The sequence below is a fragment of the Lygodium microphyllum genome, chromosome 15, assembly GCF_053477565.2.
Source record: "Lygodium microphyllum isolate KBCC chromosome 15, Lygodium_microphyllum_v1.1.10, whole genome shotgun sequence".
Taxonomy (NCBI): Eukaryota; Viridiplantae; Streptophyta; class Polypodiopsida; order Schizaeales; family Lygodiaceae; genus Lygodium; species Lygodium microphyllum.
The window spans coordinates 60,683,510-60,755,598 of record NC_141149.1 but is presented as its reverse complement, the minus strand read 5'-3'; the positions used below and the strand labels follow the sequence as shown (position 1 = coordinate 60,755,598).

Below are 72,089 nucleotides of genomic sequence, written 5' to 3'. Positions count from 1 at the left end.
CGTTCTCTGATCACGAGGCATATGAGCAAGCCATCAAAACAATCGGCAAGGCTAACGACACACCCTCCGTACCAGTCTGCATGATGACAGGAAGCCTTCAGGGAAAACCGAAGCCCGTCAGCTCCCAAGTCCCAACCAACAAAAGGGAACTCTAGGAGATACTAGAATACCTAACGGACAAGCTAGCTAGCAATCTAGCTGCAAATTTCAAACCACTCCAGGATCTCTTGGATGAATCCAAATGGCAATGGACCAGAGTGCATGACTTGAATCTCATGTATAACTGGGCCCGGGTTCCTAACCAATGACAAGAGAGATACCAAGCCCTAGGAAATGACAAGTAGTCTAATGACGAGAATTCCAACAATGAATACGAAGACTGTGAATCCTTCAGTGATGAAAGTGAGGGTGAGGTAGATACCGTGGAATACGACACTGAAGGACAAGAAATAGAGCAAATACGGGCAGACGCCAAGCGCAGAAAATGAATGCCTTCAGGATGAAGCGAGGAGTCATGCACGTGGAATGTGATCACGCCTGGTTGCAACACGTAGGAGCCATAGACCTGGAGCAAGCAAGACTAGCCCAGCTAGGAATGACATCAGTATTTAGGACTGAATCACCATCTGAACTGTGCCCACCAGGGGAGAGCACCTCTTCTAGCGAAGACGGAGGGTTCGACTCTGAATCGGAGGTTAGTTTAGATAGTGATCTAGAGATCCCTAGGCCGCCCATAGCCAGACGCACCAAGGGGTGTCAAGATTGTGGGAGAGAAGGAAGGAGTCTCGCTTGAAGCTTTCTTGCTTGCACAATGGGGGAAGACACACAAGGGTGGAGGCTGAAAACAATTTTCCTCTTCTTAGTTGTGTAAGCCAAAAGAACTCAAGTACAAAGAAAAAGAAGAACCCTATATATGGGTCTCAAACCAAACTCAACTAACTAAGGTGGCATACTAACTGAGCCACGAACTAGAGTAGATAAGGATAGCTATCATGTAGCTATTATTCATGGGCGGTGTACCAACCGCATCTGTAACTAACACGTCGGTGACATAAATGCACAACGGTCACCCTGGCGTATCACGAGTGGAGCTCGATATCTCAACACTCCCCCTCGAGCTCAATCCCAATTCCTGCACACCAAGCAGGTCTCTGAACTTGCGCAACTTCTCTGCGCCCAATGCCTTCGTGAATATGTCAGCTACCTGATCCTCTGTGCTGACATAAACTAGATCAATAAGACCTAGTAAAACCCTCTCTCGCACATAGTGATAATGCACCTCAATGTGCTTTGTTCTAGCATGATAGACTGGGTTATTTGCCAAGTGTATACTACTCATATTGTCACAATAAATGACAACTGGCCCATCTGTAGACTGATGCATATCATAAAGTAGCTTATGCAACCAAGCTACCTCACATGCAGCCATTGCTGCACCCCTGTACTCAGCCTCTGTGCTCGACAAGGCAACTGTAGGCTGTTTCTTGCTGCTCCAAGTGACTGCAGCACTCCCAAAAGAGAATACATATCCACTGGTAGATCGTCTATCAGAAATACTACCAGCCCAATCAGCATCAGTGTATCCATGCAACTGTATCTGAACCCCAGTCTCATAAAATAGTCCATACTGCAATGTGGACTTCACATACCTAAGTATGCGTCTAGCCGCATCCAAATGTGGTTTCCTTGGAGCCTGCATAAACTGACTTACCAATCCAACAGCATAGCTCAAATCTGGCCTGGTAATAGTCATATAAATTAAACTTCCTACTATGCGTCTGTACATAGTAGGGTCTTCTAGAAGCTCACCTGCATCTGTGCTCAGCTTCACATTCTGCTCCAAAGGAACTGAAATAGGCTTACAGCCTGTCATCCCATATTTGGACAGCATGTCCAATCCATACTGCCTCTGCAAGAGCTGTATCCCACTTGGTGATCTAATCACCTCAATGCCCAAGAAATAACGCAGCTCTCCCAAATCCTTCATCTCAAACTTCTGCTTCAATAGCATTTTCACATGAAGGATATCTTCATCACTGTCACCTGTCATAATCAAATCATCAACATAAATGACAAGCAGCATAATACCTTTCTCTGTTTTTCTCACATAAAGTGAGAAATCTGCCTTGGAAATCTGAAAGCCAATAGTGACAAGATATTGTCCTATCTTGTCAGACCATGCTCTAGGTGCTTGCTTCAAGCCATACAAGGCTTTCTTCAACCTGCAAACAAACTCAGGATGAACAGCATGCACATAACCTGGTGGCTGCTCCATATAGACCTCTTCTTGCAAATCACCATGCAAGAAGGCATTCTTTACATCCATCTGATGTAAAGACCATCCCTTTGATGCAGCCATAGCAATGACTGCTCTTACGGTTGCCATCCTTGCAACCGGACTGAATGTTTCTTCATAGTCAATGCCATATGTTTGTGCATACCCCTTGACTACTAATCTTGCCTTGTATCTGTTTACAGAACCATCTGCATTGTGCTTCACCTTATAAACCCACTTACAGCCAATTGCATTCTTACCTTTAGGCAAAGGTACTAACTCCCATGTAGCATTTGCTTCCAAGGCATCCATTTCTTCATCCATGGCTTTCTCCCATTTTTCTTTTCCCATGGCTTGCTCAAAAGATGTGGGTTCTGGTTCCTGTATCACTTTGACCATATATGCATAGTGAATGGCTGTAAATCCATCATATTTCAGCCTATCCACAGGATACCTAGCTCTTGTAGACCTGCGCAAAGTAGGTTCACTCCCAGGTGCTCTCAAAACATCCCTGGTCTTCCTTACTCCAGGTGTAACAATAGAAGGAATACCCAACTCATCATCAATGCTCTGTTCTGAGCCACTGGATTCACCATCCACATAAGAGTGACCTGCATTCACATCAAACATGGGCTGATCAACCTTCTCTTTTCCTTTTCGTGATACCTGCATACCACTATCTGCATTGCTTTGAGAAGATTCTCCTAATCTCAATCTGCCTGTCCATGGCGAAGAATGTGAACCACTGCTAGAGGACGCTCCAGGTCCACTAATATTTTGTGACTGCTGCTGTGAATTCTGTGTAGCATTACCATTTTGTGCATCTTCATCATCAATCACATTTACTGGTTTATACCAGCTACTCATCTCATCAAAAACAACATCTCTGCTCACTGTAAACTTACGAGTAGAAGGGTTATAGCATCTATACCCTTTTTGCTGCAGAGAGTAACCAATAAAGATGCACTTCTCAGCTTTTGGATCCAACTTGGATCTCAGCTCATCTGGCACATGTACATAGGCAATGCAACCAAAAATTTTCAAATGAGAAATATCTGGTTTCCTACCAGTATACCTCTCCTCTGGAGTCATTCCATGTATTGCTGCAGTGGGAGTCCTGTTCATTATGTAGACTGCTGTAGCAATTGCTTCAGCCCAATAAAAATCTGGCAAGTCTTTTTCATTGAGCATGGCACGAGATACCTCTCCAATATGCCTGTTTTTCCTTTCTGCAATTCCATTTTGTTGTGGGGTATAACTGCATGAATATTGCTGCTTTATGCCATGCTCCTGCAAGAACTTTGCAAACTCATTTGAGAGGTACTCTCCCCCTCCATCTGACCTTAGGCATTTTATCTGCAAGCCTGTTTCTTTTTCAACCATAGCTTTAAGAGTTTTGAAATGCCCAAAAACTTCACTTTTCTTTTTCATAAAATACACCCAAACTTTTCTGCTATAGTCATCAATAAAACTGACAAAATAATGACAGCCTCCAAGAGATGCAGCTTTAGTTGTCCACACATCAGAGTGAATTAATTCCAATGGCTTCTCACTCTCTTGAACATGTCTAGGAAATGGTTTCCTTGCCTGTTTTCCAAACTGACAGGCTTCACATACCTTATGCATTTCTGCAACCTTGAATTTGGGCAATCCTGCAACAATATTTTGGGCCTGCATTGATTTTAGTCGTTGTACATTAACATGACCAATGCGTTTATGCCAGATATCAATATCTGCAACTACACCGGTCCCATGTGCAAACATTGCTGCACTCAATTCAGACATGTCTGCATCCAATGTAAACATTCTGCCCTTCTTCTTTCCTTTTGCTATCAAGCGACCTTTATTTTTCATATCCTCAACAAAGCATCCATGAGGATTAAATCTGACCTGCAAGCCCTGTTCAACCATTTGACCAACTGAAACCAGATTCTTGGTGATATTCGGGACATGAAATACATCGGACAGGTATTTCTTTTTCCCACCCTGCATAGACAAGGGAATTTTTCCAATCTGCACAATAGGATGTGCAGTATCATCACCAGTCTCCACAAATCCTGGTTTTTCCATTTTCCTTGCATCCTCCATCCATTCTGCATGACCTGTCATGTGGTTTGATGCACCTGAGTCAACATACCATACATCATTGCTTTCTTCTGCACTTGTCATAGAATTGTTCATGTGCTGCACCATAAACAAGTGCTCATTTCTGTCATCACCCTGTCTACTAGAAGATGCATAATTCCCTTGTTGCAGTTTTCCATTCATGATGTCATTCTGCTTTTTATAGCAGTCTTTAGCCATATGACCCATTTTACCACAGTAGTAGCATTCAACATTACTGTTTGCATTTTGGCCTCTTTGCCATCCACCACGACCTCTTTGGCTCCCCCTGCCTCTAGAGTTACCACGTCCTCCTCCATAGGACTGGTTTTCTTGAGTTTGCTGCATATTCTGATTTCTGCCACGGCCTCCAAATCGGCCTCCTCTACCTCTGCCTCTACCTCTTCCAGCATTTGAGTAGAAGACAGCTTCTTTTGAAGTTCCTCCTGAAGAAGATGCACCACCATTTCTCTGTTCCTCAGAAATTAGAAGAGCAATCAACTCCTCAAAATCAGGAAATCTTTCACGAACTGAAATGGATGTCCGAAACTGTGCATAATCCTTTCCTAGACCATTCAAGGTCACGGAAACTAAATCATCATCTTCCACTGGCGACCCAATGGAAGCAAGTGCATCTGCAATCTTCTTCACCTTCATGTGGTAGTCGTTGATGCTCATACTTTCTCTTTGCACATTATGCAACTCTTGCTTGAGCTGCATTTTCCTGGCTTGCGTATTTGTGCTATACATTTTTGACAAAGTATCCCATGCCTTCTTTGGCGTACTTGCATCCTGAATATGCACAATCATAGAGTCTGAAATACTGATAGATAGCCAATACATAACTTTCCTGGCTCTCTCATGCCATGTTTTAAATGCCTGCATTTGTTGTTGATTGGGAACATCAGGAAGAACTGGTTCTTCTTCATTTCCTGCAACAAATTCCCAATATCCTTTTCCCATAAGGAAATTCGTCATTCTAAACTTCCATGCCTGGAAGTTGTTCTTGTCAAGCTTTTCAGTGACAATCTGTGAAAGAGAATCAGACGCCATTACAGAATACTGCAAGAAATTCTTTCACTGCAAAAAACACAGCTTCACCCTCACAAGGGCAAATCTGCAAAACTGGCGAAAGTGGTATTTGACCACACAGTCACTTCCTAGTGACGATTTTGCATAAACAGGAACCAAGGATGATTCTGAAACTCCCAATGTCTCTGCGCACAAGCATACGATGCAATTTCTACAGTAACTTTTCACCGACCTGTAGAACAGTGGTCGCACAGCATAAAACTGAGCCTTTTCTTGAGTGCGTGCAAAAAACTTCTGTCTGCAAAACAGGCCCCGAAATGGCCTCAAATCAAAAAAACAAGGTCGCCAGGGGCTAAAGCCCTCTCCCGCAGCATATACTGCCCTCTTGCTTCACCGCGAAGGGCGTCTCAACCTGAGACAATGCACTCCTGCAATTTCCGGCTGTGCTACCTGCAGAGATCTGCTCCCAAAACAAGAAATGAAAGCAACACTGCTCCTCTTACCAGACCACCGCGAGCTTGGCTTGCTTTCTTGAGCTCCTTACCACGAACAAGGCTCTGATACCATGTCAAGATTGTGGGAGAGAAGGAAGGAGTCTCGCTTGAAGCTTTCTTGCTTGCACAATGGGGGAAGACACACAAGGGTGGAGGCTGAAAACAGTTTTCCTCTTCTTAGTTGTGTAAGCCAAAAGAACTCAAGTACAAAGAAATAGAAGAACCCTATATATGGGTCTCAAACCAAACTCAACTAACTAAGGTGGCATACTAACTGAGCCACGAACTAGAGTAGATAAGGATAGCTATCATGTAGCTATTATTCATGGGCGGTGTACCAACCGCATCTGTAACTAACACGTCGGTGACATAAATGCACAACGGTCACCCTGGCGTATCACGAGTGGAGCTCGATATCTCAACAAGGGGGACCTACCTGTCCACCTGAGGCACAAACGATTAAGGCAGGAAAAGGCAAAACAAACCAGGGATACTCGAATGGAAGAACAACGAAAACCGCAGGACCTCCCTAAACGATTTACGAAATTCAAGAAAGGGGATAGGGTGGTAGTTTTGTTAGGTGCCAAACGTCAAGCATAGACAAGTGAACCAATCGAGGGACCAGCCAAGGTCAAGGAGGTGGATCTAGCCCCGGGAGGGGAAACACCCCGACTAGTCTTTATTGCCGATGACTTGACTAATGAAGAAGAAACGAGTCTTGTCTCTCTCTTGTGAGAGTACATAGACGTGTTTGCCTGGTCCTTAGAAGAGCTTAAGGGGGTAGATCCGAGTGTCGTGACTCACAACATACCCATGACGCCGGACGCAACACCGATCAAAGCAGCGACCGTACCCTATGAATCCAAAACATGCTCATGCGGTCAAGGAAGAGATTGATAAGATGATGAGAGTATGATTCATTTATGAAATTGAGCACACAGACTAGGTATAGCCCATAGTCATCATGATGAAGAAGAATGGAAAAATCCGAGTGTGCTCAATTACAAGAAGGTAAACGCTGCCACCAAGAGGGACAACTATCCGTTGCCATACACCAAGCACATGCTTGAGAGAGTGGCAGGCAAGGAAGCCTACAGTTTTCTGGATGGCTTCTCAGGGTACAATGAGGTGCAAGTGCATCTTGCGGACCAATTGCCTTTGCCATTGAGTGGGACATCTTTGCTTACATAGTCATGCCCTTTGGGTTGACTAATGCCCTTGCCACTTTTCAACACCTCATGTGCACCATATTTAAGGACATGCTTCGCAAGGAATTAGAAGTCTTTGTCGATGACCTCTGTGTCCACTCGACCTGGATCGAACACTTAGACAAACTGCGGGAAGTCTTCAAGCGGTGTCATTTATATCATCTCTCCTTGAACCCCTTAAAGTGCCAGTTTTGGGTGAAGCATGGATGCATGCTATGGCATGTGGTGTCGAAGAACGGCATTGCTACTGACTTCTTGAAGGTCAGGGTCATTGTTGACCTTCCACCCCCAACCAACTACAAGGGAGTTCAATGCTTCCTAGGCCATATTGGATACTATTGACGGTTTGTACTAAATTATGTGTTGATCGCCAGACCCTTGTACAAGCTACTTATAGTATTCAAATGGATTGAAGCATGCCAGCGGGCATACGAAGAATTGAAGAAGGCTCTAACCACAACACCAATCCTACGAGCCCCAGATTGGACCACTACCTTTCACGTGCACATCGATGCTTCTAAGTTTGCCATGGGGACAATTTTGTGCCAACCTGGCGAACACAATTTAGACTATCTAGTGGGCTTTGCTAGCAGGCAACTCACTGAAATGAATTACTCGACGACGGAAAGAAAGGGATTAGCCATGGTACTCGCAGTGAAGAAATTCTGGCATTGCCTTTTGGCCACGCCCTTTACCTTCTTTATGGACCATCAAGACTTGCTATATCTAGTAAACAAACCTTGTGCTACAGGACGCATAGCTCGATGGCTCCTTCTGCTTTTAGAGTTTGACTTCTCCATAGTGGTACGGAAGGGAAAACAACATTACATGGCTGATCACATGTCGCGCATTCCCACTAGAGAAGCCGCTGGACAAGGTGTTATTGATGAACTACCCGATGCCCTGTTTAACCTTTCCAGTGAGAGAGATCTATTTAAGGCTGATCTAATGCCGTATTGGGCAGATGACATAGTCCAAGTGCTTGAGCACGGACTGCCTGACCGACCAATGGAAAAAGCCCTATCAGCTGATTGCAGGCCAACTCTATAGGTTGGGGCAAGACGGATTGTTATGCAGATGCGTGTGCGAATATGAGATGCATGATGTGCTCTCAGAAGCGCACAACAGCATTGTCGGAGGGCACTTTAGCGGAGACACGATAGCACGAAAAGTGTTGCAGTCTCAACTGTGGTGGCCCACGCTTTTTCGCGATGCAACACGATTCGTCAAGCCCTGTGACGAGTGCCAGCAGACGAAGGTCCCAATTCGCAAAGATCAAATGGAATTAACCCTAGTTATTGCTCGACAAACCTTCAAAAAATGGGAAATTGATTTCATTGGACCCATCAGTCCTGCAGCATAGTATTTGTAGACCAAGTGCATCATTGTGGCCACGGATTACCTTCCTAAATGGACAGAAGCGCGAGCGACGCAAAAAAATGACGCTAGAACGACGGCTAAGTTCTTATGGGAGCAAGTGATTTCACGATTCGGCTGCCCCATCGGACTGGTCAGTGACCAAGGTATGCATTTCATCAATGAAGTGATCGCGCATCTCCTGTCCACCTTCCTCATCATCCATCGCAAATCCTCGCCATACTACCCTCAGGCAAACGGCTAGGCCAAATCAACGAATAAGTTTCTTATCAATGTCCTAACCAAGGTTGTCTCTGCTTCACGCAGCGACTGGGACAACAAGTTGATGGCAGCTCTATGGGCTTACCAAACAGCTTATAAAACAATTGTCGGTCAAACCCCCTTTAGACTGACATATGGAATAGAAGCGATTCTACCATTATAGTTCTTCATTCCTAGCCTAAGAATAGCGCTTCAAGAATGATGGGAAGGGAAGGAGGCATGGACGCAACAACTAGTTGAGCTCGAATGCCTCTCGGAGACTCGTCTCCTCGCCACCCATGCACTGATCTGTGAGAAAGCCCTACACAAGAGCTAGTTTGACCAGCACGTCAAGCAGCGCAAGTTCAAGCAGGGTGACTTAGTACTCCTCTACTCAGTTAAGGGACATAAGCAAAAAATAAAATTTAGAGGTCTTGGACCCTTCAAAGTCATGCGATCAGCCAAATAAGCAATGTCGAACTTGAGACCCTAAATGGTGAAGGAATAGGCTTCTTCAATGGCAGTTGCGTCAAGAAGTACTACCCCCCATTGCATCATTTGCATGAGCCATTGATGTTAGAACCGCCTGTCAAAGTACGAGTAGCCACAATCACTGAAATCGATGACGAGGATGAGGAGGCCATAGAACCCGCATACCTCCATATCACGGTCATGGCAAAACAAACATGTGCTTTCAGTGCCTTGATCGACGAGGGAGTAGACTTTAATGTCTTAACCCACGATCATTGGACTCAACTTGACAATCCACAACTCCAATCCACCATTGCCAAATTAAGCCCATATAGGGCCCATTCCTATGCACTACTCGGCAAGTGCAAAGCAGCCGTTTCTATCGAGTTTGAGACTGTTCCAATGATTTTTTACGTATTGCCAAATGCTAAAAACGTAGGCACAGAATCACTGCTGGGGCGCACCTTCAAAAAGCAGACCCACTGCAATGTTGACTATGCATCGCAGCGCATCCACCTCGCAATATGCAATGTTCGCATTGTTACAACTTTCAGCAAGGGCTGCGCAACCTCATCATGCGCCACCAAGCCATCGATAGAAATATCTGTAGGTGAGTCTAAGGAGGGGGTAGTGCGCGGCCGCCACCCCTCGAGCTTCATAGACCGCAACCCATAGCAGCCAAAGCTAAGGCCCCATAGCCTCGCCTTCAATGGATGCCTAAAAAACTGCAACGAACGCCTAGGAGTCGACGCTCCTACCCTCATAAGACCAAAAACTCTAAACCTAGGAAGCCCAAACACAATTACAGGAATAGATGTATAATCAGTCAAAGATGGGTCCCCAAGGCCCTCTTGCACGCACAAGGCTACTATGAGGGCAATGCTTGGCTATGGATACCTAAGGCCCACATGGCCAGAGGCACCACTCATATGCCAGCCTCAAGCTTGAACATTCCAAAAACTGTAGAACCTCGAAACCACAAAGCGCAGAGCTTCCCCGACCCACAACCATCAGGTTTATCCACGCGAGAACCCACGCGAGTCGCGCAAGCCTGTCAACCCAAGCGACAACCACCATCTCAAGAGTCACCACTCGTCGGAGTCAATCTGACTTTCCAAATCCATCCTGAAAGCAACAGGCCATCACTGGAGGCTGCTGCTAAGACAACTTTCATCCGAGCGACCCAATCGCAAGCTCAAGAACACTCATCTGTTGGGGGTAAAGGCGCCTCCGCCGTGCCGCCCCGTGTATTACTACACTAACAGTACCCGCCACCGCCACTGCACATTGCAAGTGGCGGGTGCCCGTCATGTCACTTTATTCTTTATTCTTTTAGTGACAGTTTGAATAAAGGAAGGCCCGGTCACACATTGTGACTGTTGGAGTTCCCATTTCTTGTCTCTCTCTTTCTTGCTCTTGCTCTCCCGCCATAGCTCGCGTGCAAGCTTCGATCCTTCTCACCTTTCAACTGGTATCAAAGCTTGGCATTCTCTTGCTCGAGCTCGACTCGGTGCTTCCTGACCTTTGCATCGACTCACTTCACGCATTGGGTCTCCATCCCGGCAGCCATAGCCGACCTCTCAAGCTCCCGACTCTCCCCGGCTTCCCGAGCTCCATCCCGGCCTTCTTGAGCTTCATCAGGGCCTTATCCTTGAGGTATTGCTTCAGCATTTGCAGGCATTTGAGTGTATTCTCAGTTTGAAACAGGGCAGGAACAAAGGGCAGCCACTCTTCTTGAGCTCCATAGCTCATATCTTCCCTCCCCTTTGCATTGGGCCTTCATGGCTTGGTATGTGCCTACCTTGGGCCATCATTGAGCCCCCCCCACACTCAACATTCAGCCACGTTGATCAGCAGCCATTTTCTACAACTCACGCTGATTTCAGTGCACCTATTCATCCCTCCCCTCCTCACGTGTTGAAGCTACAGCCACTTGATCTTCATCAAGCCCTTGTGTGTGGCCTATTGGGGCTTATTTTGGAGCCCCCCAACCATCATAACTCCACGTGATTGGCAGCAGCACTCCAGGCCTCAACACGCTGAATATGGCACCCATTTTCAGACTTTGACCTCCACGTTTTACAGTTGAATGCTTTGTTGCTCATGGAGCACTCATCATTGGCCTATTTGGAGGGCATTTGAGCCATTTTTTGGATGTCATTTTGATGCTTTGGCTTGACATTGAGGTTGGGAGCTGATCATTCTCAGTTTTGAAACTATCATTCACTACATAACAGTGCTGGAAATAGGGCAGCAGCCTTGACACTGACATTTGTTGCTTATGCCTCATTCCATTGGAGCTATTTGATGCCCGCATGCGGTCTACTTCCTACCCGGATGTATTGGGGATGTTTGCATTTGGTTTGACCATGATTTTGGCTTGAATTCGGGGCTGAAATCTACTATTTAGAACAGTAAATACATGCTGGAATAACAGTGGGCTGAAGGTACTTTACATGCTTTGGCACTTACCTACCGATACCGGATGTATGCTTTGAGCTTTGGCATGATGTCTTTGACATTCGGGGACGACTTGGAGCATATGTATGAGATTATGGGATGCTTTTGAGCTTCACATTAGCTCCATCTTCACTGGCATTTGGACCGACTTGGCATGCTCATGGACCGCCTATGCCTCATGTCTCTGCTTGACAGTTAGGCTTTTGCATTACATGCTTTAGTTCGTGACATATGCTATTTGGTTCGTGTATGCCATACCGATATTTGGAGCTTGGATTTGGATGTATTTGAGCATTCTCGGCTTACTTGATCACTGATCTTGGTTGCTATTTGAATGTCATTGAGTTGACCGAGAGCTTATTTGGGCTTATGTATTGCTTCATGGTTAATACGACCGGTACTTCATGTATGTCATGCTCTCTTGGATGCGCTTGATGCATTGACAAGGTCACTTATCACTGGTGCTTTCTCTTGGGTTGTTTGAGCTTTTGAGCTCGCTTTGTACGCCTTTTGTGCCAGTGGGAGCATTTTACATGCTTGCTTGACCTTTGACAGTTGCATCTATTGGAGCACTTACATGTATTTGGAGCAGTTTATGTCTTGAGCAGCTACATACGCATTGAGACTTTGGGATCATACTGCTATCTTTATGGATATGCATTGATGTACTCTTGGTTCACATGATGCTTATGAGCTGAGTCTCATATTTGGATCTTTCTCTTTGAGCAGACACCTATTTGTGTCAGGTTTTGGCAGTTACAGGAACACTTTGCCTAGAGTGTTTGGGGGTGTGCCTTTCACTGGCAGATGTTATTTTGACATGCTTCGGTGTTGAGCTCATGTTCTTTTCACTGTCATTGGCCTTGCTTATGTCCGTTTCATGCCAGCTTTGGACCTAGCATTGTTTGCTTGACATTGGATCCTATTTTGGGACAGTTTGCTCTCTAGACTGCATACCTGCAATTTATTATAGCAAGCAGTTATTGGTGGACTGAGGTGTACTTTTCATGCTGAAATATCCTGATTTGGTGTACCGCACCTAGTACTAAGTGGGCAGCAACTTTTGGCACACTTTACTTGCCCTTTGGACCCTGTTTTGGTCATTTTTGGGTAGTTTTTGCAGTAAAACAGTAAGCAGTTTTGGGCTGTTTGGGCATTTCCAGTCTACATAATGGCGTCATCTTCGCATGATACTGCCATCTTTAACATCACAAAGTTGGATGGTACCAACTACTCTTATTGGAAGAGTCAAATTTGGCAGGTCTTGGTGCAGAAATCTCAGATTAAGCCACTTCGGTTGAGTGGGGAGCAGCCTGAAACTATGGACAATGATGACTGGCTTGAACTTGATGAGCTATGCAAGTCCACGATCGTATTGTCTCTCACTGAACAGGTACATTATAATGTATTTGAGGAAGCACAGAGTGCATGGGATCTATGGAATAAGATCAAGAATCTTTATGATAAGAAAAGTCCGGTGAGTCAGATGTACTGGTTGAAGCAGCTTATGGATCTGCGCATGAAGGATAATGCGACTATGTCTGCTCACTTGAGCCAGTTCCATGCTATACTGAAGAACCTGACTTCGCAGGATATCACCTTTGGAGAGGAAGTAACTACTCTTTTCTTGCTTGGGACTCTGAATGAGTCATGGGATGTTTTCTGTACTGCTCTTTGTGCCTCTAGTGCTACTCTAAAATTGGCAGATGTTGAGAGTGCTCTTCTTCAGGAAGAGCTGAATCGCAAAAACTTGGATGCCTCTCGTGGTAGTCATGCTTTGACAGTTAGAGGCAGGAATGACAGGTATGACCGTGGTAATGGCCGAGGCCGTGACTCGCAGAAGGGTCGGTCTAAATCTCGTGGCAAGTCGCGTAGTAAGTCTCGTGGGCGCAATGCAAATGTCACTTGTCATCATTGTGGGAAAAAGGGCCATATTAGACCACAGTGTCATGAGTTGCGCAATGAGAAGCGCAAGGATAAGGGGAAAGATAAAGTGCAGGAGAAGTCCTCTGATCGCAGCATAGTACCTGCGAAGTCCAGTGTCAAGATTGAGGAAATTAATGTCACACAGACTGAGGAGTCCAATGGTGATGATGAGTTTATACTTGCAGCTAGTTCTTCTGATGCTTCACACTTGACTGAGACATCTAGTATGTATGCACAGTGCTGGTTATTGGATTCAGGAGCATCCTTCCATGTGACGCCTTACCGTGAGTGGTTCCACTCTTACCGCACTATATCTGGTTCAGTCAGACTTGGAGACGACATGTCTCTTGACATTGTGGGCATGGGTGATATTCAGTTGCAGTTTTCCACTGGCAGTTCATTTTTGCTTAGGGATGTACGTCATGTACCTGCGCTTACGCGTAGTATTATGTCTGTAGGACAGCTGGATGATGCAGGATTTCATGTATGTTTTGGGGATTCTGCCTGGAAGATTACTCGTGGCAGACTTGTGCTTGCTAGAGGCGCCAAGGCTGGCAGCCTCTATCCTCTTGTTGTATCTGGGTCCTCAATTGACCATGTTTTGGCAGTGGGTTCTATCCCACATGTATCACTTTAGCATGCTCGTTTAGGGCACATGTCTCTGAAGGGAATGAAAATGTTATCTAGTTTGCAGTATCTTCCGCCTTTGGATTATGCATGTTTTGACTCATGTGATCATTGTCTTTATGGTAAGCAGAATAGGTCTACGCATAAGAAATCGGGTAGGCCACGCATGAGTGAGCCCTTGGCATTGGTGCATTCCGATGTTTGTGGGCCTATGCCTTGCATGTCTATGGGTGGCGCGAAGTACTTCGTTACCTTCATTGATGATTTTTCTAAGAAAGTGTGGGCTTATCCCATAAAGCAGAAGTCCGATGTCTTGGCAGTTTTTCAGAGATGGCTTGCTCTTGTTGAGAACCAGACTGGGTATAGGCTGAAATTCCTTCGGACAGATAATGGGGGAGAATATGTCTCGCATGCTTTTGAGCAGTTTTGTGATGATAGGGGTATTAAGCGTCAGTTGATCGCCCCTTACACCCCACCCCAGAATGGTTTGGCTGAGCGCATGAACAGGACTATTCAGGAGCGTGTGCGCTCTATGCTTAGCCATGCAGGCCTACCCCAGAGTTTTTGGGCTGAGGCAGTTAGTACGGCAATGCATGTCATAAACCGATCGCCTTCCAGTGGATTGAATTTCCAGGTTGCAGAGGAAGTTTGGGCTGGTAAGCCACCCTCTTATGCGCATATCCGTGTCTTTGGATGTGAGGCATTCTACCATGTGCCCAAGGACAAGAGGAGTAAATTGGATCCAAAGAGCATTAAATGCATATTCCTTGGCTATGGTGAGTCAGGAGAGATGGGCTATTGCCTATGGGATCTGCAGGCGCGGAAAATAGTACGCAGCCATGATGTCGTCTTCCATGAAGACAAGATGCACAGGCAGCCTGAGAAGGTGGTTGAGATCCGTAGAGTGATCTTTCAGGAGGAGCCTAGAGCTCCAGCACAGCCAGTAGTACAGCCTGCAGTAGTTCCTCCACAGGGCCAGGGTGTTGGACAGGCAGTTAGACAGGCAGCAGAGCCTGCGGTGAGACGGTCTGCTAGAGACAGACATCCACCTGACAGATTTCAGCCCTCTATGCATTATGTTTTGGTTATAGATGCAGGAGAGCCTTTCACTTATGATGAGGCTATGCGCAGGGGTGACAGTCACTCCTGGGAGAGGGCTATGCAGTCTGAGATAGACTCCCTGCATAAGAATGAGACTTGGGATTTGGTTGCCTTGCCTAAGGGCAAGAAGGCTTTGCCATGCAAGTGGGTGTACAAGCTGAAAAGTACCCCTAGACACCCCAAGCCGGCATACAAGGCTAGATTGGTAGCAAAGGGTTTTAAGTAGGAACATGGTGTGGACTTTGATGAGGTCTTCTCTCCTGTGGTTAAGATGACCACCCTGCGCTTAGTCTTGGCTTTGGTTGCACAGCTTGACTTAGATCTATATCAGATGGATGTCAAGACGACTTTTCTACATGGGGACTTGCATGATGAGATCTATATGGATCAGCCTAAGGGCTTTGTAGAACCTGGCAGGGAGCACCTAGTGTGCAAGTTGAAGAAGAGCTTGTATGGCTTGAAGCAGGCACCTAGGGAATGGTATCATAAGTTTGATGCCTTTATGCAGTCACAGGGCTACAGCAGGAGTGCTATGGATCCGTGTCTTTACACGAAGAAATCCCGTGATGGCAGTTTGCTTATCTTGGTACTCTATGTTGATGATATGCTGATAGCAGGGAAAGCTCATGATGAGCTAGATGCTTCTAAATCTCAGCCGAAGAAGAGCTTTGAGATGAAGGATTTGGGACAGGCCTCACATATACTTGGGATGCACATTAAGCGCGATAGGCATAAGGGGCTTTTATATCTCTCACAGCGGGAGTACATTCATAAAGTCCTTGAGCGCTTCCGCATGCAGGACGTAAAGCCTATTGGCTGTCCATTACCTTCTTATGTGAAGGTATCACATGCCGATTGTCCGCAGACAGATGAGCAGAGGGCCGAGATGGCCAAGATCCCTTATGCTTCAGCCGTGGGCAGTTTGATGTATGCCATGATAGCCACTCGTCCAGATATTGCGCATGCAGTTGGTGTTGTGGCACGCTATATGGCTACACCTAGTAGCAAACATTGGGATGCCGTGAAGGGTATCATGAGGTACCTGAAGGGCAAAGCAGATATGTGTATTTGCTATGGCAGCCAGGATACAGGGGTCGTGGGGTACACTGACTCCGATTATGCAGGACATGCAGATAGTAGGAAGTCCACTTCTGGTTATGTATTCACCTATGCTGGAGGGGCTGTCTCTTGGATGTCCAGGGTTCAGATGTGTACGGCTTTGTCTACCACTGAGGCCGAGTATGTTGCAGCCACTGAGGCTTGCAAGGAGGCCATATGGTTAGGCCACCTAGTTGTTGACCTTGGGATTGATGCTACACCTACACTGCATTCGGATTCTATGAGTGCCATTCAGTTGGCTAAGAATCCGGTCTTCCATGTGAAGACGAAACACATTGAGGTGAGGTATCACTTTATACGTGGTGTCGTGGAGGACATGTCTGTTGACCTTGTCAAGATCTCCATTGACGAGAATCTTGCAGATCTGCTCACAAAGAGCCTCACTACTGAGCGCTTTGCCTTCCTCAGGAGGTTGATGGGCGTTGGATGAGATGTCGCCTTTCCTTATCCCTTATACCTATGTACATTTGTACTATCTTTTCTTTTTTCTTTTCTCTCTCACTGGGGCATATTCACCTTTAAGTGGGAGGTTGTTGGGGGTAAAGGCGCCTCCGCCGTGCCACCCCGTGCATTACTACACTGACAGTACCCGCCACCGCCACTGCACACTGCAGGTGGCGGGTGCCCGTCACGTCACTTTATTCTTTATTCTTTTAGTGACAATTTGAATAAAGGAAGGCCGGGCCACACATTGTGACTGTTGGAGTTCCCATTTCTTGTCTCTCTCTTTCTTGCTCTTGCTCTCCCGCCATAGCTCGCGTGCAAGCTTCGATCCTTCTCACCTTTCATCATCACTGCAACTTTCCGTCAACCAAAGGCTCAAGTCCTACCAAACCTCAACCACCCGCAGGCCTTAGGTTCTCTTACGTGAGGAAATCCTTTCTCTCACTAGCAACTGATTTAGCTGAAGAAACAGGGGACGACGTGGTGGATTGCATTAAGCAACTGGATGCCACTTTTGTGTTGCTAGCCCTGAGCTACAATCACCTCAACTTAGGCCTATTGGACGAATCCTTCGCAGCCAAAGTTCAAACGATGCCTTGTTCTTGGGAAATATTTGAATTCGCATTTGCAAAAGCCGCTACCTTCGCTGCTAAGTTACTCAACAGTAGTGAGATTTTAAAAGAGCAAGCAATCAAACAACGCCTCATCACGTCGCATGATCAGCGAACCACTTCTGCCATCACTGACCAAGAAGTGGCAGAGCTGTCAAAACTCATTGAGACGAAATCCCAGTTCTTGAGGCATTGGTATGCTCTTAGGTTGCAATGGGAAGTTGAAGGATGCCGAATAATGACCAACGCTGAGCAGCGATGTGCTATCAAAACACTAGAGTACAACCCCACATACGTCACGCCAACCTCATATCGAGTGTTAACCATGCTACGGGGCCATCCTATAGAAGAACACATCAAGGGACACCCCTACCTCGACCGCTTGTTGATCGAGGAGGAGTTACACATTGCTAGCCGAGTCAACTCGAGTGACTTCCTAACTGATGTTCTTACATACATCACCCAGGTGGGGATTAAACCCTCCGACCTGGACCACGATGCCCATTTGGAATACAACCCCAATTTCTATACTTGGCTCCTTCATAAGTAGCCCCTACACCTCCATGCCGAAAGCCCTTCACCTTCTAACCCTCAATCCTAGGAAGAATTCTTCTCAAACTGGAAGGGGAGGGGGTAAGCTGAATCAGATCAGAATCAGTAAATCAAATCAAAGTAAGTGAAGCACGTAGACATACATTGTGAGAAACGGATGGGGTAGGAAAAGGGCGTGAAAACTTTGAATTAAAGGGCAAAAAGTCAAAGTCTGAAAAAGGGAATCTGCATTAGACCTTAATGAATTCATTCAAAAGCATAGAATTTTTTCTTTTTCAGCAATTATTATCTCGCAAGCACTAATGAAAATTATGGTTTATGACAGGAACAAAAAATATCGCAGCAAGATCAAGTCCACCGACTCCTCTTCACGGAGGAGGAGAGAACGCGGTACAACATCAACCTAGAGAGCTACGCCTACAATCAATTGAAATTCTGAACTATTCATAATTTAGAAGAACTAGTGGGCAAGGAAGAGGCGGCCAGGAGCATCGTGGAAAGCTGAACCTCAAGAAGTACCTGGAAAGTTTCGCACAACAACCTGACCACATGAGCTGTGTGGAATTTCTTAGGTCCTACAAGGGATAGCGAATGCGGCACTGTCACAGTGGGAAGAGGGCAGAATACTAAGCAAGTATTGGTTTGCCTAACCCCGGCCTTGGTGGAGAAGGCACTGGGACTAGAACCAAAGGTGGAAAAGAAGTAGAAGAGGAACGTATATGCCATGCTGGGGATGAGAAAGGAGGATGTGCTGACAAACGATGGCATCGGTATCCAAGACATCCCCAATGCAGAGACCAGGCTACAGGCAAAACTCATACATGTGCTCTTTTCCAGCCAGTATTACAATGCGTTGATGCACCGGATCAGCATACCAATACTGGAAAATGTACCGGCCCATACCCTGCACAAAGTCGACTGGAACGGCTATGTGCGCAAGACTATCGGCCAGGCAGCTTGAGCACTAGCCTTAGGAAGCATGCCAGTAGGAGGAGAATCCCCGATGTCGAAGGCCGCAGAAAGAAAGAGGGCCTCCTCCAAAGCCTCATTCATCGCATAGGGGGCATCTTAACGGCACTTATCCAGGAGGCCGTGAAGGAAGCAAAAGAGGGGGAGGGGGAAACACCCGATAGATCACCTCCTCATCAACACCAGGAGAGGTCTAGTGATAGAATGTAGATTGAGGAAGAAGGGAAAGAACAGAAAAGCAAAAAGCAGGTCAAGGAAACCAAGAAAAAAGCAACGCAAAAGAAAAAGAAACAGGATGGAGGCCGTAGAAAGGAGAAGGAAGACTTGGAGAAAGTGAAAAGATAATCCCTCAGGGAGGCAGAGGAGAGAGAAAGGAAGAGGAAGCATGAAGAAGAAGAAACAACGGAGCAAGTCAAGCAGGCTAAAAAGGCATCAAAGCAAGAGGCTGAAAGGAGAAGAAGAGAAGAGCAGGAGGAAAAAGAAAAACTAGAGGAAGAATACAAAAATGCCGAAGAGGAAAGGAAAAGAAGAGTCGCGGAGGAGGAAGAGGAGTTAAGAAGAAAGGAGGAGGAGGACCTGGCCGAGGCTACACACCAGTCCATCGAGCAGCAATGCAGGGCGGATAACCCAGAAGCCTGGAATCAGCCAAGGGAAGAGGGGCCTAGTTCCAGCATACAGGCACCAGAACCCGCGCCCCCCGCAATTCCGGAAGGAAAAGGCAAAGCACCCCTCCATCCTATCCCCACCCTCATGGCACCCCCCGCTAAACCTACTACGCTCACCCCTCCATCCTATCCCCATCCTCATGGCACCCCCCGCTAAACCCACTATGCTCACCCCTAGCATCCCCACCAGCTTGGAAGTGTCCAACCTGGTGGCCTCGATGCAATACTTCATCAGTTAAGGAAATGGCCCAAGGGAAGAGCATGGAAACCATGACCACGGGACCAAAAAGGCCAACTCCAGATGCAGAATCAAGGCAGGACCAGAAGCTTCCGCGCATGGAGGCCTCAACCACCCCCACCCACACAACAATGACACCACCAGCCAGTTACGATGAATTCGTCGCTGAGTTGCTCTCCCAACTGGAGAGAGTGAAGGAGGAAAAAAAAATGGCGGTGGCTAAGTTGGTGACAGAGAAAGAGTCAGTGGCAGCTTTCCAACTGGAGAAAACCCGCATCATTGCCATGCAACAATGCCAAATATTCAAACTCAAGCAAGATTTGAAAGCAAAAGAGGACAAGGAAGAAAGCTACAAAACGGGGCTTGAGGTCGAGAATCAAGAACTCGTGCAGATACAGTGGGAATACAAGCTCCTCTTGATGCAATATAAGGATCTGGAGTCAAAGACCGCCACCATTGAGCAGATGATGGAGAAACTAAACGCCAAAGAAGAGGAGGAAGACAAGAGAGGAAGCAACAACGAAAAGAGATCGAGTCCATGACCAATCAGCTACGCCTTGAGAAGAAAGAGCAAGACAACATGAGTAAAGAGCTTAGGGCCCAGGAGCAGAAGCTCGTAACCCTAGCTCAAAAGCAAGGGGAGAGCATGGAAGAAATGAGCAAACGGGCCACGTAGAACGAGAAATGGGTGAAAGCACTGGCGCGGCACCTCGCCTTGGTGGAGAAAGAAAAAATCTTGGCAGAAAGCAAAGTGGACGCCACCCAGATAGCCTTCACTGCCTAGCAACAGGCCTTCCTCAATACACTACTAGACACAACTCAACCAGAAGGAAAGGAGCCGTTGGAGGTGGTGAAGAAGAAACTAAGCATCGCAAGCAGAGCCCTGCATGCGGGGCTACAGATGCCACCCCAACCTGTCGAGGTTAGGCTGGGCTTAGAAGAGCAGCGAAAGTATCTACTACTGGTCGGCCTAACCCCCTAGGAGGCAAATGCCCTTGGCTTTGAAGAAAGAACACCACAAAAAAAACGGCAAGGGGAGGAAGCCAAACCAGAAGTCGACATGAACAGATTTAGAGAAGATGTAATCCCGCAGCCCCCCTCACCACACAATCAGGAACATCACAACTCGACCCGCCCTTGGACAGACAAGCCACCCTCAAGGAGCAACGGAAAAAGCTAGTGGAAGAAGCCAGCAAAAGACTGCAGGCCAAGCCAGTTGTGTGACCATCCGCATCCCTCCCACCATGCCCCGATGACCTCCCAACGCAATTCCATGCAGAGCTAGTAGTCTGGGAATGGCAAGAGATCGAAAAGGACCCTTTCTCTTTCAGCTTCCTTATGCCTGACAGCCTGAGAAGGGTCCTACCGATCAAAGTGATGGAGGAGGTGATCGCGGCTGGCAGCTGACTAGGCCAAAGATGGTTGCATGACAGGGCAAGGACCCCCACTCTGTGGGGCATGGAGGAGGCCAAGTTTTGGCAAGACAAAGTATACGAAGTGCCACACACAGTAAGGGGCTATGACTGCCAACCCCTCTGGAGAAGGCGAATATGGAATACCAACATGCTCGCCTGGATGGCATTTTGTAACACCCTACTCTACGAGCGAAACGACCCCACATTGATGGTGTATCCTCGTAGGGTAGGTGTGGATTTTGTCGCCGCCCTCCATGGGAGGCATGACTTCCTCGTCATCTACAATTCCAATGCCACCTCCTTTGGGGACGCTCTACTTTTTGATCTAGGAAGCCTACCTATCTCATGATGTGCTTCCTCACTGAGTTCTCCTCCTGTCCAGATCCCGCTTTCATAACCACTTGTAATTACCTTAGGCTCCTTAAGCTCCTACTTAAGCAAGATCCGGTACCGCAAGAAAACGGCTTGCCTCCCCTCTTTTTTGATCCTAATGCTGTTGATAGCTGTGCTATGACCCGCTTAATGATGAGAGCTAGCCTATTACCTTCCTTTTGCCTAGCTCTCCTAGAGGATATGAGCGACAGCCAATTCACTAGGTGTAATCACCCCTTCCTATCCACCACCTCTCTTCACGTCCGCATGAACCTGAAAGGGTACATGCAAAGCCATTTTACGCAAATCCATCCACCCTCCCTCCCCTCCTCATTCCGACGATGAGAATTAGACTTGGCTGTCATACTCCTGATGTAATACTGTCCCTATATGTATCAAAAAAAAAAAAAGCACGGTCACTACACCTAGGGGTCCTTAAGCTAGGTGTGTTCGGTGGCTTCGGTCGGCTGGATCCGCTCCTAACCCCCTAGCCATTTTTTGATCCCCCATGTCACGCTTAGGGCACATCAAGGGTAGGATACACCTAGGGAGGTAACACTCACATATGGTTAGACCTGTCACCCTAAGCCACTGGCACCACACCCCCTTGGCACAAATGGGGTCCTCAAGTGTGGGACATCACTCGGGCTTACCTGTGGTTAGACCCACCCCCCAGTCCACTAGCATGAGCACACCTAAGCCACTGGCACCACACCCCCTTGGAACAAATGGGGTCCTCAAGTGTGGGACATCACTCAGGCTCACCTGCGGTTAGACCCACCCCCCCAGTCCACTAGCACGAGCACACTGTACCAACACACTGAGGACAGCCCTCCCCTTAGGATGAGCACCGCACCTTCTTCTTCAGGCACACCAAAGGCGCCCAACCACCACCTTCGGAGGCCCTCGTCCCCCCACGCAATCTAGTGAGCTGCTCCAACGAACATCATTCTTGAGCTTCCACCAGCACCTGAGTCTACATGTGGCCCTCACCCTTACACTAACGTCAAAGTGCCATGGGACTGACACCCATCCAGGAGGGGGTAATGTTAACCCCAAGTCAAGATGGCGGAAAAATGAAGGAAAAAGTAAAAGGAAGATGGAAAAATAGCAAAGACATGAAGGTGGCCTCTAAAGATGAATCGAGGCAAAAAGTGCAACCTTAAATGAAAAGGCACCTCAAAAAACTCGGAAAACTCTTGTAAAAGAGCACCAGGCTCCCTCCTGTGCCAATTGTAAAATATTAGATGGGTATAGGCTAGAGGCACAAGGCTAGAAGAGGGAAATGGAAAAAGGACCTTGCCACAATGGCCGGTCATGAAAAAAAAGGGATGAGCGCCCATGGGATTTTAGGGTTTATATATAAAGTTCAAAAAGTGAATGAGAAGCTCATTCTTTGGTGTGTGGCAAAAGGAGTCTTCTTCTTCTTCTCTCCTTCTCACCTTCTTGCTTGTGTGTGTTCTTGAGAGAGGGAGTGTGAGAGTGTGAGGGAGTGAGTGTGGAGAGTAAGGGATCAAGAGGGTGAAGCTCTCCATCTTCTCCTCTTCTCTTCCCTTCCCTCTTCTTGTGTGCACGGCTACAGAGGATGGAGCTTGGAGGTGGAGGAGGCTTGAGGATGCTTGAGCTAGCATCTAGGATTGTGGAGCTACCGGCGTGTGTGAGAGAGGAGGCAACTCATATCGGCACTAAGGTAAGCTCACTACACTCGTAGGATCGATGGTGCGTCAGCTAGGTGAGAGATAGCCATTAGAGCTCGCTTGGAATGCTTAAACCAATAAGCGGTCCATGGGTCTTGGCGCTTGAGCAAAAGCTCCCACATGCTACCTCTGGAAGTGACCTCCCTGCCTACCTCACATGCAACAACTTATTCAGGGCATGTCGAGAGGGTTCTTTGAAAATATCAATTTCTTTGCTGAACAGTTTAGTGTCAGGGGATACCATTGCTTTCCTTTGTAACGACATCTAGAGTTCTATTGAACTCTCAGTGTGATAGGTTGTGTTCAATAGTTATATGCTTCTTTCTATGAAGAATTGATGCAATCCAAAGACCAGATGCATAAGGCAATCATAGAGTTAACCTCTGCTAAAGACACTTTTGCCGATCTATTTAAGAAAATGGAGCATCAGACCCAAATGATTGAGACCCAGAGAGAAGAAATATCTTCTTTGAAAATTCAGTTAGTAGAGGCTCAGGTAGAGGTTACTAGAGTTTCGGAAGAGAAAGAGAAAATGTCTAAAGAAGCTTAAGAGTTTAAGACTCTTTTAGATACAAAACTGTCAGCTTTGTAGACTGCTCACAATACATTGGAATCCCAAGCTTCCTAGATTAAGCAGTTGAAGGACCAACTAGCGCAGTCACGGTCCATTCCTCCAGGTCCCAGTGTTCCTATGATTCCTTCTATATCTCAACAAGACTTAGCAGTTCTCCAGAGACAGGCCACATTATGTCCCTTGTTTCAAGATAAAGTGGAAAGATTGCAGTCCCAAGATGGATTTATTATGGTCTACATTTGAGCACTTTCAGGAGTATGTTCCTCCCGACCATTCCTTTTTTGTCCACTATCAACTACAGAAGTTGGCCTTCTATATTAAGCTCTCAACGATGGATCTCCCTCTTCCAGAGGATAGTTGGAGTGGAGCTTGGTCTTTTGATTTGCTGACAGAAGTTGTCCATATGGTCTTTGAAGATTTCGTGATGATGAACACCATGTTGCTATCTTATATGTATCTACGAGGTGATCTGTTAATTTCAGATGATGTAGATCTGGCTTGGTATGTGGGGAATGTGGTCTTACAAGCTGCCTTATATGTCAACCATTTAGAGTTGAGGATAGATGACATGTTCCAGTGCTATTATTCTAAAGTGGCTACTTGCCCTAACACTTTATGGCATTCAATGATTGATTCTGTAGTCCTGAATCAATGCCAAAATATAGCTTCTACTTATGTGCAGAGCACTAACCAACTGAGGGTGGATCTCCTAGCTTATCTTTCCAAGAACCATCCATTTGATTCATCCTTCTTTGATGCCTACCATCGATGATCTATTTTAGGTCCCTCTGTTCCTAGCTTATTGTACTATCAACAAATGGCCCATCTCTATGATGCTTATTTTTCCCTTTATTAATCCAACTTAGCACCTATCTCACCTCTCCTTTTCCAACCTCAGGGTTTTCCTCAAATTCCAATTTTTACCTATTTTTCTTTCATTGAAGATCGTGTCTTTTCCCCTTCTCCACCATGTCCTTCTCCATCTATCCATATACCTTCTACTTTTCCTGCTTATCAATTAACACCTTTCCTAACTGATTTGCTTAAATTTTCAGCCACTCCTTCTTTAGCTTATTCCTCATTTTATGATTTTGCCTACCCATCTCTTCATCCTCTTTTACTTATTCCACTTCCATCTCCTGCCACTTCTATTTCTCAACCCCCTCAGTTGGTTAGTGGGTACGAAGGATTTGATCAACAGATTCCGAGAAGAAGAGGATGGAGCTCAAATGCTTCTCTCATGGGACCACAAATTAATTGGCCATTAATTCAAGGGGACTGGACAACTGCTAGTCAATCATACCAAAATTACCTCCATTTTTCTCAACAATATTCACAATCTCTAGATCCTTCAGTGAGATTGACAGCCCATTTTGCTTGGTACTTAACATATGTGCATAGGCATTCCCGTAATGATCAAAAGGCCATTCCAAAGCTTTGTATGAATGTCAATGTGAACATTTATTCCCAATAGTTGGATATCCTATATTTTCATTCTCTTTGTCTACCTAGCAGATACCTTGTTTTGCTAGAACGGAAGTGATGCCTTCAATTAATTCAGAATCCTCCAAAATCTTTTGTCAATGAGTCTTTATCCCTGGATCACTTTCATAATCATCAAGCCTTCAAGAGGGATCATCTTCATTGATCCCCCTAGATGTATCTTCTGTGCTTCTTAATGAGACATCTTTTAGAGGTGCCATTCAGATGGTTGTGCTTGTGTTTGTGTTGATAATTTGTATGTAATGAGTTCATGCTGGTTGAATAATTTGTTCGAGAGCTCTCTTTTCAACTATTGATGGTGGATGGGAAGCCTACAATGGAAAGCTAAAGAACCTCTTATATCCTTTACAAATTTGTTATGACTTTTTATTGTTTATCAGATGTGTTAATGAATAACGAAGACTTTTTCCTTTAGTAGTATTCTTTTCTAGATACAGTGATAAGTTGAGGTCATGGTGGAGTGATTGTTGAAGATACTAAAGAAGATCAAATTGAGCTCTTTACTGAACTTACATTCTTCTTTTCCTTAGGTCGCGAGGACACTTCCTTTCTAAGTGTGAGAGTGAAAAAAGAGTGAATTTTTGACTGAATTTTGTTGTTTTTGAGGTCTGAATGGCTGATTTTTTATGGATTTAGAGTGATATATAGTTGTTAATGGAAGTGTTTGAGAGTTTTTTGGATGATATTGATTATGTTTTGGAAGTTCATGATGATTTTTAGTGGAAATATGAGGCTCTGTGATGTTCTGATAGGTTGTGTTAAGGTTCTGATTGGTTCTAATACCTTCTGTATAGCTTCTGTTTTGTTCTGATTTTCTTCTGTATGAAGTATGGATTGATGATTGATGAAGGTTGAAATATTTTGAAAGCTTATTGAATAGTTTTGATAGTTTGGAATGGTTTTAGTATGAGTTATGAGGATTTGATGTTCTCTGATGACCTTCTGTAACCCTTTGTAAACCTTATGTAGAGTCTCTGTCTTTGTTCTATCTCTACTCTGTTTCTATTCTGTATTGTTCTGTTCTGTTCTATTATGTTCTCTAAATCTTTTGTAAGTGTTCTATAGTAGAATGTATGTGTATATGAAAGATTGAGAAAGAAAACTATGAAGACATTGAAGATGAATACTATGTGATTGATTTCCATTCAAAGTAGTGTATTCTTTTATATTCTTTGTTCTATTGATGGATTCTATGAAGATGTTGAAGATTATGGTTGATTCTATCAAATCCGTGGGAGATATCTACTATGATACTGCATGAAGATTTGTTGTTTTCTTTGTTTTGGTCATCAAAAGAATGAAATAAAAGCTTGTTGATGTTACAAGATCGATTTTCTTGCAGTAGAATCCCCTTTTCCTTGGTGTCTCTCTTGGGGCTTCAAAGAAGTACTAATTAGATGGTCAAACTTTCCACATATGTTGCATTTGACATTAGGGAAGTTTCTCAAAAAATGCTAACCATCATACCATTTATAGATATATCTTGATGGACCACCCTCTTTAGGATGTCGACTTCCTATCAAGTTTTGCTACTTCTTTAGAAAATTAACATCTATGGCCATTTGTCTATATTGTTTCATTATCATATCGGTATAATGTATCATCATGTCCTTGACTTTGTCTCAAGAATATTAGATGTACTAGACTCATAACTTTGATCATCCACTTTCCCTTCAATTAGCCTAACCACTTAAGTAGGGACTAGCCATTGATTGGGTGGCATGATATTAGAGCTTTTCATTTGGCCTTTATTATTTAGTGGAACCATTTGACTAGCCATTGGCATATGGAAACATTAGGAGGAGGTGGTAGCATGAGCACATTCTGCATTATGCTTCCTCTTCCATTCAAATTGGTCATAGATGTACTAGTCGCACCTTAACTTCCACTGATCAATGTCAATTATTTCCAGGACCCATACTCAAATTTAGGTTTTTCCTATATGCATAGGCTGCTTGTAAGCATGACTCTACCTCCTCTACTCATGTAATAGCAATGTATATATCAACAAGAGAAATATTACTCAACTACACTTGGACATTAAAGCCTAATCCATGTAAAAAATACTATAGTTGGGTAGCAAGTAGAATGGGAATAGAGGTTTGCAATTTGCGAAACACCTCCTTCAATTTCTTGGCATACTCTTGAGCATTTGCATGGGGCTCTTAATGTGTCATATTCAAAATACACAACCAATACTAACCACCTATCTTACGGGCAAACTCTCTTAGAAATGCCACAAAGTGATGGCAACTAAATATTTGGTCTCGAGCTCTAATATGAAGCTCCGCCATTAAGTGGTAGGAAGGATTGTGATGGAAATGAAATATTTAGCCTTGAACTCTAATCTAGAGGTTAGACCCAGAAATTAGATTGGCAACTCGAAGCAATCACAATTAATTAGCATATTCCATCCACTTTGAAAATGCAACACAATGTGTACTTCTAGAAATTTCCACAATTAAATTTTTGGTTTCCTTAGTTGTGTTGAATATGGAGCATTCAGACAAATATTAGTGAGCCCTACATGCAACCACAAAGTTTGCATCCCCAAGTCATGAAAGATCAGTAAAAGGATAACAATCCAAAAAATTCTGGGACTTAGAGCCTAGAATGCACAAAGGATACCACTAATAATGATCACATTGCTGATGGCAGTGACATAAGAGAAATCCTAAATCAAGAGCGTGAGTTTGAAGCACAAATGCAAAAGTCACAAGGGTAAAGGAAGATGACTTAGAAATAGTGTATCTTGTCTCTAAAACAACCAAACCGGTCAAGATCAGTGCCAATATACTTCCATAAGCAACTCATCAATTTTTTTACTAAGATCAAAGAAGTTTTTTTCCTAGGAATACTCAAATATGAAAGGGTTGGATCTTCTATTTTTTCAACATCAAATTCCTTTGAAAGGGACACTATCCTAGTTTAGATGTAGTGCTATATGATGAACCCTCACATGGCCAAATAGGCTAAGGAGGAGTTAGATCAATTACTACAATTTGGACTCATCCCTCTAGTAGATCATGACGTAGATTGGATCTCCTTGGTTGTCATTGTTTTGAAAAAGAATAAGAAGCTATGAATATGTGTGGACTATAGAAAGCTTAATGCAACCACAATCCCAATTCCCTTCCCCATTCCCTATCTAGATACTATATTGTATAAAGTGGCTAACCATGAGATGTAATCTTTTCTTGATGGTTTCAATGGATACAATCAAGTTTGCCTCGCTCCAAAAGATCAATCCAAAATAGCCTTCAGTACAACATGGGGAGTGTATGTTTGTATGTGATGTTGTTTGGTCTCAAGGATGCTTTGGCCTCTTTTCAAGTATGTGATGTTGTTTGGTCTCAAGAATGCTCTGGCCTCTTTTCAAGAGATATGCACGATATTTTTAGGCCTTATCTCACAAAATTTATGAGAATTTTTTTGGATGATTTTAGTGTTTTTGGAAAGGCTATGCTCCACCTAAAGTACCTTTATCTTTGCCTCACAAGTTGAAAAGAGGTAAGTTTAAGTTTAAATCCTTGAAAATGTGTGTTTGATGTTTGACGTAGCATTGTATTGGATCACATCTTTTCTCAAAATGGCATTGCAATTGACCCCACCAAGGTGATAGGAATCATGCAAGATGTAGTATTAGATTCATTATATGTGCTACTCTGATTTTTGGACCAAATCCCATGGTATGGTTGCCACTTGTGACTTTTGGCACATTGGGTTGTTCCCCTTAATAAACTAGTGCATGTGGCCAAATCTGCCTACTAGTGCAATGAAGTAGCTAGCTTAGCATTCCACCACCTTTGACTATTATTCTCAAGGACCCCCATTGTGATCCCACTAGATTGGGTGAAAAATTTCCATGTATTTGTAGATGCCTTTGACATGAAATTGGAAGTGTGCTTATGCAACAAGATGCCAATGGATGGTTTCAATTAGTGTTCTATGCCAATAGAAGATTGTCCAATGTAGAAAAATCTATTTAGTCACTTTGAAAGAGAATGCATTGACATGATCTACTCAATCAAGAAGTTTCGGTATTATTTTCTTGGGTATAATTTTTTTTTTTCTTGTGGATCATTTACCCTTAGTCTACTTGGTCAAGCAGCAAAACATCACTTGGTGACTTGCCAGCTAGATTCTAATACTACAAGAATTTGAATACACATTAATACATTGCCCTAAAACCCAAAATGACATTGGAGACTTTCTTGTTGGGGTAAAGGCGCCTCCGCCTAGCGGCCCGTGTATTACTACACTGATAGTCACCGCCACTACACACTGCAGGTGGCAGGCGCTCGTCAATGTCACTTTATTCTTTATTCTTTTAGTGACACTTTGAATAAAGGAAGGCCCGGTCACACATTGTGATTGTTGGAGTTCCCATTTCTTATCTCTCTCTTTTCTTGCTCTTGCTCTCCTACCATAGCTCTCGAGTCCAAGCGTCGATCCTTCTCTCCCTTTCAACTGGTATCAGAGCTCGGCTTCCTGACTCTTGAGCTTGGTTCATGGCAATCTTAGCTCCCCATCGACTCCCCACTCACATTGGGTCTCCTTCCCGGCAGCCATATCCGACTCCTTCGAGCTCTCGTCACTCCCCAGCTTCCCGAGCACCTTCCCGGCATTGTTGGGCATCTTCAGGGCATTACATCAGAGGTATTTGATCATTTTCTTTAGGTTTTACTTCAGTTCTTAGGTCTCATAGGCTGTAAACAAGATTGGGGCAGCCACCATTGAATCTCCCTTGCTTCATATCTCACTTGCCTTTGAACAAGACTTGTTGGGGCTCATTGTGGTCCACCATTGGCCACTTCTCTTGCCCACCAACATCTCAAACTTCAGCCACGTGAGCAGTAGGCCTCCCCTATAGATTTGGACAGTTTGCGCCATTTTTCTGTAGCTCCTGTACAGCACCAAAGCAGTCCCCTACTTCCTAGTGGTCATTGGCATGATGTTTGGGCTTCATAATGCACTCTTGACATGGTCTATGGCTTGGTCTTGAAGGCTTGAGAATTGGACATTGATTTGGGGCTGATTCAAACACTGTTTGGGATTTTTTAGAGCAGTTCACAGTCATGTTATGCTGATGCTACATTTACAGTAAATGCTATGCTTGTCTAGGCATACATAGTCAACTGGTTTGATGCCTATTGGATGCCGATCGACTTGGGGATGGATTGCACATGTTATGCCATCAATTTGGTACTTATTTGGGACTAAAATTTCTCACTTTTGATAGTCATTTCATGCAGTAATAAAAGTGGGCTGAAGCTATTCTACATGCTTTGAGTTATGCCTATTGGTTCCGGCCTATGTCTTGGATATATGCCATGAAGTATTGATCTTCGAGGTATGACTTCGAGCTTGGATTTCATTCCAGATGCTTTTTGAAAGAGCTTTGACATTATGCACTCATTGACATGGTTCGTGCTTGATAGTGGTATATCCTTTGATAGTGATGCTCCTTGGGTTTATGCATACCCGTTGCCTACGGCTTGATGCTCATGTCACGGTTGATTACCCTATGCATACGTTGAGCTTGAGTGCTCATTGAAGATCTACCTTGGATGCATTTTGGATTATCTGGAGTTGTCTTGGCTTGTTAGAGTTTGGATTGGGATGTACTTTGTGTCTTACATGCTTATGGATGCTACATACGGATGCTCTATCGCCTCCATGTTTGGGATGTACTATTGATGTATTGTCTTGGACTTATGTCGTTGGCACTGTCTCGCCTTGATTTGAGCTCTTGAGCTCGTACATATGGCTTTTGTGCCAGTGGGAGCATTCTTGAATGCTTATCAGACATTGAGCAGGCGGTGGCTTTATGTATTGAGCAGTTACATGCTATTGAGCAGTTACACACACTTGAGACTTTGGGATTTCTTACCATTTTGGATGATACATTATATGTATTGGTTCATTGTATGCTTATTTATGAGCTGAGTCTCAGATTTGGATCCGTATCTTTGTGAGCTGACACCTACTTGTGTCAAGTTTTGGTAGTGGCAGGAACACTTTGCCCCGTTGACTGGGGGGTGTGCCTACTCACTAGCAGATGTTTGTATGACATACTTGGGTGTTGGATTCATGCTTATCGACCGTCATATGCTTATGTTATGCCCGCATGTTTCCGGCTTTGGTCTTGGTAGTATTTGATTGCCTTGGGATTCGATTTTGGCACTGTTAGCTCTCATTTACTGAAATCTGTAATTTATTACACATGGATTTTTCATGCTGAAACATTCTAAAATCATGTATTTTCGCTAATACTTGGTGGGCAACAGCTTTGGTTCCACTTTTCTCGCCATTTTCCCTCGATTTTGGTGGCTTTTTGGTCATTTTCTGCAGTAAATAGCAAGCAATTTTGAACTGTCTATAGTCTTCCACCCTGCATTATGGCAAGTTTGTCCACTAATCATGCTATTTTCAACATCACTAAGCTTGATGGTATGAATTACTCTTATTGGAAGAGCCAGATTTGGTAGGTGTTGGTGTAGAAATCGCAGATCAAACCTTTGAGGTTGAGCGGGCATCCGCCTGCAACTATGCCAGATGAGGAATGGCTTGAGCTTGATGAGTTATGCAAGTCCACTATTGTATTGTCTCTCACAGAACAGGTTCATTACAATGTCTTTGAGGAAGAACATAGTGCATGGCAGTTGTGGGATAAAATCAAGAATCTCTATGACAAGAAAAGTCTAGTGAGTCAGATGTATTGGTTAAAGCAGCTTATGGATCTGTGCATGAAGGAGAATGTGACCATGTCTACTCACTTGAGCCAATTCCATGTTATACTCAAGAACTTGACTTCGCATGATATCACTTTTGCAGAGGATGTCACTCCTCTTTTCTTGCTTGGTACTCTTAATGAGTCATGGGATGTATTCCGCACTGTATTATGTGCCTCTACTGCTACCTTGAAATTATCTGATGTTGAGAGTGCTCTTCTGTAGGAAGAGGTTAACCGTAAGAATTTGGATGCCTTTCGTGTGTCGCATGCTATAACAGTTAGAGGCAGAAATGATGGATATGGAAAGCATGGCAATGGCAATGGCCATGGATGGGATTCTCAGAAATCTCGATCCAAGTCTTATGGGAAGTCACGTAGTAAATCCCGTGGCAGGAATGTAGATGTTACTTGTCACCATTGCGGGAAAAAGGGCCATATTAGGCAACAATGCCATGAATTGTGCAATGAAAGGTGCAAAGATAAGGGGAAAGACAAAGTGCAGGACAAGTCTTCTGATCGCAGCATAGTGCCTGCAAAGTCTAGCGTTAAAATTGAAGAGATCAATGTTATGCAGCCTAAGGATGTTGATGATGATGATTATATCCTTGCAACTTCTTCTAGTGCTTCGCAGATGACAAAGATACACTTTATGTATGCACAGTGTTGGCTCTTGGACTCAGGTGCGTCCTTTCATGTGACACCTTGCCGAGAGTGGTTTCATTCATATGATACTGTTTCGGGTTCTATGCGCTTGGGTGATGACAGCTCTCTTGATATTGTGGGCATTGGTGATGTTAGGCTACAGTTTCCTTCTGGCAGCAGTTTTGTTATGCAAGATGTACGTCATGTACCTGCTTTGACACGGAGTCTCCTGTCAGCCGGACAGCTTTATGACAGAGGATATCATGTATGTTTTGGAGACTTTGCATGGAAGATCACTCGTGGCAGACTTGTGATTGCGAGAGGTGCCAAGGCTGGCAGCCTCTATTCCTTGATTGTATCAGCTTCTTCCCTTGATCATGTTTTATCTGTGGGTTCTATCCCACATGTATCTCTTTGGCATGCCCATTTGGGCCATATGTCTTTGAAGGGAATGAAAATGCTTTCTAGTTTGCAGTACTTATTTCCCCTTGATTATGCATGTTTTAATTCATGTGAGCATTGTCTTTATGGCACGCAGACTAGGTCTACGCATAAGAAGTCTGGTAGGCCACACATGAGTGAGCCCATAGCATTGGTACATTCGAATGTTTGGGCCCATGCATTGTCAGTCTATGGGTGATGCAAAGTATTTTGTTACGTTCATAGATGATTTTTCAAGGAAAGTTTGGGCTTATCCCATTAAGCTGAAATCTGATGTATTGGCTATGTTTCAGAGATGGCTTGCATTGGTTGAGAACTAGTTTGGGTATAGGCTAAAATGCCTAAGGACAGATAATGGGGGTGAGTATGTCTCATGTGCTTTTGAGCAGTTATGTGATGAGAGGGGTATTAAGCGTTAGTTGACTGCCCCCTACACCCCCCCCCAGAATGGTTTGGCTGAGCAGATGAATAGAACCATCCAAGAGCGTGTACGTAGTATGCTTAGCCACGCAGGCCTACCACAGAGCTTTTGGGCTAAGGTAGTTAGTATAGATGTGCATGTAATAAATAGATCACCTTCTAGTGGTTTGGATTTCCCGATTGCAGGGGAGGTATGGACTAGAAAACCTCCCTCTTATGCACATCTTCATGTCTTTGGATGTGAGGCATTTTTCCATGTGCCCAGGGACAAGAGAAGTAAGCTGGATCCTAAGAGTGTCAAATGCATTTTCCTTGGTTATGGGGATGCAAGAGAGATGGGTTACCATCTTTGGGATCCGCAGGCGTGGAAAGTCATCCGTAGTCATGATGTAGTCTTCCATGAAGACAAGATGCATCGACAGCCTGAGAGAGTTGTTGAGATCCGCAGGGTCATATTTCAGGAGGAGTCGAGAGCTCCCGCATAGCCAGTTGGACAGCCTACAACTGCAGCAGATGCTCATGGTCTGGGTGTTGTGGATAGGCAGCTGGGCAGGCAGTAGAGCCTACCGTGAGGCGGTCTACTAGAGACAGACGTCCACCTGATAGATTTTAGCCCTCGATGCATTATGTCATAGTTTACAGATGCAAGCGAGCCTTTTACTTATGATGAGGCTATGGGTAGGGGTAACACTCACTCCTGGGAGAGGGCTATGCAGTCTGAGATAGACTCCTTGTATTAGAATGAGACTTGGGATTTGGTTTCCTTGCCTACAGGTAAGAAGGATTTGCCATGCAAGTGGGTGTACAAGCTGAAAAGTACCGCTCGATACCCCAAGCCAGCATACAAGGCTATATTGGTAGTAAAGGGTTTTAAGCAGGAGCATGGTGTGGACTTTGATGAGGTCTTTTCTCCTGTGGTTAAGATGACCACCCTGCACTTAGTCTGAACTTTGGTTGTTCAGCTTGACTTGGATTTATACCAAATGGATGTCAAGATGGCTTTCTTACATGGGGACTCGCATGATGAGATTTATATGGAGCAGCCTAGGGGCTTTGTAGAACCTGGTAGGGAGCACCTAGTGTGCAAATTGAAGAAAATTATTTATGTCTTGAAACAGGCACCTAGGGAGTGGTATCATAAGTTTGATGCCTTTATGCAGTCATAGGGCTATAGTAGGAGTGTTATGGATCCGTGTCTTTACACGAAGAAAGCCCGTGATGGTTCTTTATTGATTTTGGTCCTCTATGTGCATGATATGCTGATAGCAGGGAAAGCTCATGATGAGCTAGATGCTCTTAAGGCTCAGCTCAAGAAGAGGTTTGAGATGAAAGATCTGGGATAGGCCGCTCACATACTTGGTATGCACATTAGACGTGACAGGCATCAAGGACTCCTCTACTTGTCATAGAGGGAGTACATTCATAAAGTCCTTGAATGCTTCCACATGCAGGACGTAAAGCCTATTGGCTGTCCATTGCCTTCTTATGTGAAGGTATCACAGGCTGATTGTCCACAGATAGATGAGCAAAGGGCCGAGATGGCCAAGATTCCCTATGCATCCGTAGTGGGCAGTCTTATGTATGCCATAATAGCCACTCGTCCAGATATTGCCTTTGCAGTTGGTGTTGTGACATGCTATATGGCTACACCTTGCAAGAAGCATTGGGGTGTCGTGAAGGGTATCATGAGGTACCTGAAGAGCACTGCAGATATGTGCATATACTATGGCAGCCAGGATACAGGAGTCGTGGGGTAGACTGACTCTGATTATGCAGGACATGCAGATAGTAGGAAGTCCACTTCTAGCTATGTATTCACCAATGCTGGAGGTGCTATTTCTTGGATGTCCAGGGTGTAGAAATGCACGGCCCTTTCTACTACAGAGGCCGAGTATGTTGCAGCCACCACTGAGGCTTGCAAGGAGGCCATTTGGTTGGGTCGTTTGGTTGCTGACCTTGGTATTGATGCTATCCCTACACTGCATTCGGATTCTATGAGTGCTATTCAGTTAGCCAAGAATCCGGTCTTCCATGCAAAGACAAAACACATTGAGGTGAGGTATCACTGTTAATCTTGTCAAGATCTCGACTGACCAGAATCCTGCAGATCTGCTCACGAAAACCCTCTCTACAGAGCGCTTTGCCTGCCTCAGGAGGTTGATGGACATGGGATGAGATGACGTCTTTCCTCATCCTATTGTACATGTGTACATGTTGTACTTTCTTTTTCTTTTTCTTTTCACTCCTCACTAGGGCAGATTCGCCTTTAAGTGGGAGGTTGTTGGGGTAAATACGCCTCCGCCTAACCGCCCATGTATTACTACAATGACAGTCATTGCCACTGCACACTATAGGTGGCGGGCGCCCGTCACCATCACTTTATTCTTTATTCTTTTAGTGACAGTTTGAATAAAGGAAAGCCCGGTCACACATTGTACTTTCATTTCTATCCCACCTTGATTCTTGAGAACTAGCAATTGGTATCAAATATGACTTCTTGGATGATGCACAACAATTTTCTATCGAAGTGGATGCACCAAAACTTGAGCCACCAAGCTGTTTGTGGTCATGGTGAAGGGAGCTTTAACCTCAACCCCCAAGACCTATGGATCGCTTATTGGTCAAGTGTTTCAAGCTGAGCGGCCATGGCTACCTCTCACAAAGCTGGTGCGCCCTCTCTACCTATGGGGTGTAATGAACTTACCTTGATGCCCAATTGAGTACCCTCCTCTCTCATGCACTCCGGTAGCTCCACGATCCTTGAGGAAAGCTCAAGCAAGCTCAAGCAACCTCAATCCCTCTCCAACAAGCTCCAAACCTCAATAGCCGTGCGAGACAAGAGAAGAGTAGAGAAGAGAAGAAGATGAAGAGAGGAGATGGAGAGCCTCTTCTCTTCGATCCCTCACTTTCACACACTCACTCCCTCACTCCCTCACACTCACTCACTCCCTCTCTCAAGCACAAGCAAGAAGGCAAGAAGAAGAGAAAAAGGAGAAGAAGCTTTTTGCCACACACAAGAATGAGCTTCTCATTCACTTTTCAACTTTATATACATGCCCTACTTCCCATGGGCGTTCATCCTCAATTTTTACATGGCTGGCCATGGCCTAGGCCCTTTTTCTCCATTCTTTCACTTCCTAGCTAGTCCTACCACCCTTCTAAGTTTACAATTTGCGCAGGAGGGAGCCTAGTGCTCTTTTACAAGGATTTGAGAGTGCCTTTGCATTTAAAGGTGCGCTTTCTTGCTTTTAACTCCTCCCGACTTCAGCGGCTGCGCCTTGGACTTTGGCGGTTGTTTCCATGCTTTTGGATTTTTTCTAGATTTATTATTCTTCTGGGCGCCTTCTCCATGCTTCTCAAATTTTTCTATTTTCCCGCCTTTTTCATTTTGCTGGTGTTGCAGTAAACACATGGTATGAAGAAATGATGGCTTTCTTAAAAACTAACCTCCCATGGACTGCTACCCTAGTCCACCCCGATACCCAAACCATCATGGCATAGCTCCTTTCAAGCTCCACCATTTACATCCAGGGCCATAAATATAGTCTCTTTGCAAAGAGAATGTAAGAGTAGCTATGCTTTCCCACCATGGTGAAGCCAAGGTGCCAAGCCTCCCCATCGCCACCATGGAAGACATGTTCAGTCCCATTGTCAACAAGGAGTACCCACTAAGCAATTTTGTTAGGAACCACAAATGCAAAATCAATGTCCTTAGGTTCTGAGCACAAGAAACAACCTTCAGTAAGATGAGAGACCAAAGAAAATATTACAGAGAGGAAAAACTATCATCAAAGAGCTACCCAATGGTAGTGGTGTCAACCTTATCAAAGTTGTGCATGTCAACACCACAGAGGCTTCCAATTTAAAAGCCATTACAAGAGGATAAAAGGTTAAAGAAGGCATTAGAGATAATGTAGAACCTATTGAGGCAAACCCTAAATAGGATAATAAGGGGATGCCAATCCTTAACCCTGATGTGGAAGCCGGCCCTCTAAAGCTATTGACGGCAAAGTTGACTTCAATAAGGAGCTGCCAAAGAAGAAGATAAAATCCAAGAAAGAGGCACCTAAGCCTATTCACAACCAAGAGAAAGAATGGTCTAGCAGGAGAAGAGAACAATTGGTAATTATCATGAATTTGAGTTAGCTAAATCTCTTTGTGGGGTAAATCCTGATGTGAATCACCTATAGTTGATCATGTTATCTCCAAGAGTGCATAAAGAGTTTAAGAATATCCTTTGCATTGGGTATATCATCAAACCCTTAGGAATAGCCTGTGTGGAAGATGATGAAAAGTATTATACAAGGGTAGTAGCATATATTGAAAGAATATTAGTGGATCATGATATTATGGATATGGGATCCTCCGTCAACATTATGAGTTTAGAATTGATGAAAAGGCTAGGACTAGAAATCCAAAAGGATGCCTCCAAAATTCTTTGGGTGACTGATAACAGTTTAAGACAACTGAATGGTTGCATTACTAAAGTCCACATGACTATGGCTAATGTGGAATACATACTAGACTTTAGGATTATTAGGTTTGTAGGGCGGCCAAGATATCAAGTATTATTAAGAAGGCCATGGATCTTGTAATCTGACTCTCAAGTTGATATACTCATGGGTCATCTGATTTTTGGTAGAAGTGTCAAACACATAATTGTGGATGCATTTGATAGGATTAGATGCATTGAGGATCCTTCCGGTAATGAGACTTGGTCAATATGTGATGAATCAAGAGAGGGGTCCACTATAAAAGATGTCTAGCAGGTAAGACTTTGTCAAGCAATGAATCAAGAGAGGGGTCCAGTACAGAAGATGTCTACTAGGTGACTTTGAATTAGTCAATAGAAGATCACGATGATAGAATCAGAGATGCAGATGTGATTGAGCTAGATCTTAGTACATTGGATGAGCTGTGATTGATTAAATTAGAATCTATGCTGAATCTAGAAGAGAGGAAGGACTACGTGTCCTTAATCTAAGAATTTTGTGATATGTTTGCCGACAGCTATGATGAGCTAAGGGGTATTCCTCCTAGTGTGGTTCTGCATACTATTCCCATGAAGGAGGGTAGCCATCCTGCTCGATAAAAAGTGAGGCATATGCCTCTTGAGCTAGGAGACAACAGACTATTTGAGAAGCTACAAAAATTGCATAAGGCTAGCATGATATTTCTTGTACAATACATAGAGTAGAGTTCACCTGTAGTTATTGAAAAAAAATAAAATAAAATCTAACTTCGCATAGATTTTAGGGATCTAAATAAATAGATGGTTGAAGATTACTATCCACTGCCAGTCATTGATCAGATTCTAGATTAGTTAGTGGGTAGAGATATCTATTCGTTTATGGAATGCTTTGCCAGTTATATAACCAAATGGCTATCCCAGAGGAATATGTGTCTAGTATTGAGCACTAATATTATGCAAGAAGCATTAAGTCCTTAAAAGAAAAGGGGTATGATGCTAAATGTAGATAATGAGATTTTTATGAAATTTTAAATTTTATGCATGACTAATGACAAAGTGTGAACTTTCTAATCATTAGAGGAACCTACATAGAGAATACATGATCTTCTACATACATTAAGGAAGCTCTAAATTTGAAAATACGATTTTTTTTATAGATATTGGTGGCATTGATCTTGGGTAGAATCTATTTAGATCTCCAATTTGCTTCATCAATTTAGAGCTAATCCCTTGACGATAGAATAGAAAATGTATTGATTCTTGAAATCCATTAAAGCATTTTATGAGATGAAGAGGATTTATGGACTCCTTCATAGCCTCAAACCTTAAATACCTCACATCTCACACTCGCATGACAACACGAATAACATGGTTATGGATGGTGTTACAAAGTTAAAGAAACCTTGATGCATCACTTACAACCTTGATGGAATGGCTTAAGAAAACTCAAAGCAGAACAAAGCTCTAATATCAAGCATGGTGTGTCACAATAAGAGGTTCTTTACGGAGGGTGAAAGCATCTATAGGTGGCTTTCTTTTGGTGCTTTGAAGTAGATAGTTTTGGGGATTAAAAAGTAGGTGCTTTAGTCTTTTCACATACTATCAATGGTGGTTAGTCAAAATATAAGTTTATTAACCAAAACGGCTTATATGCCAAAAGTGTGTGAAAAGAAATCCTACTATCTTTAATTAATAGCTAAGGTACCAATGTCGTAAAATCAATGCATATATTCATAGAAAACTTTATCTTTCTCTACTCTTGACCCTCAAGCTCTCATGAGTCATTTTGGCATTTTCACCTCTCTCTCTCTCTCTCTCTCATGGCAAATTGCACATTATTCCATCTCTCTCTTTCTTGATCTAAAGAGATCTTTGTTAGCCAAATTTTCCCACTTTTGAAGTAGGGGCAGTCTCCTTTACTCTATTTCTCAAATGTTTCAGCCCCTTGTAGTGTACAACATATAGTCTATACATATGTGGAGCTACGTATTGCTTTGAAGGTTTTTTTATCATGCATATACTATGCACTACACACATGCTTTTAGGAATCATCACTCAAGTTGTGAAAGGGTTATTTTCATAATGTATTTTTGCACATTTTTTAATAGGAATTGTCATTTTGTGACTATTTTTAGGATGAAAAACTAGGCTACAAAAGGTACTTCCTCAAGCTCAGGGAAGGATGCCTTAGAAAGGAAATAACCTTGCACAAGATTCATTTGGCAAGACAAGTTTGTTACATGCATACAAATTTGTATAATCGGTATCCTTGCCCTACAAAGGGGCATGTGTAATTAGTCCATTTTAGGTTGATTACACACCGAATTGTGGAGAGATAGAATGCAAAATAATTTTGGCATCATTCTTACACATAGAACAATGCCTATTTGGTCAACAAAAATGAGTTGTCCCACTAGTTTTAGAACTTAGCTCTATGTTGATTAGTGGGTGTTTGAATCCTATATGTCATTGCAGAAAATTTTTATTACATGGAAATGCTATCCTATAGTGGATTAGATGCACTAACGATTCACCTAGAAGTGTCCACTAACCACAAAAAGTAGAGCAAATGGTGTGGAGACACATGACCTAACAACCAATATTTTTTCACATACTATTGTGTGTGATCGACCTAAATTTGGCAAAAGATTCATTTATGAAAACATGTGGCTTAATGATATTATTTTACATTCTATCTATCCATGACTGCCTTGGCAAAAATATCATGCATGGAAATGTGTGTCTTAGCAACCACTCTTTTTCTGGATTGTCTATCCATGGCTAGGCATATAACCAATCTAAACTTGGAAAAAGAGGCATACATGAATACACCACATGGCTTAACAGCCATTATTCCCTTGCATTCTATCCATCTACATCTTGGTGTGTAATTGGCCTAAATTAAGAGTAATGCATGAAAACGCATCTAAACATAAAGAATCACTCCTAAGTGTTGCCTTAAAACTTGTGTTCCATGGCTATAAAGTGAATTTTAACCACTTAAAAGCGGTGAAGTACTTGTAAAAATAGGTTGGACCACTAAAATATAGTACCCAACCATTAAAAATGTATTATTAACTTTCAGTGCGCTCAATTCCACCACTAAAAATGTGACTAAAAATATAGTACCCAACCATTAAAATTTGATTATTATCACTTTCAGTGCTTAATTCCACCACTAAAAATGTGACTAAAAATATAGTACCCAACCATTAAAAATTGATTATTATCACTTTCAGTGCTCAATTCCACCACTAAAAATGTGACTAAAAAGTGGTTCACATCACTTTTAGTGATTGAGCCCACCATTAAAAGTGGTAGGGAACTACTAAAGAGTGATCCTCGACCACTAAAAAGTGGTTCACGTCCACTAAAAAGTGATCCTCAACCACTAAAAAGTAGTTCATGTCCACTAAAATGTATCCCCGCTCACTAAAATGTAGTCCCGGCACATTAAAAAGTATCTCCCTCTATCAAAAAGTGTTAATGTAACATTCAAAAGTGGTACTTGCTAGTAAAACAAGGTAATCTACACCTAAAAAGTGGTACTAGCAAACTTGAGATTAGTGTGACCTGTAGCTATTATTAGGTTTGGACTAGCGGTCTTGTTGTATGGACTAAGAAAATGAATAAGCTTGCAACATTAGGAGACATTTTAGGGTAGTTCTTGTGTAGATTTTTCAATATTGATTAAACTAAGTCAAAATATTCTTTTTAAAAGCCTTAATTGATCCTATTCAACTTTTGAATCCTCACACTTTATTTTTTTTAAAAAAATAAGCCAATTGGAAAATATTAGTTGTAAATACTTAAAGATTAACCTCAGTATCTTCAAAATGATAAAAGAGTGAGATATAGTCTAAAGTCAAAGGTTCATTCCAAACTTCCTTAAGTTTTGTATATGTGTGATCTTTAGTTTTTTGCTTAAAAAGTGACCAGTCAAAAGTCAAAGGTCCATTCCAAGCTTCTTTCAATTTTGTATATGTGTGACCTTTCACTTCTTCCCCAAAAGGAGGTGTACTGATGTTGAAGAAAGTTATACTATGATTTCTCCCCAATGTTCCATCACTGTACAAAATGATTTCTTGCTAAAATATTGATGTAATTATTTGAAGGGATTGTACAACTCAGTTTCTAATACATTAAATCTATTGCATTATGCATGTTAAGACCACATAGATAATGCTCCTAAAATATGCATATATAATACATTTGATGACGTGCCCACTTTCATTTTCCAAATAATGACATTAATTATTATCTATGTGGTCTTAAGATGCATAATCTCTCAAATAAAGACATTAATTTTATTGCATTATGCATGTTAAGACCACATAGATAGTGCTCCTAAAATATGCAGATATAATATATTTAATGAAATGTCCACTTTTAGTCTCTAACATTGAAGCTCTCAAATAACTAAAGCATAAATTATAGCTAATAAAATTATGTGGTATGCAATTCTAAAGCTCAATATTCATCATCACTAGGTGAGGTTTCAATACTATAAGAATATTGTTAGGTTGTCCTTTTGCCACCAAGAAAGAGCTAAGTTCCCTTTATTATTGCAATGTCCAAATAATGTTTGGCACTTGTTTGAAAGATCAATTTCTCACAAATATTAAAAGTGTATATACGACCAAATTATTAGAGAGGCGTATTACACATATTCTAGTAGCTCCAAGCTCTCCTAAAAAGGCTAGTATCTAGAAGTTGATTATTGAAGATGTGGCTCTATTTATGTATTAGTTGTTGGGACATAGCTTTCTTTATTTTGGATGTGTAGTTTTCTTTGATGGTGATGAATATTAGAGGTGGATGGATAAGTTTACACATGATTAAAACAACAAATTTGGGTTTTCCAATGTCCATTCTTGCTCAACTATTTGATTCAAACAACATTACCATCTCATGAGATTGTCTCTAAACTAGAAAAAATACGCATCAAACTTTTGCATTTTCCTAAAACCAAAGATAAAACAAGAGAACTATAAGCAAAAGAGGTAACGTATTTTAGTGCAAAAAAACAATCAAGAACAATATTTTATAGTCCTATAAAGACAAGCTTCCATGCCTTAGGGAGGGCTATAAGCTTTAGAGGAAAGTTTTTGAGAAGAAAAACCATTTTCAATATTATGTAGACAATCAAGTAGGCTATCTTTCCATTTTTTTGATTCCAATAAGGAAAACCATTTTTAGTATTGTATAGACAATCAAGTAGCTTGTCTAGTTCTTCCATTTTTTTTCTAACACTGAGTGCTTATTACAAGTAAGAGATAAGCCAGTTTCCACACACACACACACACACACACACACACACACACCACCAAAGGCCCATATGCTTTGATTGAGTTTTTGATAAAACTCATTGAATCTTTGTTATGTGGCTATTAAGTTTAGAAAACATGATTAAAAATAGACACTCACAAGCATTGAACCTTGAACCTCTCACTTATGACTTAAATAAGGAGAATTTCATGAAGGTGGCAAATCCCATTAAGATCATAAATATAACTCTTATTTAGCAAAGACATGTACTAAAAAGACTTGAAGTATATTTGATTATGTAAACTCTTTAAATATTTAAACCCTAAACTATTAATGCACATGATTGCATGCATATCCACATAGTGATCAAGCTCTATAGAGATATACTCCCCCAATTAGAAAGAAGGTTGCACATTGTACATCCTAATACATTTCCAATGACAACAACAAAAAAAAGCACGTAAAAAACATCATATTTTATTTCAATGAATGTTCATCCATGTATATTTGGGGGTACTCATGTAGGATTTTTTAATTATTTCTTAAAATTCTTAAGAAATACAAATAAGTGCTTAATATACGATAAGTTTAGGAAACTTAGACACCATATGATATTTATGCACATAGGAGTACACTGTAAACATTAGATGACATGGGCATGCATGCCACCACACATAGCCTACATATTTGAAACTAAATGTTCTCCATCATCACAACTTTTCTCATATGTTTTGATTCTATATAGACTCCATCATAATGAACTAGATGCAATAATGAAGTCATCATCACTTAGATTATGAATACTGCATCTTCTATGAACAAATTTGACCATTAGTGCAATCTCACTAAGTGTACAAACTAATAACACATTCTTCTTGATCCTTGAAACATATGGTGCATCTAAAAATATAAATATACTATTATAAGAAATAAAAAGAACAATATTTCCAACTATGTTGATAAGATAAGGCAAGTTATCTGCACATGTATCTTTATTCCATATAAGAGGCAACTAAAATGATCTAAAAAGTTATGTGCTTGCTTGCGCCACTATGAAAGTACCAAACCCTCTTTTTTTTGTACTTCCTTCATCAATTTTGGACATTCTTTGATGAAACACTATTCCCTACAACAGCTAGAGTTACCTTTTCCCTTAGGCATTTCCCCATTCTTACTAGTTTCTTGGTGTTAGCTAACGTAGGGTTTTACTTGTTTGAAGAGGCCCTTCATTTACCATGTTGACAAAAAATAAACGATTAATAAGAAATATGCATATTACAGCTTTTATCTTAACAATGTTCTTTTTGTAAAAGCACAATAACTAAGTCCTCGAACCTTAGGGCATTTGGATTACACCCTTAATCCAAGCCTAAAAGCCTTAAAGTAGAGGCAAAACTGCACTAAGAATCTAGTAGTCCATAAACAATAGTTTTCAAAAGTGATATTTGAGGTGTTATCCAATTTGCAAAAACTAACTACTCCTTAAGATCATTAGACTTTGTGAGGAGATTGTCCATAAAGTCACCTTCATTCATATCCTCTAACTCCAACTATATATACAAATAAGCAACTAGTGCTTCATTATGAACATTACAAAGTAGCAAGTATATTCTATGTATTATTAGTATTGCTCCATACATGAATATGTGGGGTAAGGGTATGTTTATTAGACAAAGAAATCAAAACATGTGGATGTGTATATACCATCTTTTTAATTCCTATGAAAGCCATTAAGATTAGAGTGCGTGTTTGGTTAAGGATATTTTCATATGAATACTCAAAAAATACATGTCTTGGCAAGGTATTTAACTTGAAAGCCAACATTTAGAAAAATAAATTTATCACATGCATTTTGAGCCTCTACTCAACTTCCACAAGCCCTTAAAAATATGACTCTATTAAGTTCTCTAACTTCGATGGGTAGCATTATGGCTTAAGTGTATAAGTAGGCTACATTGGGTGATAGAGCTATAGTTTTGGCTCACAAAAATAAGAGTGGAGAAAATGGCACATTTCTCAATAATGCACCAAAAGAGTAGACAATGAGAAGAATGTATTTTTTACGGGAGCTCAAAAAACATAATTGATAATGTTTTATCTCATTTCTCAGTTGTCACACTTTGGATGTCATTCATATTTATAGGAAAATTTTATGGTTGTGCAAGAATAAAATATATTGCTAAATCTACCTTTGGCACACCAGATCATAGCATATGATGTGGTTAGTATCAATCATCATTTCTACCATAGTAGATGTAAAGATATCAATGTGTCATATATCACTATGGAATTATCTAATTCAAGGGTGCTTGTAAATGTGTTTTGAATTTAGCACCCTAGAGTTTTCTTCCTTAACTAACCCAATACTTGTAAAGAACTCTATCTTGCAAAAGAGCAATTAATATAGGTACATATGCCAATATGTTAGTTTATTGATTTCCTACAAGGCACTTATGTTGGACCAAAGTGATGAGAGTTAAAAAGTAACTCATCAAGACATCTATCATGCAAAAGAGTGATTAATTTGGGTACTTATACCAATATGTTAGTGTATCGATTTGGTACAAGGTACGTAGTGTATATTTAATACCACTTAACTATGCAAACTCGTATGCAAAGCATGTGAAGATGTGGAAAATAATCCTCATGATATAGTGAATTTCAAGTAATTAGCTAGAGACACAAAACCCTTAGAGAAATTTAGGCCTTTTTGTAACTTTGATCACTATAACCCATGAAGGCCACTCGGGTAATTCACTATATGTATACCATCTATATCACGTGCATTCAAGGACTATTTATAAATATCCTTATCTGTGAGTTTTTCCTTAATAAAACATAACCCTTTTCTATTCAATTTGTAAGTAACCCCTTTATATGGGACCCTTCTGTATGTAACAAATGTGTAAAAATTCTATTAAAAAAATCCCATATGTTGAACCCACATGATACATAAATATATTTATGATTAACCTCCGTGGGGAAGGCTATATCTAGTTATAAACTATTTCCAAAGTAAAACATTACACTACAAGGATAACTATCACTACACTAGTGAAAGTTGAGTTATTGGAATGGACCTCATGGAATATAGTGCCCAAGCCTTTGCTTTTTAGGACTTGTTGGACCAAAGTGATAATAGTTAAAAAGTAACTTGAATATCTTGTGCCACGTTAGGCAATACAACATCCCTACTTAGATTAAATGGTTGATTTCCCAATTAGTGATTGAGTTTACAAAATAAGTCAGATTCAACATTTCACTATATATTTTCTTGAGAAGTAATCACATGTTGGGTATGTCATTGAGTGAAATATAGCATCTCAACTTAGACTAAAACGTGAGTTTCCTAATTAGAATGATGATGAATTCAAAAAGTAAACAGGATCCAACATGTCACAATATATTTTATATTTTCTTAGGAAGAAATCACATGTCAAGTGTGCAATAAGACTCTTGGGTTATTGTTATTTCTTCATTAAAACTTGTGAATTGTTTCTATTTTAGAGACATAATTAAATAAAAAGGCAATGGTTTAACTTGCTTAAGCATATTTAATGATATTTTGATGTACTCATGTCCTTTGACCAATTAAACTCAACATAGACTCTTATCTCACCATATTATTTCTATCAAACAAAACTTCAAAGTTATTGACTTTGGTGAGGAGTATGTTTCTATTGCAAATAAAACATGTCACATGAGAAGCACCAACCTACGATTTTGCATTTTGGAAACTTGTTGGTATTGCAACATGCAATACTTGATTTTTAGGAATAACCCAACAATTCTGAAACATTGTCCTATACACTTCTTTAGAGATTCAATTATAGGCTAATTGGTGCACTTTGAGGATTGTTAAACAAGTTCAATGGGTCAATTCATGCTAGCAAGTCTCAATAACATTGTCATATACACCCCTTTACATATTGAGTCATAGGCTAATCGGCACACTTTGAGGATTATTGAACAAGTTCATTGGGTCAATTTTTGCTTTGATCTTGACAAGTCTAGCAAAATTTTCACCAAAGTAGCTAGGTCCGGCAATGGATCCATTACCTAGGTCAAGGTCTATGTAGTTAACATATGCAGATCTAGAACCAAAGGTATAGGAAACATATGTCCCCATGTAGTTGTAAAGTGATGTCAACCACGAGAAGGAGGCATTTCTATTGGATAAGGTATCATTCTGCCAAACTACTTGATATTGTATGCTATATAGGTTTCTAGCCCTGTGTGGAAATGGGATGGAACTTGGGCTTATCTTTGCCATCTCACCCCCATATGCATCAAAAATCATGTAACCTTGTGGGTTTTGGTCTAATATGGAAAAAGCTTCAAATAGTGCTTCTATTGAGAGAGGAGACTTGACATAGTCAGACTTCGCTTTGAAGAAGGATTTGTTACTCTCATATCGATTTTTCAAATCACTTGGATTAGAGATTGAGGCTGATTGTGCAGCTGCCTGCAAAGAAAGAAGTCAAATTATTTATTTGTCAACCTCGAAACAACTCTAGGTCTACAAAATTTTATATCTTCCAACATCCAAACTTCTTCATACTTTTGATGGAAAATTTAAGAAATATAAACAAAGTTATGAGTATCCCATGAGAATTATGAGTATCACATAAGTGATTCACTAGTGAGTGTTTACTAATGTTAAATGTTGTGTGTATGCATATGAGGATACCCTCCTTTTGCATGAGATAGTAAAACAATCTATTTGAACTTAAAGCATAGATCTAAACTTGCATGAACTTGACCAGAGAGGGAGCTACCAAAGAAAAAGTTGGGGGAATAAATTTTGCAATATGGATTTTTCATCTAGGATTTTGTAACAATTGAACTATAGTTTTGCTCAATTCCTAAACTTTTGGTGTTTGATTAAGAAAACATTCACCCATCTCCCTTTTTGACCCAACAATGACATTTTCCAATTATTGTAGTCATGCACCTACGCATGAATGAACCAATCTTAAAGTTTCAACCAAATGTGTCTAACTTTGGGGCAAGCCCAAGATCGATGATGTTGGTTGCAAAACAATGGTACTTAAGCTACACAGCTCTATTAGAGCTTAACGGTTATTTGTTAGGTTACTTTCAAAGTTGCTAAGCTCTTTTAAGCTTGACTTTCTTCATATAAGGATGCAAATATTACATTAATAAAACTCGACCTCGCATTAAAAAAGGAAAGCATTCACCCATCTAGCTGTAAGTAAGAAATCATGGGGTTTGCATCGTAGTTCCCAAGGAAATTCAAATGGAAGCAACCATGTCCCCTTGACTCTCCTTTTGAAATGCAAGTAAGAAATCATGGGGGTTGCATTGTAGTTCCCAATGAAGTTAAAACAGAAGCAACCATGTCCCCTTGACACTGCTTTTGAAATGCTTAGCGATTCAATAGACTTAGGCTTACAATGCAAAAGGTAGCTTGATGGAATTCTCTATTGAAATACCCTCCCAAACAAGAACTTTTTTATTAAAAAAAGATGTCTACTTTACTTCAAGTTAACAACTCTCTCTATTAAAAAAGATGTCTACTTTAATCCAATGTAACAACCCTCTCTAAGCAACCGTTGTGAGCAAACATACGTGAAAAGAGAGTGTCAAAGTCAATGGGGTTGTAGCCTAGTGGTTTGAGGATTGTGTACATTGCAAACTATTGTATCAATAGGAAAAACAAACGTACATTACCTAATGCCTACAATACATCACAAATTATTGCATCAATTATTATATAATAAAAGTAACGAGGTTAGTAGATATATGAGATTCTGGAAAATCAGATGATGCTGGAATTTTGGAGGTGCAAAGAGAGGTCTAAGAGAAGAAGATTGGGATCTCGCGCACCTGAATCCAGCTTCCTTGGAAGCAGTCAGAGGGCGTGATGTTAAGCTCCGGGAGGATTAGACTGAAGGTGGCGATGGTGTCATTGATGGAGCCGAGGTTCTGGCCGAAGAAGGTGGCTGCGATGGTGTTGGAGTTCGGGGTGGAGCCGGCAGCTGCGAGGTAGACACCGCACGTGAGGCGGGAGGGGGCCGAGAGGGGGGCGGCGGTCTGCCAGAAGTGGACGAGGCGGGCAACAGAGAGGCGGCTCCCAGCGACGGCGACGTTGAAGGTGGTGACGGAGGGCGGGACGGCGACGAGGCGGAGCTTCCAGGCCACGACGATGCCCCAGGAGCCGCCGCCGCCGCCGCGGAGTGCCCACAGGAGGTCCCGGTCGCGGGAACGCGCGCTAGAGAGGAGGCGGGCCCCGCCGCCGGGCAGGACCACGCGGGCGTCCAGGACGTGGTCCGCCGAGAGGCCGTAGCGGCGCGCCAGGAGGCCGTACCCTCCGCCCGCCACGTGGCCGCCCACCCCAACCGTCGGGCACGTTCCCGCGGGGAAGGCCAGCGTCCGGGATGCCTTCCCGATCGCGTAATACAGCTCCCCGATCGTCGCCCCGGCCTCCACCCAGGCCGTCCTCGCAGCCGTCGATATGCGTACCCGGTTCATGTTCATCAGGTCCAGTATCGCGAACCGCGGCGGCGCATCCCTCCACGTGGACCAGCTCCCCGCCGTCGATGACAGGCCCTCGTAGCTGTGACCCCCGCTCCTCACCCTTGCCTCCCAGCCTCCCTCCCTCATGCACCCCCACGCCCTCTCCACCTCCCCCTCCGTCCCCGACAGTATTATCGCCCCTGGCTTCGCTACCCCCGCCTCCGTGAACCGCAGGTTCTGCAGCGAATAGTCCAGCAGAGACGTGTACCTGCTAGACTCAAGGCGTGTGGTGAAGTTGTGTATGCCTTTCCTCCATAAGCAAGACACCAAGGCATCCAAGCTTGCATCACTGCCTGTCAATGAAGGGGCAGAAATTGCTGTACTGGTGAGGACATATAAGAAGCAGCAGCAGAGGCCGAAGAAGAAGGTATGGAGTATTGCTCCACGACATCCCATGATAACGTTTTCTGTTTCTCTCACCTCCCAAGGACGTCTTCTCAGTGATCACTGAAGAAGCATCAAGACACAGCCGCACGAGTGCTCTCTCTGTCTCTGTCTCTGTCTCTAATATTGGAGACGAAGCAAAACAGATTGAGGATGCTCGTTGATAATTAGCTCACAGCTGCATTTCATACATCATGACAACTTACAAGAATGGACATACCACAGCTGCAGACGAGCTCCTATTCGGCTCTCGCTCTCTCTCTCTCTCTCTCTCTCTCTCTCTCTCTCTCTCTATCTCTCTCACATATATCTGCAATCGCCATGCTTCACAAAATTCAGTCGTGTGCGTGTAAGAAACACAAGCGTAGCCGTAAACTCTCGATCGTTAGCGATGCGACCGACTACGTCGCGGACTCACTCACCTGTTTGGGCGACCTGCAGCCTCGGACCAAATAAAAGTTTCCAAATTCTTGCTTCCGAAGTACTAAAACGTCATTTTGCATACACATTAAATTAAGAAGTTAAGAGGGGCTTCACACGCTCACGAGCTTAACAGTTTCTCAGGGATTTTGAAACAAGGTGCATTAGTTTCTAAAGAGTTTTCGAAACAAGGTCCATTAGTTTATGACGTTTCTAGCTTTGCCGACACCAGGTGCATTAGTTTATGAGGTTTCTAACTTTGCCGACACAATGGTAGCTAAGGTCAGGGAGCCAAAGAAGTGACAACCCCCTATTTAGTGATATATTTTTGCCACACCAATTGAAGAACACACCGAGGCACGTCGAGCTACAAAGCAAATGATGTGTCCTCCACTGACTAGAGGAACAACCTATGCAATTGTTACATTAATGGGCCTTCTCTAGATTTTTTTTGAAGGCCCTTTTGCCAAGATAGCATTGCAAGCTTTGTTTCTAACAAAGAAAAGCCAATCAATAGCTATCACAACTCCAATATGTTCTTAAGATCATCCAAATTTTTCTCTTGTTGTGCACACTGAACTTATGAGGATATATCCATAAACCATAAATCTGCCCCCTTACCCTTGGCACAAAAAGCTTTAGTTTTTCACTCCACAAATGTTACACATGGTATAACAATCAATGCAAAGCATTGTATTCTTTGAATGGTCAATAGAATAGTATACATGAGAATATATGCATTGAGCTTGTTAAAGGGTGGGGAAAAGTGAGCTTGGAACTCAAATATCCAAGTATACTTGTTTGACTCTTTAGCATTGCAAAACAATTGCGTTGATTCTCATGAGATTGTATTACTTGTTTGACTTTTTAGCATTGCAAAACAATTGTGTTGATTCTCATGAGATTGTATTACTAGCTCTCCTATGTTAAAGCTAGCACACCCTTTTGCAAAGGGTGTGAGAATGGTGTTTGGGATAATTCTAAGGGGTAGAAAAACCTCTTGTTCCCTAATAATAAGGGGGGATAGTGGAATCAACCCTCACTTAACCCACCCCTCCTTCCCCATGATCCCTTTCTATCTTTGTGAATTCAAACTTGTACATTAGTTACACTTGTATTAACAATTTCACCATTATAAAGGCAAGTGAAATAGGAACACACACACACACACACACACACACACACACACACACACACACACACACACACACACACACACACACACACACACACACACACACACACACACACACACACACACACACACAGAGAGAGAGAGAGAGAGAGAGAGAGAGAGAGAGGGAGGAGTAGTTTAGCCATTTAATCTATGAGACTATGGTTCTCCATTATACTTTTCCCATTAGAAGAAAGTAAGAAATAATACATCTCCTCTTATGTATGAATGGCCTTTAGTCAAGCCAACTATAAAAAAGGCATCAAAACATATTATACACATGCATACATGCACAATAGAAGCAAATGCACCATAGACATAATAGCCTATGTTATGGCAATACAAACTTCTTAGAGATGTCCCTCATGTAGGTAAAATCTAGTTAGACAAGTTATCAGAATTCATGGTGTTAGCATGGTATTCAATGTCACTCAATTCCTTGAGAAACTTGCTAGAGAAGGCTAAATATACATAAATCTTGTAGCATTGTGCATGAAAAACTTTTTCCACTGATGAAAATAAAGACAAGTTACCAAAGAAACTGATTTTACTATTGAAAACCAATATGAAATGCTAATTTTAAAATTAAAATACTAAAAAAAACCCTTATGTTTAAGGCATGATAAAATTCCAACCGGTATTGTAAAACCCCAGTTGGTACAAATAAATTAAAATTGCAATTTTTGCAAGCACTAGCTCATAGATTGGTGGTCAACTTTTCTCACTCATCGATTGTCTCTTTTCTTTGCACCTTCATGCAAGTAGGGTCCACATAGCTTTGACTCGCAAATGGACTTGCATTGATGAAATCCCAACATACAAGTCAATTTAGAGCCAAGACACACCTAGACATAGCTTCATGCAAGTAGGTTGCACATAGCATTGACTTGCAAGTGGACTTGCATTGATGAAGTCCCAATGAGTCAACTTAGAGCCAAGACACACCCAGACAAATTCTACTTGCACAAGTTTGTGTAGTTAAGTTTAATAATGTATGGATGGTTTACTGAACAACACTAAACTTTTGTGTCAGCACTTTTAGAGTTGATGGAGTACCTCCAAAAATCGAGGTACTCCACTAACCAGGTGGAGTTCAAAAGACATGGAGTTATTCATTGATATGTTTTGCATTATCTCTCCTCAAGCCTCATTTCACTAACTGTAATGTACCCAAATTCCATGCAATAAAATACCCCCTCTTTTTTTTTGCAAATTGCCACTAACTCCAAGCATGTCTCAATACTAAGGATCAATGTCACTATTAATGAGGTGCTATGGAACAATAATAAGTCTTAACTTGATTATGCTAGTCACCTTGCAATGAAGCATGCTTGCATGAAGATGGTATCAGGATGGGTGACCTCTTGGGAAGTTTTTCCTTCAAAAAAATGGTTGCACTTGCATGCAATTAACAATGCCAACAAAGCCTTTGTAGCCTCATTGCCAAGTATACCAAGGTCTATATCTCAGTTGCAAGCCACAAGAGAGATACCTCCTAGCATTGCGGCACGCTTGTTATGCATATTGATACAATGTGATTTGGATGAAAATAGGAATTTTAAAATCCAAATTAAAATTTAAAGCTTCACTACAAGGGATGAAGGATATGCTAACAAAAACTTTAACAAATCATGGAAAATTTTGCTTATCAATGAATCTTGGTTGGCTTGCTTGTATTTTTCAAAGAAAGCTACTAATGGATCAAGTCTATATAGAGTGTATGTGAAGTAGGTATTGCTATCTGTCACTAAATTGATTGCTTATTACGCATTCTCTATTTAGTAAATTTATGTCAATAAATTTATGACTCACTTTTCTTTAAGTCTTGATGATGATCTAGCATGGCCATGAGACCATTTAGAGACTAGTATTCCTAGTGCATCACTTAATGGGGGGATCAAAGCACTATGACGAGGATATCTGGTACATGCAGTACAAGTTATGAAGGGGGAAAGAAGTGTCTGCCAAGTGTAAGATTGTACACAAAAACCAAGGAGTTACACATAAATGAAGATGAATTGAGTTCTAAGAAGAGGAAGTGCATTAGCATTATGTATATGTATTTACGTGTGCATCCGAGGATGCCCGAGAATGTTTACTTGTGTGTAATGAGCATTGTATTCATTTGGGGTCATCATCTCCCTTACAAGTCAAGGTTTTAAGGTCTTTCATTAAGAAAGACGAGAGAGGTAATTCTCTCACTAAGAAAGATGAGAGACGTGATCCTCTAGAAGTGAGGAGAGAAGTGATTTTCTCTTTCTAAGGTCTAAAATAACACAAGCTTTTGTGTGGAAGTCAATCTTAAGGTTGAGGCCCAATGAAATCTAATGAACTCTCCTTAAGGTGGTTGCATAGACCACAAGTTAAGAGTACAGTTTAAAAAGCTGTTTTTCTTAAAATAGACATGGTGAATCCATTTTTAAAATATCTCGCGATAGAAAGACGATCTCTAAAAATGGCCCATGTGGGTTATTAGAAAAAACGAGATCTACAACTTTCGTGCTGGACATTTTTTCATCTGAGTAACGCATAGAGAGATATCTTGAAATTGGTGCTGCATAGTAGGTCCTGGAATAGCCACATCTTGCATGAAGATCAACCTTTCCAATCTTGGCACTCTAGTCTCTCTCCAAGAAGAGAAGCTCTTAAAAGCCTATAAAAGAGGAGGCTCTCCTTGGGTATAGGGGAGGTGAAGGAAGCATCACTTTGCATGCATCCAAGAGAAGAAGAGGAGCAAGTGCTGCAAAAGCCCTGCTGAAATAAAGTTCCAAGAGGAGGAGAGAAGGTGCAAATGCTGCAGAAGCTCTACTGAAATCAAGTTCCAAGAGGAGATCCCTACACATATTGTGTAGGAGAGAAGGTGCAAGTGCTGTAGAAGCTCTGCTGAAATCAAGCTCTAAGAGGAGATCCCTACACATATTGTGTAGGAGAGAAGGAGAGGCTCAAGAAGGATCAAAAGTTGCCAACATTGTGCAAGTGTTAGCTGGTTGTATACCGTGCAAGGAACCATGATCTTGTTCCCAAGATCTACAAGTAAGAACTGGTTTATGTGTAACGAAGGAGCTTGCTCCTTGTCAATAATATAACTCCACAAGGGGGGGGAGGACTGGCCCATCTTTCAGCCCCTAGTGTGTTGTCAATCTCTCTCTCTCTCTCTCTCCATCTTTCTTTTCTCTCATCTATTCTCTCTCTGTGCTAGCATAATATTCACCATATATATTTTAAGTATATAAGAAAGTTGACCGTGTATCTTAGACCTTATAATATATCCCTAAGCACACTACTAATTTCTGCTACCACATGTTCCATTATGTGTGCTAGGACTATGCCCATAGATGACAGGCCTCTCCACAAGGCTAGACAAATCACTTGAGACCATGATAAGTAGTGGGGCTCTAGGTGAACTTTCACATGTCATGATAGGACCAATGACTTGTAAGCTTGGATATGTGCCAAAAGGTTCCTATGCTAGTAAGGAAATGGTTTAGTGAAGGATGGTACATCTAGTTCTGTCCTAGAGTAGTTTTTGCTCAAATATGGTCTCTCCAAGTTTGGCTCAATACATATGGCAACTTTTCTTGGAAACTAGTTTTGTATCCAATTTAGGACAAGGTATATCTATTGGTAGATGACGTCTGTATTTACCTTGTTTGAAATAAAGTATTGTTCTTGAAAGGACTACTCTCTCTTGTTTTTTTGTTTGCGATCTAAAGACACAACACAAACACACACTAAAGGGCTAATTCAAGAAGTTTATTTTGAATGTCCAAATTGTGTGTTAGGATAGAAAACTAAAGACATTTTGGGTGTATGCACAAAAAGCAAGAGGATGATTTTTTCCCACAAAGTTGTCTTATGATTGGGTAGACTCAATTATTTGAGTGGCTTCTCTACGTCTGGGTTTAGAGATGAAGATTGACTTCCCTAGGATTTAGGTCTTAGATCTCAATATAGCATCATTTTAGGAGGTTCATGTGAGACTATGTCTTATGTTCAAAGGAGATAATGTTCTAGTACCCCCTCGTTTTGCACCCTCATGAACCATGTATGGTGCTTCTCTACTTCAAATTTTGAAGATCACATTACTTTCTCAACTTGATGCTAGAATGCTATTAGTAGCGACTATGGTTGAGTTATTTAGAAGCATGTGATCCTTTTCAATCAAGCTAGATGCTCCCCCATGAGATAGACCCAAAAGAAACCTAAGTATCTAAGCCCATGCATTTTCATGGCATCTAAGTGGTGATGCTTAGGACAAGTGACTAGGCAACTACCCAATGTTATTTCTTGCGTTATTTGGGTAGGTATCTATGTGTGCGTGCATGCATGCATGCATGCATGCATGTGTGTGTGTGTGTGTGTGTGTGTGTGTGTGTGTGTGTGTGTGTGTGTGTGTGTGTGTGTGTGTGTGTGTGTGTGTGTGTGTGTGTGTGTGTGTGTGTGTGTGTGTGTGTGTGTGTGTGTGTGTGTGTGTGTGTGTGTGTGTGTGTGTGTGTGTGTGTGTGTGTGTGTGTGCGCGCGCGCACACATATAGTCTCTCTCTTGCACATATAGTCTCTCTCGTGCACGCACACACACACATATGCATGCTACATATAGTCTCTCTCTTGCAATAGGGGGAGGTGGGATTGTGTTTAAGTTTGAAATCATATGGGCTTGTACCTTTACTCCAACTTCTACATGCCCAAGTTATTGGACTTGGGCGTGTCATAGCTCTTACCTCTATGTTGAGGGGATTTACATTGCCAACTTGTGGACAATCTCCCATTTCAAAGGAACACTCAGGATGCTTAAGAAATATTGTTGCCCAAACACACACACACACACACACACTCCCTTTCCCCATTTTCTTCCATCTTTTTGACATCATACAAATTGCATTCCCAGCTATCAACTTATCTATTTTTCCAAAAGTCCCCCACCAATATATTTTCTTTTCTAATTGGATGAGCAAATAATATTTCATTGATTTAGGCTTTGTGCCTACACATATGATAATAACTGCATGTATATACATATATGACACACAAAAGCAATTTACATTAGATCTATCCAACTCTCCTTTCTATCAAACTTTAATTACTCTTCTCTCAAGTAGGCATGACCAAAAAGGTTACTTTTTAATGATCTTTGAGGATTCTATCATGCATTAAATAAAAGAAAATGAAAAAGATGGCAATTCCCAACTTATAGATGACGTGAATGACATCTACACATTTGTTTACTTGCAAGAGAGGGAGATTGAGAGTCAAAAAGTCCAATATCTGTGAGTTTGTCAATTTGGAAAGGAAGACTTATTTGAGATGTTTAAGTTTTTAGAAAGAGGTGGAGCCATTTTATGAGTCATGACTTCTTCCATTTTATTGATTTTTGGTAGTCTAGTTCTTATTAAAACTCGAGCTTTCAGTAAGGACTTAAAGGCTTGGGTTCATGATTGTTTCTATTTCATAGACTTTTGGCAAGTGTAATGGATGATATTGCCATGAAGTCCTCATTGAAGAGCTTGACCTATAGAAAGAAGACCAAGGCTTCAAGATTTATTCTTGACAATTTACAAGGTGATGTGATCACAAGGGTTTTACCAAGTGGAAGTCACCTTCACTACCTTGTTGAAGGCAAAAGAGTAGTCTCACCACTATGATTCATTATGCCTAGAGTGGAAATTCATGTAGCAAACTCTAGATTCTTAATATCTAGTATATATGCAAAGTGAATAAACACTTTGGCCCTTAAATGGATAACACATAAAAGCTTTCCCAAGCAACATTAAGTTTTGATTATGAAGTGAAATGATGTCTCCATTTTACTATCTTTTGGAATTTTCACATTTATTGTATTTATTAAGATGTAAATTAGCCAAACCAAGAGATTTGCTCTACAAAATAGATATGTGCATATGCATAGATACTTACTCCATAAGTTTGATATTTGCATATGTGTACATGTGTAAGTGGAGGTACATTGACAAAAGTGACTATAACATATAATTATTAGAATTAAAATTATGATGTACATATGCATAGAGTTTTACTCCATGAGTTCGATATTTGCATGTGCACACATGTGCAAGTGGTGGCACATTGTTTGAATGTTCTAGATATTTCAAATAGCCCTTTTGCTTTCTTTTTTGTATTCAAGTGCATTAGCGTTTTTAAAATTGAGAGTAGTATTATTTGATTTTATCAAGCATTCACATGCACCTTATTCATATATATTATGTATTCATTAAACTTTTGTATACATGTTTGTATGTGTATGGGTCATGTTAGTTTTCAAGTTGTGTGTGTGTGTGTGTGTGTGTGTGTGTGTGTGTGTGTGTGTGTGTGTGTGTGTGTGTGTGTGTGTGTGTGTGTGTGTGTGTGTGTGTGTGTGTGTGTGTGTGTGTGTGTGTGTGTGTGTGTGTGTGTGTGTGTGTGTGTGTGTGTGTGTGTGTGTGTGTGTGTGTGTGTGTGTGTGTGTGTGTGTGTGTGTGTGTGTGTGTGTGTGTGTGTGTGTGTGTGTGTGTGTGTTGCAACCTTGTAAATGGCCAAATAGACACGTTTTATGAATTTAAAAGAACTTACAATCACATATACAAGTGATCTTAGGGTCATGCCAAGTCATTCATGTCTAAATTCAAGCATTTTAAGTGTAATTTTAAGACTAAGAAGCTACTAGTTTGTAAAATTGCATGTAAAATACTATGCATTTTGGCAACCACTAGCTCATTTTAAAAAACTTTACTTTCAAGTCGCAAAATGAGTCTAAAATTTCACAACAAATTCTAAAACAATCCCATCTATGTGTGTGTGCATGTGTATGTGTGCGTGTGCACATGTGCGTATGCAAGAAGTATATTGATGATTGTATACATGAATTTCAAGCCACCAAGTCTAGCTTGTATTATAGAAAATATTACATGTAAGTATAACTAACATATTTAAATTAGCTCAAAGTCACATATTATGGTTTGTAGTATTAAATAAACTAGGTACTGACTGTACTATATAAATTATTCATAACTTTTTCAAAGAGGTATCATCGTCATCCCCTCCCCCCTCATCATCCTCATTGCCCTCTTGTTGGTTCTCCTCCTCTTGGCCCACCTCATTACCTTGCTATTCCCATAGATATGGGTCAAAAACAAGAAACAACAAAGAAGCTCCAATGCATTTGACAAAATAAATGACTTAACAAAATTGACTTGCTATGTTGTCATGCCACATCTACTCCATGATGATGCCCTCCTCATACAAGTGCATCCATGTATTGAACTTACAATGGTTATGCTTACACATTATCTTGTGTAATTGGTGGGATGTTGGTTCAAAACATACAAAAAAAGACAACACGAGTATTAAAAATAATTAATCATAATATTAAGCACATATAAAACTAAGAAGAGATGTATCAGTGCCTTCTAGTCTAAGATTTGACTATCTATATTGGTCTGTCTAGATTTCTTGTACCTCTCTTTGCTATTGGTTGAAGATCCCAGACTCCACACTTCTTAATGCTTCTTTCCACTTATCAACATGTGTAGATCAACATTTGTACAAGACTCAAGTCCTACTATACCCTCTTGTTTTCTACTAGTCTCTTTTTAATCAAGGCCCTCTTATTCTACACAACTTTTTAGATCTTTTCTTGTGTGAGTGCTTTTTGAACCTCATATACTCAAGATTAGGGTACCCCATATGCACATCAATGATGGTTTCCTAGAGTAAAACTATGATTTGGTATGTGAAGGCTATAAATCAATCCCTATAGTTAGTATGTACTATGGTATGGAGGTAGCTCACAACTTCCTTTCTAGATGAATCTTGGAAGATGCAACCCTTTTTAGTCAACATCTAGTACACATGTTTCTCTGCATCCACTATTGCTAGTATAAATCCATCCTGCTCATGTTTCTCCTCATCCGCTAGCCTATTAGTGGAGAGGGGCTTCAACTTTAAGGATTAAATACCTAGTTGTCATTGTCTAAATACATACAATGTAACACACATACACTCCACTCATCCTCACTTTAGTCGCAAAATAGAACCTCATGACGGTAAGCAATACCTAGGAGACCCTCACCCATTTGGCCATTAGAATATAAAATAATACTAAAGAAGAGAAACTCTACCAAATATCAAAAGAATCATAGGATTCCATATCTTTGATAACTTTTAGAACTTGTATCTCAAGAAGGTAGATGAAAAGAATGACATCATGAAAAGTAAAGGAAAGGAGATAGCCAATATAGCTAAAGTACAACTAGAGTTATTCATGACAACTATTAACAAAGTGTGTCTCTTGGTGCAAGAAGCATCTATCAGTAACTCATGGGTATTAGATAATGGTGCATCCCATCACATTAGCAACAAGAAAGGTTTGTATAATTCTATGTAGCCTCTATAAGAATCCATCAATGTGATGGTTGGAAACACCTATGAGGAAAAATATACTATTTCCTTTGTTGTTGCAAGTGGTGAAGTCAAAAAGCTTTCAAATATTTTTTATATTCCACACAAATGCAACCATTCTTAATAGTGTTAATGTAATTTTTGGAAAAGAAGAAAGAAGGAACAACTCGTATGAGCTAAGTGCCCTTACAAGCACCACTAGAGTGGGTAGAATAAAAATTTACCATGAAAGATTTGGTCACATTGGATTTGTAGTATTAAAGGAGATGCATAAGCAAGATATGGTTGCTCATCTACATGTGTTGACTAAAATGAAGAAACTATGTGAAGCTTGTATGATGAGACCAAGCAACAAAGAAAGGAATTTCCACAATAAAAGAAGGATAGAGGAAAGAATCCTCTAGAGTTGGTCCATGCTAGCTTGTGTGGCAAGATTCCTACACAAACCTTGGTAGGATCTTCTTATTTTATTTTGATTGATGTGGCTATACTAGGAAAATGTGACTGTACTTCATGATAATGATCAAGATTTTGATGAGTTTAAAGAATGGCCAAAACTTATTGAGAATAAAATAGCACCATATTAGAGAATTTGGGAATCTCCCAAGTCCCACTTTCAAATGAGGGGTAAAGATTTGGCCATGTGGCTAAATATTAACCCATGCTTCAAAATGGGACTTGGAAAGACAACCTATATAGTAATTAGGATAGAGTCCACTTTCAAGGGGACAAGATTTGATCATGTGGCCAAATATTAACTATATATAGGGAATTCCCAAACTATATGAGAATTTCCAAATTCCCTAATGTAGTGTGAAATAGAAAAAGTGTGATAAAATTTAGAATAGATAGTGGTGGTGAGTAACTCTCAAAGGAGTTTGAAGACTTTTGCAAGACTAAAGGAATCAAGTATCAATTAATGACACCTCATAAACCTCAATAGAATGGTATTGTTGAACATCAGATCACACCATTGTGGAAATAAAAAGGTGTATGCTTAAGAAAAAGGGATCTTTTAAATATGGTTGGGCCAAAATTATTAATACTATAGTATATATGCATCCGATTATGTGTAGATTTTAGAGAGCTGAATAAGCAGACAGTTAAGGATTACTACCCGTTGCTGTTTATTGACTAGATTTTGGATCAATTAGCGGGTAGGGAGATATATTCGTTTATGGATTGCTTTGCAGGATATAACCAGATGGCAATTGCAGAAGAGGACAAGTTGAAAATAACTTTTATTACTGTCTTTGGTACTTTTGTGTACCATGTGATGGCCTTTGGTTTATGCAATGTGCCTGGTTCGTGGCAATGAACAGCAGATAATACATTCGGTGACATATCCCCTGAAGTGTTGAAGGTGTTTATTGATGACTTAGGGGTCGCCACCGTGAGGGAAAGGCAGTTGATCATTTTAAGAAAATGCTTTGAGCGCTGCAGACAATTTTGTATCGCTCTAAACCCACGGAAATGTGTTTTTGGTGTACCTTATGGGCTCTTGCTGGGCCATGTGGTCAGTTCGGTAGGAAGTGCGACAGATCTCGAGAATGTCAAGTGCGACATCTGTGGAAAATCCGACAATTTAGCAACCACTTGTTGGAGTAAGATTAGTTCCCTCCAGCGAGGTAGTCGGCAACCAGGGCCTGTTAATCATCGTGCACAAGGAAATGATTCCCAGCGAGAAGACGGGCCTAAACAAATACTCCAACGACCAAAGACTACAATGGAGGAGCTGCCTAGTGGTAGTGGGGTTAGTTTGATTGAGGCTGTGCGCGTTAATGATGCTGAAACCTCTAATCTGCGAGCTGTCCTTACAAGAGGTCAAAAGGGTAGAGAGGCCGATAAGGATAAGCCTGTACGGAAACCCTAAACAGGGCGACAAAGGAATGCAAGTTCTGGATCCTGCCATGGAAGGGGGACCTCTGAAGCCCGTGGAAAGTAAAGCCGATTTTAAGAAGGATAAGGAACCACCGAGGAAGAAGGTGAAAGTTAAGAAAGAAGCAATAAAGCCGGTTCAGCGACCTAAAGAGCAGATGGTTTGGCGTGAAAAGCGAATTCTACTGAACTATCATGAATTCGATTTGGCGAGCTCTCTTTGCAAAGTCAAGCCGAATGTGAACCTTTTACAGCTTATTAAGCTTTCCCCAGGAGTATGCAAGGAATTTAGAAAGATCTTGCGTACCGGGTATATCGTAGAATCTTTGGGTATTGCGCGAGTTGGTGATGACTGGTTCGAGCATGCTGAGAAGCATTGCCCAAGGGTTGCAGCCTATGTCGATGGGATATTAGTAGATTATGCCATTGTCGATATCTGTTAACATTATGAGTTCTCAATTGATGGAAAGATTGGGTCTTGCAATCCAGAAAGATACCTCCACAATTCTCAGAATGGCGGATGATAGTTTGAGACAGCCGAAAGGTTGTATTACTAAGGTCCATGTCACTGTTGCAAATGTAGAATGCCTGTTGGACTTTAGGGTGATTCGTTTTGCAGGGCGTCCAAGTTACCAAGTATTACTTGTACGGCCTTGGATCTTGCAAGCGGACTGCCAAGTACATATACCCGCCGGTCGACTGATATTCGGCAGAGGTGCTCAGTGCATGGTGATTGATGCCTATCCTGAGTCCTCGCAAAGTGAGAGAGTTCCTCTATCTTCCACAGAATTGGAGACATTAGAGGATTTATCCGCCAGTGAGACATCATCGAGTGATGAGTCCAAAGAGGGATCCACCACGGAAGACATCTATTAGATCACTTTGAACGAGCCGATAGAGGCCCAAGATCGTATAAGAGATGCAGATGTTATCGAGCTAGACCTTGGTACGCCTGATGAGTCACGACCAATCAAATTAGGTTCTATGCTCAGTTCAGCAGAAAGGGAGGATTATGTGTCCCTAATTTAAGAATTCCGCGATATCTTTGCCTGGAGTTATGATGAGCTGAGAGGCATTCCTCCCAACCTGGCTGTTCATACTATTCCTGTAAAAGAGGGCAGTCATCCTGTGCGTCAAAAAGTAAGGCGTATGCCTTTCGAACTGAGGGACGGGCTGTTTGAGGAGTTACAGAAGCTTCGGAAAGTGGGTTTGATTTTTCCTGTGCAGCACACGGAATGGTGTTCGCCAGTTGTGATCAGAAAGAAGAAAAATAATCAAATCCGATTATGTGTATATTTTAGAGAGCTGAATAAGCAGACAGTTAAGGACTACTACCTTCCATTTATTGACCAGATTTTGGATCAATTAGCTAGTAGGGAGATATATTCGTTTATGGATTGCTTTGCAGGATATAACCAGATGGCAATTGCAGAAGAGGACAAGTTGAAAACAACTTTTATTACTGTCTTTGGTACTTTTGCGTACTATGTGATGGCCTTTGGTTTATGCAATGTGCCTGGTTCGTGGCAATGAACAGCAGATAAGACATTCGGTGACATATCCCCTGAAGAGTTGAAGGTGTTTATTGATGACTTAGGGGTCGCCACCGTGAGGGAAAGGCAGTTGATCATTTTAAGAAAATGCTTTGAGCGCTGCAGACAATTTTATATCGCTCTAAACCCACGGAAGTGTGTTTTTGGTGTACCTTATGGGCTCTTGCTGGGCCATGTGGTTAGTTCGGTAGAAATTGCGACAAATCCCGAGAAGGTCAAAGTCATAGTTGCCATGGGTCCACCACGCACTCCGAAAGAAGTTCATAGCTTCCTGTCTTCAGTTGGTTATTACCATAGATTCATAAACGCCTTGGCCGAAAGAACGTTGCCGCTTACAAATCTATTGACCTTTAGTTGTTTGTTTGTATGGAGTGACCCTTGTAAGGTAGCTTTCGAGGATGTGAAACAGGAGCTAGCAAGAGCTCCCATTTTAAAAGCACCTAAAAGAGGTGAGGTGTTCTATATATTTTCAGCACAGCCACCATGCATAGTATAGGCTGCTGTTTAGCCCAAATTTGGGAAGAAAAGTGGTATTATCCGATAGCCTTTGCTAGTCGGAAATTGGGCATTTCGAAGATCAATTATACCTACATGGAGAAGTTGTGTCTGGCGATGGTCTTTGGGACCAAGAAATTCAGGCATGAGAAAGTTGTGCTTTATACGAAGGCGGAGGGACTTCGATTATTGATGAATAAGCTGCAGTCGCCTGATCGTCTAGCAAAGTGGTTAATCACTTTGCAGGAGTTTGATTATGAGATCAGGAGTAAGCCACCAAGGTTGCAAGGCATCATGGAATGTCTTGTGGACTTTGGGGAGCCGAAAGAATGTGTGGCTGAAGGTAGTGACATGGAGTTGTTATTTAAGATAGATACGACGTCTATTCCCTCCTGGTATGCTACAATAACGCATTATTTATCGACAGGAGAGGCTAGATCCAAACTATCTAAAGCTGAGAGAAGGAAAATTAAGCAGCAGGCGTTAAAGTTTGCCTTGATCGCAGGTACATTATATCGGCAAGGGGTTGATGACATCTATCGCCAATGTGTGATGCCTGACGAGGTGCCATTCATTTTGGAAGAGTGCCATGATTCCGCTTGCGGAGGTCATTTTGCTGGACGGCTTACAACACAAAAGGCTTTAAGAGCAGGTTACTGGTGGCCTGCCATCTTTCAGGATGCATTTGTGTATGTTAAGAGATGCGATATTTGTCAACGACATGATAGTCGAGAGAATAGGAAAAGACCACTCACCCCCTATTATGGCGATACTTCCATTTGAGAAGTGGGGAATGGACTTTGTGGGTCCTATTACTCCGTCATCGACTGCGCAAAAGAGGTATACTATTGTAGCAACTGACTACTTTACAAAGTGGTCAAAAGCATGTGCAACAAGGAAAGATGATGCTAAAGAAACTACTAGTTTCCTTTTAGAGCAGATAATATGCCATTTTGGTCCCCCGAGAGAATTGGTGTCGGACCGTGGAACCCATTTCCTGAACAAGGTGATTAAAAGCTTGATTGAGGCTTGGCAAATCAAGCACAACAAAACGACTCCTTATAATCTACAGGCAAATGGGCAGGTTGAAAGTACCAACAAGCAGCTTGTGGGTATCCTATCGAAAGTCGTATCAGAAAAGAAACGCGACTGGGATAAGAAGCTGTATGTGGCAGTATGGGCATATAATACCACGTTCAAGCGAGCCACTGGCCACACGCCGTTCAAACTAGTTTATGGTAAAGAGTGCATTTTACCCTTAGAAATTGAGTTTCCGACCATTAGATTCGCAATAAACCATTCTTTGGGTAATGAGGATGCCCTATTAGAGCGATTTACAACCTTAGCACACCTAGATGAAATTAAGCTGCAAAGCCTGTTACATCAAGAGGTGGCTAAACGTCGCATGAAACAGTTACATAACCTGAAAGCGAAGAAGTATACCTTTAAGAAAGGACAACTGGTTTTGTATTATGATGCGCGTAGGGAGTTGTTTCCAGGGAAGCTGGAACCTAAATGGGATGGCCCCTACAAGATTGTTAGGCTAGGGAAGAACAGGTCTAAATCCCTATTAGCTGACTTATAGGGAGTAGAGTATAAGAATAAGATTAATCTTAATAAGATTAAACCTTATTACTTCTAAGTATGCTAATATATAGAGAAATGCATTGCAGGTCCGTGCTAGGAATGATATGAGACCTGCTGGTTGATGGGTCGGTTAATCCCTTATTTGGAGCACCCATATCTGGAGCAAAGATACCATTAGGGGAAACTCATCTGGTGGAGCAAAGGATATAAGGTGATTGAACAAGAAGACGGAACCTTTGTGTGGGAGATTAAAGTCTTCTGCCATCACTGTTTATGATTCTTGACAAGTATCCCTGTTGAGTTCAATGAAGAAGGTGGGATGGAGCCGTCAGTTCATCCTCTCAATATGCTAAACTTTGATTACCATAATTACGAATAGAGGAGTTCCTGATGGCCAGTTGTGTAAACCCATTGTGGACGTATACATTATACTTTGACGGAGCGTCCAGGGGCCCTAAAAAGAAAGGGAGTGTTGGAGTAGTAATCTGAGACCCCCGACGTAGAGTTACGATGAAGTTAGCTGCTTATCTTGGGGTAGGATTCACTAACAATATGGCGGAGTATAAAGCCTTGATTATGGGACTGCATATTGCCAAACAAGGTGGTATTCGTCGATTGTTAGTAAAAGGGGATTCCCAGTTGATCCTGAATCAGCTAGATGGGACATACACAGTGCGGAATCCCATTCTTTGTATGTATCATCGGACTGCTATGACCCTACTAGAGGAGTTTGAGAGAGTGTCTTTTCAGTTGATTCCATGTTACTAGAATCAGTTTCTGGACTCATTGGCAAATCTTGCTTATGAAGAAGACCTCTTCTTTAATTGTGGTCCTAGTCTGGATATTGTGATCAATGATGAAATAGGACCCGGTCGCTTGTGGGGTATGTTATCAGAGCATGCAATATATGGCAGACGATGGTTGATATGGGTGATGCAAAGAGTAGCCGAGACCAATCTACCATTATTATCTGGGACCCATAGGTTAGTTAGACGGCATGTTATGCGTACGCCTCTTGCTATCTATGCAGGAGGGATGGGTCATAACCTTATGCATTTAGTTTCGAGCTACGAGCCTGTTTTTCCTCCTTGGAAAGGAGCCTATTCGTGTACATCTGTGCTATTCCAGGGAAGGATGTGCAGGTGTTATTCTGTTTTATCTCGTTAGGCCAAGAGGGCTGATTTAGTTTTGTGGTGAAATGCTTTATTTCATTAGGCCACGAGGGCCAGTTGTCAGTTTAGTGCGGGTGCAGTTAATGGTTTTTTGTTTGAGTCCTGTGCTTGACAGATTCCGTGGAGCTGGAGGGAGCCTTTGTCGCGGCATCGACGCTTCTTGTGGCCCTATCCAGGTGATATATTTTCTTTATGAGCACTGTGGTTGTTATGTTATATGTGGATGAGTACTTGTTAAGGGTTTTTTCGTTTGGGGACCCCGGCGTCCCAAGCATGTAGTCCCGGGTTTTGGTTTAGTATGTTTGAGGGAGGTCTGCGTAGTTGTTGCCTCCTGTAAAGACATTGTCAAGCATCAAAAGACCTGTTTTCGACGGAAGTCCTAGTGACCCTGTTCTGCCAGCCTGCTAGGCAGGCATTCTAGGAGTTCTTGTTAGTTGTGAGGCAGTTAGAGAAGCCTGCCGAAAAAAAAGGAAAAATGAGGATAAAGGGAAAGAAACCCTGAATATCTTAAAGAAAATAAATAAATACAAAGGTGTGTAAAAAGGGGTTCTAACCCCTATCAAATAAAAGAAAAGAAAGAAAAATTTATGAGCGGTTGATCATCGCCTTGCGAAGGCCTGGTAGGTTCCTGGGGATGAGTCAGACCCGGGGCCGATGCCTTGTCTTCCTAGGGGTGGCTTCTTGCTGGAAAAAGAAATGAAGGAAGGTTGGAGCGAAAATAAAAGTGAGCGTCAAAAAAGGATTAAGTGTCGCCTTGTGAGGGCTTGGTAGGTTCTTGGGTACCGAGACAGGACCTGAGGCCGATGCCCTGTTCTCCTTGGGTCACTACGCTCAGCTCCCTCCTTTTTACATACCTGAGTATGTCAATAAAATAAAACCCTAAAAGCAGAAATGTGCTACAAGCAAATACTTCTTAATCAGGCTATAGGAGTCCTCGCCTAGTAGGAACTCCTAGTTGTGTTGTCCTTAGTTAGATAGGTAGTTCGGACCACCACTTAGGGCAACCTCTTTGACAGTTCTTTTTAGTTTGGTTGTGTTGGAGCAGTTGGATAGTGACTAGCTTCGAATCTTCTATCAGATTATGCTAGGCCTACTCCTTGTGGATGTCATACCTTGGTTTTGTCAGGGGGTAGGATGAGCATTGTGCTATGTTTAGTATGTATTTATTTTGTATCAGCTTGATGCTTCCTTTGGTTGTTTTTGTGTAGATCAATCGTGGGATTCAACGGGCTAAGTCGCCCTATCCCGTGGTCGCCAATGAGAGTGGAATTTTGGTGTCAAGAAATGCCTAAAAATAGCTAAAAATTACGAATATCAAGGGAAAAATATTCAATGCCGAAGGCGGCGGCTCGATCTAGTACGATTTTAAGCGCCAAAGTGTTTTAAAGGCGCCCGAGCGACATTTGTTGATTTTTCATAATTTTTCAGACTGTCGTGCGGGTTGACACGAGTTACCGGCCAATGCAGGATGCCGAGCCGAATGCTCAGGATTTTTCAAAGCTCAATTCCGAGTCCAGACGGGGAAATGGCCAAGATATGGTCAAGATTTGAAAGGGTGGCCACAACATGGACAAAAGGGGGGGTGCCCTTTGGGGAAATTTTAACCCCCCAACCAAAAGACATGCAAATAGAAGAGAGGAAATCATGGAGAGAGAGGAGAAGAAGGCGCCATCAACAAGCGCCGAAAAATGCGCCATGGATGGGAGGAGGCAATCTTCAGCCTCAATGCAACCCACATCACTGATCATTGCCCTTGCTTCCCTCTTGGATGCCAATCATATCGCCGCCTCTCGCCCGAGAACTGGTGGTCTCTATGAAGAATTCTGATTTCAGTCTTTCTCTCTCCCCTAAAGGCAGATTCATGTGGTGAAGAAGAAGAAGAAGAATGGATGGCGAATGCTTGTCTAATGAAGACCGGATTGCTCCGTGGTTCAAGAGGAAGAAAGATTGCTGATTGTGGACTATCATGAGCATTAATGGTGGCTGGAAATCAGTCCCGAGATATGGCATATAAAAACCCGCAACCCGCAAAGAACGGTAATCTCATTTTTACAAAGGAAATTGATGTTTTATGCAATTTGCTTCATGAATACTTGTTCCCATGGGATGATTATGCATTATAATGTTTTCTGCAATGTCTTCCAACTGTTTATGATTAGAAAATCAGAAAATCATAAGTGTTGTGGATGAAATTAACAGTGTAAAACCCGTAAAACACGTGAAATATGGAGAAATTGGGTATTTTTGATATATCAATGGAAAATACAATAAGACACACCAACTAAACTTATGTTTTTGCTACAAATGAACATAAGGGCCACAGCCCACAACTCATTTTGTATTTTCAGTCATTTAATATTGCAAAAAATATAAGAAAAATAGAGAAAATGGAAAAAATAGGGAAAAAATGGATTTTGAGTGCCGAAAATTAAGGAAAAATAAGATTCATATTTGTGGATGTATGGGGGGGTCTGAAGTATGAGTTTTAACCTTAGTTCAGCCCTAACTTTATGTTTTAGTGAGTTTGTATTGCTTTTCATATAATAAAAATATGAAAAATGAACCCTAAACCGATCAACGATGCACAACCTAAACGGGTGAGGGGGTAGAGTGTATAAAAGGTGTTTAAATACTGAATGAAATGATGAAAAGCTTGCTGGTTTCTATGCATACCATTTAGGTTGGTCGATAATTAAAAATTAAGAACCTAGTAGCACGAGAGTTTCTCGGTGCTAGGTTCATGCAACGCCGCATACGAGCAATAGTCAAATTCATTGAAAGAATGCTTTTGCACTAAGCACAATGCTGATTTTCTTAATTGTTTGAGCACATGGACATTCACAATTTGCATGAAGCATAAAATGATAAAAAGTATCAAACAATACCTCCTGGATGCATGGCAATTGCTTTCTAGAGGAACATGACCAACGTTGAGTGAGTAAAGTTGTCCAAGCTGTAGGCTAGGCGTTGGGTCTAGGGGAAAGTAAAGTGAGGTATGGTACATTCCTGGATACGATCAATTGGTACCTTGAGTGGAAATATGTGCGATGATGTGTTATATATGTTTAGCGATGCATCGAGGGGCCAATCCCCAAGGTGTAGGAGAGCCGCAGTGAGGTAGCGGCAGTCAGCCGTGGGAGGACCTCCTATGTTTGTACTTCGTGCTATTTGGCAATGTGCTGGGACTCCCTCTGAGGAGTGTTAATTGGGATAAAGTTGGACTACAAGACGTGATACAAATGCAAGATGTTTAGGAAGATGTTGTATGTGTCATCCACACTCCTGGCCACGAGGGCGTGGGGTTGTTGAGCGCGTGATAGAGGTCCCGGCTAGTGCATGAGCCAGTGCCGGCCCGTTTTAGGTCCCATCAAAGACGATGCATAGTTTCCTTGCTGCAACTTACCACTGCGAATATCATCTTTCTTAGCATAACATTGGGCTGCAATATGACATGTTTTGCCACAGTAGTGACACACAATACCAGAGTTGTTAGAACCTCTGTTCTGCCATCCACCTCTTCCTCTAAAGCTCCCCCTGCCTCTAAAGTTACCACGACCTCCTAAAACTTGCATATCACCAAATTGCTGATTCAATTTGTTTTGCTGGTTGTCACTACCACGTGCTGTACCACGGCCTCTTGAAGAGAACCTGCCATGTCCCCTTCCTGAAGTGGAGTAGAAAGCTTAGACCTGTTCACCACTTCTTTTAGATGTCTCACTCTGCATGTTGATCTCTTCAGTGATCATAAGGGAGACCAACTCATTGAAATCTGGAAATGGCTTTCTAACATATACGGAAGTTACAAAAGACTTCCAAGCCTTTTCATTGTTAAGTCCACCCAAGATAGACGACACCAAATCATCATCATCGGGCATTGCATCAATCGCCGCCAAGGTATCTGCAATGCGCCTTACCTTCAGTGCATACTCATTGATAGACATCTTCTCTTTCTTCAATGTATTCAACTCTTGCTTGAGTTGAATCTTTCGTGCCTTTGTATTTACGGAAAACATATTTTCAAGTATGGTCTAAGCTGCATATAAATTCTCTGCATTTCTAATATGTCCCAGCATGTTATTGTCAATTACTGTAGATAGCCAATACATAACCTTTTTGTCTTTTGCATTCCATTCCTTCCGTACCTTTGTCTCTTCTGCAGTTGGAGGATCACTCACCTCCGGCGCCTTTTCTTCACCTGAAACAAACTCGTAGAGGCCTTTTCCAATAAGGATGTTCATGACACAAAACTTCCATGAAGGATAGTTGTTCTTATCGAGCTTCTCAATGATGGGGTTTCCACTGTTCTCTGCCATTATAACAAAACTAATACCAAACAGCAAGCAAATCTTCTACAACCCTCGACCTGTAGTGCACAGCAATTTACCAGACAGCCTTTTTCACTGTCTGCTCAACAATACATGCAATCTGCAACCAATTTGCAGATAAACCTTGTGTTTATTCGCTGATAAATACCTTTGAACTTATAGATCTGAAATCTGTAACCTGTGCATCCACTTTCGGTCAATACAGCCGAAGTCACAGTGTACCCTAAAACTGTTGTCCGCAACCTTGCGGCTCTAAAATGGGGCATGAAATGGCCTCAGATGCCCAAAATAACTGCGGGTAAGGCCTAAAGGGATTAGTTGCAGAATACATAGTGCTCTTCGTATACACCAAATCTCATTGCAATCTGAGATTTTTTCTTTGCCCTACTTCCGATGCCTCTACAGGCACTATCCAAGAGAGAGAGTGGAAGAATGGAAGAGCTTCTTACATGTTGCTTGCTTACTTGAACCTTGCTTCTTCTCCTTCACTTCAGCCTTCAAAATCAGCCTCTCTCAGTGGCACAGCTCTAATACCATGTCAAGAATCGCATGGTGGGGGAACTTGCTCAAGATGCTACGCCGAACACACATAGAATGCACAAGGAGAAGCTCATTCAAGAGACAAGAAGAGAGATGGAGGCTAAAACGTTTTCTTACTGGTTTCTTCTTCTTCTTCCATACACTTTTCAATGTACACAAAGTAAAGATAAGATACAACAT

At 41.9% G+C, this 72,089-nt stretch overlaps 1 protein-coding gene across 1 annotated transcript; it reads right to left on the bottom strand.

Annotated features, from left to right (window-relative positions):
- Positions 1-47,266: 47,266 nt before the first annotated feature.
- LOC148024601 (berberine bridge enzyme-like D-2) lies at positions 47,267-50,829 on the bottom strand. Its single transcript, XM_087694224.1, has 2 exons — positions 49,302-50,829; positions 47,267-47,916 (listed from the first exon to the last, which is right to left on the bottom strand). Exons 1-2 carry the CDS (start codon positions 50,385-50,387, stop codon positions 47,386-47,388), a joined length of 1,617 nt encoding a protein of 538 aa, XP_087550350.1. The 5' UTR covers positions 50,388-50,829; the 3' UTR covers positions 47,267-47,385.
- Positions 50,830-72,089: the final 21,260 nt, after the last annotated feature.

What these genes read in the sequence shown, in the direction of transcription:
- LOC148024601 (XM_087694224.1), bottom strand. Translation starts at nt 50,387, where the DNA reads ATGGGATGTCGTGGAGCAATACTCCATACCTTCTTCTTCGGCCTCTGC. An exon ending in TCCAAGGAAGCTGGATTCAG is followed by an intron (nt 47,917 to 49,301) that starts GTGCGCGAGATC and finishes CTTTCTTTGCAG; the next exon opens with GCAGCTGCACAATCAGCCTC.